This window comes from Poecilia reticulata, chromosome 10, assembly GCF_904066995.2.
Source record: "Poecilia reticulata chromosome 10, P_reticulata-male-v2, whole genome shotgun sequence".
Classification (NCBI taxonomy): Eukaryota; Metazoa; Chordata; class Actinopteri; order Cyprinodontiformes; family Poeciliidae; genus Poecilia; species Poecilia reticulata.
Genome location: NC_088839.1, coordinates 5049213 through 5121301, shown reverse-complemented (window position 1 = coordinate 5121301; position 72089 = coordinate 5049213). Strand labels below are relative to the sequence as shown.

Here is a 72089-nt window from a genome sequence, read left to right as displayed (position 1 = left end):
GCACAGATTAATAAATTGCTGTCCTTCTCCCACAGCATCTTAAACTTGTAGAAGAGGTGAAGCTAGAAGAGTTTCAGATGTTCCTAAAACATTTTCAAATGTTTTCATGTTAACAGATGTTGAAAGATAAGAAGCAAAATAACTAAGAATTTACTTTAACTTAAAGATTTTATTACTGATTCTGAGACATGTCTATCCATGTACTGCTGTGGACTGAGGGATCAGCTTAGTGGTATTTAGTTAATCAATGTATTTACTTTCATTTTTTAATGTCACTGTAACTGTTTTTGGAAGTCTTTATTAATGCTATCACTGGACTACAAAGCAAGCTGTTAGCATGATTGACAATAGTTGACCAGAAAACAAGTTTTCTGACCGAGTTCTGACTTGATCTTGGAATGTTCTGTTAAACTACTGTTTCTTTCACAAGCACTTCAGTGTGGATGCTCAGCTTTTAAGAAACATTTTCTGAACCATAGAACATTTAATATTGATGCCAAAGCTTCTTTTTAGCTGTATATTAGGTTTTACAGTCTGCTTAACAATTATTTATTATGTCTTAAGTGCAAGCTTGACTCCTGTCTGCAGCTTTCCTCCTCTCCACTCCGTCTTGTTTACATATAATTAGCTTTCAGATCTTTAGGGTATTTCCCCAGATGGATTCAAGGTTGCTTGGGTTCTCCACAGAGTGCTTATTATGAACAGGAAATAGTGGTATCCGTGTCTCCTGTGGGGTGATCCTGTTTTTTTGTGAAGGACTAAAGAGATTTTTGGTGATTAGCCAACTGTGAGTTGTCTTCTTGAGATGTTGACCTCACAGTGTTTTGGCTAACTCTCTGCTTCATGGTTGAGTGGACTAATTGGACCATAAATCCTCTTAACATGCTAACGGACTGTCAGTGTCCAGTCTGACCCAGTGGGGAGATGCTATGCCTCCTGGTTGAAGACGCCAAACAAAATGGACATTTCTTAAAAGCACGCAAAGACGTGCTTTTAAGAAATGGTTTTTAACTCTGCATGAAATACTTCTTTTGATGTTATGATGTAATTACACTACAGTTAGGACTGATCAGGGCGACAGGGAATAACTAAAAGCACATTTATGATTGCTGTGGCATACTATTAGTTCTAGATTTAAAAAAGGGGACTGACATGGCCTACAGGTTCAAGCAAGTTCCAGTGAAAGCCTGGATCAGTGGATAATAAGCCTGGCGGGCCACCAGACTTTACTTGTGCCCCCACCAATCTAAGCATTACTTACTTATTTAGGTCTTTTAAAAATGTTTGCACTTTTTAGACTTTATATTTGGTCTTTCAACATATAATTATCAAGTGATGTTTTCAAATTTCCTGTCAACGTTAAACATTTTTAAACTCAAAAACACGATGGGCCACTGGATGAATGATTTTCCTAGCACCCAACCACCGGGCTTTGCAAGTTTTCTGGGGGAAACTTTACTGGATCTAACCAAAGCTCGTGATTTATCGACGCCTCAGAGTTCATACAGTCCTGAGCTTTTCCCACCTTTTCTCAACATAAGGGGCTGGACTGATGAGACACAAAATAGCACAAAATTATGAAGTGGAGGAATTAATAGAATGTTTCCTTGTATTTCTAAAATAAAATTCTGGAAAGTGTGATGAGCATTTGGATTCAGCCCACCTGACTCAATGCTTTACAGAAAAAAGTATTCCAGTCATTCTTTGCAAAAATACTTTAAATCAACCTTTATCAGATTGGGTTAAGAGAGTTTGTGGACATCAGCTTTCAAGTTTTGATTAGGCTGTTTCAATATAAGTGTGACTGTGTTTTGGATTATTGTCCTAGGTAGGTGAACCTTCACCCTCGTCAATTTTTTTGTTGCCTCTAATGATTAAGGCAGGGTACAACTTGGACAGGACAATTTAAAGAGACCAATCAACCTAACCGCCACGTGTTTGGACTGTGGGGGGAAGCCTGAGTACCCGGAGAGAACCCAAAATGGCAGGGGAAAATATGGAAACTCCATGCAGAAAGACCCCAGTCGCACCACTGTGCAGCCAGTCAAAATAAACTGGTGACATTTTCCTTCCAAGCATTCTCTAATTGGTGTAATTCTGCCAAAGTCTCAGTAAAACTCAATCACGTTTGAGATTGCAACAAAATGTAAAAAAAAAAAAAAAAGTTTAAGGAAAAGGAATGCTGTAAGTGTTTGACTTTTGCTTGAAACACATACATTTTCTGCACTTCACTTCCATTATGGCAATACCTGTGAGTATTGGCATAAAGGAAATGCATTAGGTTTTATAATGTCGATGTGTTGGCAGTGTTGGATGGTAGATTCATGCTCTAGACTACTTTTTTCCAGTAACTATTGAGTGAAGTGTCTATAATGTTGATCACTTCAGTCCTGCTTTGCCTCCTCTAAAGAGTTTGGACAATAAATTACATTCTTTGGAAAAGATGGTAAACTTTGGAAACTAAAAGATTTGCTCACACCTGAGAAAATAAACTAAGGGGGGAAATGAAATTCTCCAGACTTTAGAGAGTTTGAATGTCTTACTTTCCTTATAAAATTATTTCTTATTTGTTCAGCCTTTCGCCACTAACTTCCAGGAGGAAATGTTAAGACTTTCTCACAATGACTAATATCAGTTACCTCATAATTTGAAAGAAATTTAGATATTTGACTCCCTCTCATTTCCATGTAATTATGCTCTTTCAACATTCTTGTCAAAAACCAGAGAAAGTAGCTATTATTAACAAAGGCCAGTGTTTCCCTGCAGTGTTTCTATTATAACATTTCTCTAAAAAAAGACCTTGCTAGATAACAGCAAGACTTACCCAGAACAAGTTCACAAGAGAAAGTTCTAGGGTTGTGACTTCTTTATTCCTTATGTCTAGGGATCATTATTTAATAAGCAGGAACATGGATTGAAAAGAGCTTCAGCTTCCTTCTGCTCTATTAGTGTCTTGGCCCATTCTTCCTTGCACAATAGCCCAAACTCAGTTGGATCAGATGAAGAGTGTCTGTGAACTATGATTTACAGCTCTTTCCACAGATTGAGTTGTGTTTGAGTCTCTGCTTTGACTAAAACATTATAAAAATAAAACAACTAGGTTATTCTGTTGTAGCTCTGGCTGTAATTTTAGGATAAAGCCCAAAAAATGTGATTTTTTTCTGGCATCTGATCTGGTGGAAAATTAGGCGGGATGATGTATGCAGCCATTAGATGGAGTCAATAAAGGCCTAATAACCTTTATGAATGCGAAACAAGCCCCCTTCTACCCCAGCATCATTGTACCTACAGTTTTTTTGTTTTCTGAATTCTGTTTATTCATGTGTTTGGTTCCAACAGGTCAGCCAGTACATGCTTAAGAAACCTGGCGCCCTTTATTCCTTTTTCTGTGTTTTCATACTGAGTGACAGTTTAGTTGTTGGCGTCTGACCACTGGCCATTTCACCCTCTCTTTTACTGCATAGTCACCATGGGAACTGGCAACGTGAAAACCATCTGTATAACTAGCGTCCATATATTTTGTCTTTAAAGAAACAAAGAGTGAGAAATGAATGACGGCAACTGGCATGGGAAGGCAGAGTGGTAAAAGATGGAGGAGAAGGAAGAAGGGGGCAGCCCGGGGTCCCTTTGCACCACTTTGTTACAGTAGAAAAGATTGAGAAGAAAACCAAAGTTAGAGCTTTACAAAGACCAGAGGGGCAATGTCAGCCAAGGACAAATTGATAAAAGGGACACAGAAAGAGGTGGGAGAAAAATGAATACAAGTTATAATAAGCGGGCGGACGACGTAAGACGGGAGAAAAGACAGCAGACTGAAGGGTGGGATCAAAGGAAGCCCTGTTTTGAGCTGTGACATCAAGCTCAGACGACAATACGAATGAGCGCAAGCCAAGAGTGACACGGCAAGATAAAGAGATGGAAAAAGAGCAGACATCGAGTAAAGAAGAGACAAATGGGATCCGAGTTGTGACAAAGTCTAAAAACAAAAGCAAGTGAAAGATGGAGGAGTAAATCCCAGTATGGATAAACGCTAGGATTTGGATTGATGTCGAAATGAGAGGGACTCAATAAAAAGTGCTGTCAGTCAAAAAGACACCGTTCATGGAATAATCAGAAAGCTGTTTCTGATTGTAAGGAAGACTTTCCAGGACATTCTGGGTTGAACGTTTGCTGAGACTTGAGACTGATGTCAAACTTTAAAACAAACCTTGTAACAGAGCCATGTGTTTCGGTCGGGAGACAACATGATCTAACGCCAGCCTGAACTGAAATATGCCCAATTTCACCTAGAACAGTGTATCTCAACCCTGTTCCTCACCGCCCCGCTGTCCTGCATGTTTTAGGTATTTCCTAAAACATGAATTGAACACACCTGAATTGTATACTTGGGTGATTAACAGGCTTCTGCAGTACTTGATGGTCATGTAATCATTTGAATCAGCTGTTCTGGAATAGAGGCACATCTAAAACATGCAGAGCAGGGGGGCGGTGAGGACCAGGGTTGAGAAACACTGATCTAGAACCTGAGCTGTGACATGGCCCTATCGTCTCCATCCAAAACAAAACCATTTTTCATTGTAGTTTGAGGAAAACAAACTCTCACCTTCATGTACAAAAAACATGAAGTGTTTCAAGTTGCTATGACTATCTTTGAAGTAGGCAAGCATAAGAAACACAATCTAGACAACTAAAGTACAAACAGGAATATTTTTATCTGATTACACATGAAATACAATTATTGAAACGTTAAATCTGTACAAAGAGATTTTTGATTTTCCCAAAAATACTGTCAAAGTCACCTCATTCTCATGAACCTTGACCCATAAACTGGGTGTATGGTTTCAGCCGTATTCTTTACTACTTTAGCATTAAAAACCTGTGGGATTTCTCTCATTAACCTTCTCCCGACTGAGAATGATGGCTTTGATAGAAAAGCCATCATTCTCATCCCAGTGTATTATAGGCCTGGCGGCCCGCCATGCTTTACTAGCGCCACCGCCAGGCTAAGCCTTTGTTTTTTTTTTGTTGGTTTTTTTTGTTTTTTTTTAGGAAAATAAAATGAAAAAAAATTGTTGGTTTTTTTTAAACCGGATTGCAAGCGTCTGTTACTCTGAGCGTTTAACTATCGGAGGAGATTTATTCCTAAAAGATATGTTTATAGAAGATAGGTTTATTGTTTATGAATTTTAAGCCGAACCAATCATACCGCTGGCGCCTCTGCGCGTTGCCTCTGCGCGTTGCCTCGCGCGCTGCAGTAGCTGGATGTCTAAAGTTAACCCCTTGTGAGGAATTCTGATTAGTTATGAGGAGTTATTGATTAAGGTAAGAGTTTAAAACCCGCCGTTAGCTCTGGTTGCGCAGCTCTACCTGAACCACAGGCAGTGGAGCAAAAAGTGGGTATGCAGCGCATGCAACGCATAGGGGCGCAGCACCAGAGGGGGCGCCAAAACCCCGTCTGGAGGGGGTGGCGTGCCGATGATGTTTTCCCATACACTTAAGCGCGCCTTATGCTCCTTCACCTCACGCACATAACGAGGTAAATGTAGCGAGTTTTACCTTTCACTTATCGTTATCACAATAATAAGGTTTATTAAATAAAGAGAAGTGGAGGACGAGTTCTGGATACGGGGTAGGGACTGCCGGGTCGTCAACTGTAAATGAGAGGATACATGTAAATACAGTTGATAGCTGAAGGATCTCACAGAGATAGTCGGAGAATCTTACTTGGGAAAGGAGTAAGCCAGTGAGCTGGGTTGGGTTGTTTCCTGATCTTGCTGCGGAAGTCGGAGGTCCAGAGCTCGCTAATCCGGCGAGCGATGCACGTTGGAGGACGGACAGGTAAGAAAAGCAGTAGCAGACGGCTGGCAAACGGAGAACTCGGATTCATCCAGGGACAAGTGTTCTTGTCCCTGGATGAATCCAGGGATTCATCCAGGGATGAATCCATCCCTGGATTCACCTCAGGTCAGAGGGGACCTGAGGCGCGCCTCAGGTCCCCTCTGACCTGAGGCGTCAGAGGGGAAAAGGTTCCTCGGGAGGCTGGTCGGATCGGTGACCGTTCTGAGGTTCGGCGTCCTACAGGTACGACCTGATGAGAGGAAATACATGACGGAAGATTACTCAAAACTCAGAGGGCCTAGCTCAGAGATAGTTGACCATTCAAGGTTAACACTCAGGCACCGGAGTGTTTGCCAGCTGCAGCCTAAATACTCCACTTCAGCCCACTACTGATTAGCCACAGGTGCATCAACAGGGTCTGCCATCAACAGTGAGCGTCGCTCCTTCAACCTGACGTTTCTTCCCCGGAGAGGGGGGGTGGCGGCGCCGATTTATGTTTTCGCATCCACCTAAATAATGTGTAGTTGCGCCACTGTTATCAACCCATGTTCATTCTTCAGGTAATCCTTTATATACAGAACAGAAACCGCTAAGCCAAAAACTAATTACGAAGTGAATGCTACCAGTCGAAATTGATATTTTTACTTTTCCTGTCACCTTAACATCGTTTAATACAAAAACATGGTGGACCACCGGTGGACTGCCTCAGTGCCCCGACCACTGGGCTTGGCAAGTTTTCGGGGGGAAAACCTTAAATGGATGACAAGGCAGAAACACTCCACTCTATCAAAGTCAGAACGAAATCCAGCCTTGACATTTTAGAACGTGAGTCATCTTAAGTGGAATATAATTTACAGAGCTAAAAGCAATCGAAGGGATGCAAAGTGGCGCCTAAACGTTTGGGAGTCGTTTAGAACACATTACAGGAGCCTCTGGTTTTACAACAGTGTATTTTAGTCAGATGAAAAGAACAAATTATGCTGAAAGCAAAACATTTTGGAAATCGTGCATTTTTCAGTGTTGATGGGGTGGGGGGAGACTGGAGCTGATCCCAGGCTCTTAGGTTGTCACAAACAGTGGAATTGTGCTCATTAAAACAAACAAAAAATCACAGTGTAAAAGCAACCAAATTATGACTAAAGCAGGAATAAAATTTTCCATAAACATCTGAATCTGCTCGACAGTCAAACTGAAAAGTTAAAACCCTGCAGTGAAGCTAAAGCTCATTCACTCAATCACAGTTTCCTCGCATAACATGTCCAAAGTATTTTAGCTAGTCTGCTGATATACTTTGAAGTTTATAATGGTGGTAAGAAACATTTGGGGAAATATGAAGATTATTACTTCCGGATGTTTTCTGGGGACATTTTCTTAAAATAATCACACAAAGTTGTTGATCTGCTAATATTTGCTAATTGCATATGTAACTGTTAGCTGAAAATGCTTTACAGCATCTTGGTGCAGTTTTGGATTTAGTGTGTTCTTTGAAGCCCTAATGAAAACTCCAACTCTAGCCTGAAGTGACAGAGCAGAGGACTGAAACCTGAATGGTTTCTCTCTGTTCTCACCGCTTTGCCCAGCTTGTGACAGCACCACGTGCTGCAATTACTCTACTGCTGACATATCTGGGTGAGCAAAGTGTCACACTGCAGCAAGAGCAGCTCGGTGTTTGTTGGTGGAGTTGAATATGAATCCCAGCATTGTTCAATGAAGGAGTTATTAATAAAAACAGTTCAGTGGTGTGTGGTACTTTGGCAAATGAAACTTCAGCACAAATAGACATTTGATTTGTTTCTGCCGCCATTACCCCGATTTCCAGGGATTATTGGGGAACCAGAACCATAAACACATGCAGCTTCAGACAACAGTGAAGAGTTCTCTGTGAGTTCTGAGTTAAGCAACTACTAGAGCCCTTCTCTCTTTCCGTTAACAGTTTTTCCTCAACCACTGCCACAAGTCATAAAAGGTGGACTCATCCAAGCAAACGGTGCATTCACACCAGCCCTGTTAATCTGCTTTAATTGAACTTTAAGTTGAGACAGTCTGGTTCGTTTCAGAAGATGTGAATGTGTAATTGATTGCGAACCAAAAATGTGAACTCTGGTCTGCCTACAAACCTAGGTTTCGATTGGGTTGAGGGTTCACCTCGATTAGCATATGTGGATGCCAAGCAGAGGGGAGAACACTCCAAAAGCAGGAAGCAGACTATAATGCAGGGAATTCTGGGTAAATACAACCAAAACAAACATAGTCTAGCACTTGCAGGAGAAATGGCTTGTGGTTTTTTACCAAAGACAAAAGAGAAATCCAACAACAGCTAAAATCCGACACTACTTGAGCCTGGAGTCATTTAGCACATGGTCTCCCTGTTCTGTCCAGGTAGTCTGGGTTCCATCAGCAGTTCAAATATATGCAAGTTTGGTTGGTTTGTAATACTAGATTGTCCTTTGGTGAGACTGTCTAGGCTGTCTCAACAGACCTCTGAGGGTGCACACTGCCTTTCTCCATTAATATCTGCAGATAGGCAGCAACATCTGTGACCCTACAAGGAAAATCATGAAAAGGAATAGATGGATGGAAAACAGAAGACACAGTGACCTCAGTAGACTTACTTGGGTTTCCTCAGAGATATGAAATGACTGAAAACCATAACAGTACTACAATCTGGCAAAGACTGACAGCTCAGGTTAAATACATAAATATAGAGCTGCACATTAAAAATATCAAATTACTGTCATCTTCAAAATATTAGCAGGTGATTTATTAAAACTTCAAAGGACTGTCTGTGCCCAGATTACTGTATTTCATGTGTCAGGCATTGGCACTCTGTTTTATCAATCATATATTTGGCCAGATGGCTCATAAGCAAAAATCAGGTAATGATAAAAAAACATCATCTTTTTGTGCAACACTGTTCCAATTAAATATTTCCTCCAATAGGAGGTCAGGGAGGATAAGGTGAAAGGTCAGTGGAGCTCTGAGTGTGAAGAACAGTGAAGAAATCTTCAAAGCAGTGGTGAACTAAAAGTTATTTATGTTTGACTTCCACTTTTAGGCAATTTGAGCAATTTAAATCAAGTCAGCTGAAAAGGTTCCTGTCTGCGGGTTACATGGCTGTATTAGCCAGCGGCAAACCGTCGGGGCCCTCAAGGGCCTCTCTGAAGGTTTAATCAATTGGAACATTAGCTTCTGACCCAACAACCCTCAAACAAAGAAGATAGCCTTGAATCCCCTTTATGTTGATTTTATTTTGACAAATAATAAACCACTGAAACAAACAGCTTGTGTAAGAATTTGTGGTTTTATGTGAAAGCAGTCAGTTGTCGTCCTATCACACTTCAACTTTCTCTTTTACATATTGGGGACTTTATCATCCTGGCAATTGGTATCATGTTTGGTCATTCGTAGCCTTCATTTGTAACACCAGTTCTATATAAAGTCTGTCATGATTGACAGTAAAGTAAAACCAAAGTAGTAGAGCCTTAACTGCTCAACCTGTATGGGTTTCATCACAGCGAGTTTGTTTTAAGGATGTTTTATAATAATATCGTGGGTGCTAAGGTATGGTTTACAGCTAGTGTCAACACATTCAGGCTTTGTCTCAACCTGGTCACTGCGCCTTCCTACAAGATTCTCATCTCCCTTCAGTGTTCTGTTTGGGATTTCTCTCATTAACCTTGATTTCTCCGGTAGAACTTCATCCTGAAATTGATCTTTTAGAATGAAGTTGATCACTTTATAAGAACCGCCAGCAAAAATAAGTTTTGACTAACAATGTCGATTTTCCACATCTTTTAGATCTTTTGTCTGCGTGTGGCTTGGCAATGCCAGTAGAGGAAGAGGACGAAGGGCTTCTGCCAGTGTTGGTCACCCTTCAAAATATTAAGTCATAAACATCGAAGCACGAGGAATATTTAAGACATTTTATTGCTGGCAAAGATGTCGTTCAGCTCAGCACTTCTCTCTCTCATGGCATACGCAATTTTCATAGCTTCTTTCATGGTCAAGCTAGCGTATTCCATATGTCACAGGCAAACGCTAGCAATTGGGTACTATTTAAAACTTCCACAGCGTCCGCTCCATCAGGAAGCAATTGTTTGTCAATATCCAAGAGTCCAGACTCTGTAGGAAGCAAAGCATAGAAGAAGAGGCTGATTTTTACCACTTAGAGAAAATGGTGAAAGCAGGGCGCTGCTTTTACCATTCTTCTCTATGTTGGACTATTGATTTTTTTTTTTGCTCCCTTTTCATATATTTTTTTTTTACTTACTTATTCACATTTGAGGAAACATATAAGTCATCTCTTCAACTGCACAAGTTGTGCTCTGGGAAATGTTGCCTTAGGAAGCTTCATTCTGCCTCCTGACTCTGCGTATGCCTTTGTGGAGGACTTCTTCTCTGCATCCTGCCCTTTCTCCCCGCTCTGTGCTGGCAGCATGCTGGGAGACACACAGCACACAGGTAGACGCATCTTTCTACAGGGAACAGAGGGAACAAGGCAGGCTGAAGTGAGTGGAGCTAAGAAGAGGGGGAGGAGGGAGATCAAAAGGATGAAGGGGATGAAAAGTAGAGGAGAGATACACGGTGCCTCAATTTGGTCATTAGTGTAATCAGGGGGAAAAGCACTGCAAAACCCCACTACATTACGGGGACTTGTGACTCTCTTCCCCCCTCTCCCTTTTCTGTCACTTCCTTTCTCATCACTTCCTTTAATGCAATATCATGAGTTTCTTCCAAGACCCATCTATCTTTGACGCTACTCCAGCAGAGAAAGAGGGCAGACGTTGCTGTACCTGCTGGCTCACATGCAAATAACTCCCTTGCTGAGAAAAGCAGTTGTGTCATTATACATACACTGCAAACATGTTCAAATGAACATGACAGCCAATGCTGTGGTCAGCATTGTTCTTGTTAACAGTAAGAGTTTGTTCTGCATTTTGGGGGAGGTGAGTGGTTAGTCTGCTTCCACCGTTCCACAACTCAAAGGCTACTAACATATTAGTAATCTATTAATATGATTTTGATGCAGCTCTGTGCCTAATATGTTTGTCTATCGTTAAATGTTTGGTGATTTGGCTTGATCAATCTATAAGAAAAAGGTCTTACAGTCTTTGATATTCAACATATGCCAAAATGACCCAACTGAACACAGTCTTGGTTTTCTCCCTTTGACTGGGATTGTCTCTGGTCGATTTTTTTCATTGGGCTAATCAGTGAACAGAAGGAGAAGTTGTGAACAACGACGTAGATTATCTGCGCTGTTTTAAAATTGTAGTCTGCCTCCAGCTATACCATTTATTCTGCCTGTGTGTGTGTGTGTGTGTGTGTGTGTGTGTGTGTGTGTGTGTGTGTGTCTTTTAAAAAGTTTCAAATAATTTTCTGCAGATTAGTTTTAATGATTTACTTTTAACAATTTAGAAGGTGAGTTATGTAAGAGGTGTGAGATGGTGTCAGAGATTTTCAAAGACCGGCAAGAGTGACATTAGATGTTTCCAAAAATTATTCTTGATTTATTTACAGAAATGTCAAAAAAATAAAATAAAATGCTAAGTTGGGCCTAAAACCACGACAGAGTATCAGTGCCATTGTTGACAGAAAAAAGGGAGTAAGATTTGCTAAAAAAAAAAAAAAAAATCACATTTTGAGATTTCAGAAATTTTCTAGAAAAAAAAACATTTTGAAAAATTTTGAGATTGATGAACATTTTTGAGTTTTCTTCTAGCAAATTTGCAACTTTTCAAGCTCAGAAATTTCCTTGCTTTTTCCTAGAAAAATTTTGAGTTTTTTTTTGCAGGAATTTACTATATTTTCTTTATCTACCATGGCCCCTTGTACACCACTGAACAAAACAGAAGTCAACAAAACAGACTTCAACTCAGGTAATTACACAAGAACCTCAAGTACAAACTGACCAAACAAACAAGAGATGAGGGAAAGTTACATTGTAGCTGGTCAGATCACTGCTGACACACAACAGGCAATGACAAACTAACATAAAAAGACTTAACTGAAAAACAAATATTGCTCAGAACAGTATAATAACTAAACAAATATGGATTGACAAATTTCCCCTCCTCTTATAAATAAATAAATACAATAACCCACTTAAAAAGTTACACCATGTAAGGAGAACCAACTGGGACTCTGTTGACATTCCAGCAGCAGCTCCAAGTTAACTGTTAACTCAAAACAAAACCAAATTAATCTATATATTAACCAACCAAAAAGAGGTAACTAAATGTGAGAATTGTAAATTGTTAACCAAAGAGTCAGGCTAATAAAAATAATGTTAAATAAAAATAAAAATGTCCAGTGGTTTATGTAAACTCATTTTAAGAATGAAAGCGGCAAAATTAACATTTAGCATCTTGTCTGCAGTGTGTGACAATGAGAACTTAAAGATTCCTTATAGGCTGTTCTACAATGTTATGGTAATTTTAAGTCAATAGGCAAAGGAGCAGTAAACTAATATGACATCACCCTGCAAGCAAACATCGTCATGGTGAGTATTAAAATCTGCAGGAGAGTAAGCAGTTATTCAAAGCCATCAGTGAACTCGGTTGCTCTCTGGAGCTTGAAATAATGTCTTTAGAGTGTCAGCAGCATTGCTTTAATATGTCTCCATTAGACGCCGCTGCCAACTCCCAGTATGACTGCCTGCCTGCCTGCCTGCTGTCTGGGGACTGCAGAGGGCAGGAGAGGCTGGGAGACGGTGTGAAATAAAGGAGAGGCGGCAGAAACGGAGAGGGTGAAAGTGAAGAAGAGGCAGATAGTGAAGTGGCAAGGTGGGAGGACGTCTAGACAGACACAGGACGGACAGGAAGAAGCAAGCTGGAAAAAGACAAGAGGACGAAGCGAGAGGTTGGAGAAGAGAAAACTGTGAAAAGAGTCAAGGGACAAATAAAGACAGAGTGGGATGGACAAAGAAAAAGAGAGCGGTACTTGTTGAAGTTAAAGAGCAAAGCATCATGACAGTGAGGCGCAGTGGAGTACGGGGCTAATTTATTTAACGGCGTTGCCATGGGGAGCGGCCTCTATGATGAATGTGTGGGTTGATTATGCAACAAATTGCCTATAATTCACCCAGATGACACAACATCACGACCAGGGATCTCCTGGGAAGGCCTTGATAGGAGAATATGTTTGGTGAAAAACATTGGACACACTTACAGGAGTAAGTCAGCTGCAGGGAGGACACAAAGGCACTGTTTGACATTGAAGAAGGCTGTGTTTGGTAATTGCTTCTGGATAAGCTGCTTTCTCAAACAAAACTCTGTTGGAGTTATCAAAGCAGATACTTTTACCTTGTAATTCCGTCTGCTCTACTAAGGCCTCAGGAGCAATCAGAACAGGTTACAGATATGGCCCAATGACACAGAGGTGAAAAGGCAGTTTTGGATGTTTTGTACCTTGACTTTATCTATTAGTGACAGGAGTTGATGGCATTGTTCTAAAATTCAGAGAACAAGAAATTTAGCATCCGCACAAATACTATTGCTAAGTCTAAAAGAACATCTAGCCAGATTCTAGACATTATAGTTTGAGATCACGCCTGTTCCACCAAGAGGTATGCGACAAGGATGGGATTCGAACCCACGCGTGCAGAGCACAATGGATTAGCAGTCCTACTTCGCTCACGTAAGTCTATGTTTCTCCTCCAATGGCCTTGCCCAGCTTCCATTCTCACATTGAACGGTTTAGCCAATGGCGTACCGCCTCATAATGGACCGAGCCTATTAATGTCCGAGCTCACAATGGAAATCGGCCAATCACCGTGGCGACATGCGAACCTATCAATGTCCGAGCTCACAATGGAAATCGGCCAATCACCGTGGCGACATGCGAACCTATCAATGTTCGAGTTCACAATGGAAATCGGCCAATCACCGTGATCCCCCAGACGCCCTCTCGCCCCCCCACCACAAGCAAAAAAAATCGGATTTTATTTTTAAAAGTGACAACCGTTGGAAGATTCTAAAAGTCAGATGTCAGTAGCCTAGCTTCGTTGAAGAAGGAAAGAGAAGGATTCGTCATCACATCATCGATCTGTCGACCTTAACGATATTACTGTGAGTACCTATTAATATTGTTTATTGTCTGTTGTCGTTCAAACAGATTTCGTATTTATAATTTTACATCAGCTAAAATAATATATTGTGCTTTCAATAAAAGGGCGACATATTGATGTCATGTTCTGAGTGAAAGAGTAAGGACACAGTTTATTTTATAATATAGTAGTAACACTTTAAGTTAAAATGTAAATGTATACATAGATATCAACCTATATATAGCCCGACCTCGATCGATCGATCGATCGAGGTTGATATTTTTTTTTTTTTTTTTTTACCTCACTATGAGCACAGAAAACTATGGCTTTGATTTTACTTTTAAATGCTTTTATGTCATACCCATTGTTAGTTGTGCACAAAGTGCATCATTAGTTTATGGAATTTGATTCTGCTAATTCCCAATGTTATCTTCAGATGAGCACCAAGCCAAAGAGCCACAAAGGTATGGGGGATGGGGAGTGGATGGCAAGGCTTAAGGCATTTGCCAGCACTGGGGTTTGGCCTTCCAATGCAGGGAATAGACCAGCCCCAAGGCAGAAGAAATGGCATGACATCTATCAGAAGGTAAAGTGAAGTCACTGTTTCATTCACTTGTGTGTGTAGATATGTTTATAAAAAGGGACAGACTTGAGTAGCTGTCATTAATAAGATTATGTTACACTGTTTCAGATAGAAAAATGCCCCATGCAAGTTCGGGGACAGACCACCCTTTTTGGAGCGTCTGTCACTTGTGACTGTGGCTTTCACACTGATAAAGTAAGCTGGTTTAAAATAATATCTAATAACAATCACTTTTTAGTCAAATTTGAAGCTATGTCTTGTCTCTTGCAATTCTGGTGAATGGTGACTTTTACAATATCTTTGTTTTGGTAGCCTGCACTGCAGCCTCCTTCTGCACCTCCTTCCTTGACCCCACAGTCTGTGGCTTCACAATCTACGTCTGGTGATACAGCAACAGCCACTCGCTGTTTCCTGAGGTCCCCTCCATCTTTGTCAAGGGTAAATGTTCTTGTTTGTTTGCTCAATACTTTATATCATTGATTCTGTCATGGCAACAAACTATCATAGTTTTTGAACAAAACATTTTCTTGTGCTTATTTTTGATGGAGTGATTTATAAAGTATTTACTTCACATGATTGTACATTTCTCATTTCAGTTCACTAAGTCCCATTTTGGGGGTTCTCTTTCGGATTCAGTGAAGCCCAACTTGGTGGCCCGGAAGACACCTAGTCCCTCTCTATCCTCTGTGAGGAGCCCAAGTCCCTCTCTATCCTCTGTGAGGAGCCCAAGTCCCTCTCTATCCTCTGTGAGGAGCCCAAGTCCCTCTCTATCCTCTGTGAGGAGCCCAAGTCCCCCACCACCCTCTGTGAGAAGCCCAAGTGTTGCTCCATCCTCCCAGACACACTCCAGCGAGACAGTTGCAGCTGTGAGTACAGCAGTGTATATTCATTAAAGTAATGCAGTTCTAAGATATCTGTTTTCAAACATATTTATGTTCTGTTGGTTTTAGGAAGAGCCTTCAACGTCTCTGTTAAAACTAGCTGCAGGTGGTGATGCAGCTTCTTTCTGGTTGCCGAGTGAAATGAGGAAAACCATCCCTGTGCAGGATCAAAGATGGATCTCAAATACCCTCTTTAAATCTGGCAAACTGCGCCCAGATTTAAAGCTGTGGTACGAGCCTCCTGCACCGGCCCTCATTTACCATCAGGTGCCGACACCTGAGAGGTTTTTTTCACATCGGCTCCTGGTATGGATGCCCTACCATCAGTGGAAGGTCAGGGTGTTCTGCCAAGCTTGTGGAAATCATCTTACAGGTGCTGGCATCCACAAGAGGGCTCGGAAGGTCCTGGATGTTGATAGGTATTACCTCCTGGTGACGGAGACACTCAGGTGCAGCGGGTGTAATCTCACATATCTATCAACATCCCAGAGCATCCGAGACCAACTGGACTTGCCACACCAGAAACTATTTCGGCTCATCCTCACCCAAAAGTGAGTAAAACATTTAGTAAAATGCTAACTGGAGGAATGAAGATATCAAATTGCATGTAAATGTTACTGCGGAATAAATACTTTGTTAATCTGCCTTCCAGGTATGCTTGTGACATACGAGTGATCAGGCTGATGAGAGACAGAACGCAGGGCAACAGTTCAGCGCGGCTGCTGAAGCAGCTGAAAGAAAACCACGGGGAGGAGTGGCTGAACAGGTTGGGGCACTACCTGGAGGAGTGCGCTAACTTTGTAAATAGACCCAGCCTTTTCCCGGTGGTGTGCCAGGAGCCCCCAGAACCAGCTGACATCCCCACTGATCGCTGGTTGTTGACTGTGTATGGCAGAGATATTCTGTCTCGCATAGACCACATAAAGGCCAGCATCACCTCCACCTTGGGGACAGTTCTGAAGCTGGACTCCACTAAAAAGGTTAGTAACCAGGTAATGATGATAATTATCAGTATTATTATTATTATTATTAGTATTAGTATTATATCCTACTTGAAAAAAAAGGTGTACACTATTAAATTTAAAACACTAATAATTTAAAAAAAAATTGGGATAACTTTTTGTTTCTATTTCAGTTTAAACAATTAAACGTGTTGTGAAAAAGTTTGTTGTTCTACAATGAAAATGTTATGACATCCACAGCAGACAGTGGTTTCTATAGACACGAGAAACAGCAAGATTTAATTCCACATTTTCTATTGTAGATCACCAAAAAGCTGGCTGGCCACAGCAAAGGAACAGCTCTGTGGGTGTCGTCAGTCAGCAATGAGCTGGGCCAAATATTGAATAGTGTCCTGACTGTCCAGGAGGGTCCAGGACTGGACAAAATGGCTGCAGGACTGATGGAGCGGTATCGCCAGGCTGGGGCTGCACCTCCAAAGGTGCTATATGTGGACTGTGGCTGCTGTGTTAGTGAGGGCCTCAGCAAGCTGCAGGGCAGATTTGGAGAATGGCCAGATATTTACATTCGTCTGGACATTTGGCACTTTATGCGGAGGCTGGCTGTAGGTTGTACCACGGATGCCCACCCTCTGTATCCTGCTTTCATGCGGGCACTGTCCTCCTGCATTTTTGAGTGGGATGCAGGGACCTTGACCTTCTTCGACGAGCCAAAGAAAGGCAGCTCCAGCAGGAACAGAGGCCAGGTATAACCAACACCATGGTGGACAGGCAGATAACAAAGAAGGAGTTGAGTACTTTCTGTCGTAGGAGGACACGGGGAGACGACATCACTACTGTCTTTATTGAACGACTGCTGGAGGAGCTGAATGGTCCAAAAGGGAGAGATTTGATGGGAGTTCCCTTGCTGGATGAAGTCAGAATGAAACACATCTGGGCTGTCCAAAAACGGCATGTGAAATGCATTCAGGATGTACCAGGGATTCAGTTGTACACTGAGGTGGGCAGTGTCAACAAGAGCGGAATCAAGTTGACACGCTATCGCTGTTCACGAGGCTCTACATCCCTGGAGTCATTTCACTGTCATTTAAACAGGTTTATTCCAGGTATGTCGCTTTCTAACATGACTATAACCCTTTACTGTATATTTTTGAAAAACTGGATCTACCAGTATTGTTTCAAACACATTAATATGATGTTTTGTTTTTTTGCTTTGTTTCCAGGAACCAGTGCAAACTTGCTGAATTCCAGCTCTACCTCCTGGAAGGCCTGAATAGATGGAATCAGGATCGTGGTTCTGCATCAGTGACCAACAAATCATCGTCTCTTCTGACATATGCTGGAGACATGACTCAGTCCATAAATCAGAACAGCTTGAAGGTGCTGGGACGAGAGTACGTCCCACAATTTATGCCTCCTTCAAAGTACACAGGTATTACAAAATGAAATATGTGAAGGAAAAACAGTTGTAGATAAACTACAGTATAAAAAAATCACTAATATGTAACATGTTTAGGACTGTTTTACTATCAATGTGTTTGCAATTTTCCATAGGTGAGCTACTGGGCGTTGACTACCTTCTAAGTCAAACAGGAAAGCCACTGAAAGCCGAGCCTGACTCAGAAGAAACAGATGTTCTGCTGGAAGATGTGGAGGCTAATGTAGCGGAGGAAGATGAAGGCTTTGTGGATGAGGAAGCTTTGGACTTTCTAGTATCAGAGCTAGACGATGAGACCATTTTCTCTGCTACATCACAGCTCGAATCCTCCACCCAGCCCGCTGCCTCCACCCAGCCAGCTGCCTCCACCCAGCCAGCTCCCTCCACCCAGCCAGCTCCCTCCATCCAGTCTGCTGCCTCCACCCAGCCCGCTGCCTCCACCCAGCCCGCTGCCTCCACCCAGCCCGCTGCCTCCACCCAGCCCGCTGCCTCCACCCAGCCAGCTCCCTCCACCCAGTCTGCTGCCTCCACCCAGCCCGCTGCCTCCACCCAGCCCGCTGCCTCCACCCAGCCCGCTGCCTCCACCCAGCCCGCTGCCTCCATCCAGCCCGCTGCCTCCACCCAGCCAGCTGCCTCCACCCAGCCAGCTGCCTCCATCCAGTCTGCTGCCTCCACCCAGCCCGCTGCCTCCATCCAGCCCGCTGCCTCCACCCAGCCAGCTCCCTCCACCCAGCCAGCTCCCTCCATCCAGTCTGCTGCCTCCACCCAGCCCGCTGCCTCCATCCAGCCCGCTGCCTCCATCCAGCCAGCTCCCTCCACCCAGCCCGCTGCCTCCACCCAGCCAGCTGCCTCCATCCAGTCTGCTGCCTCCACCCAGCCAGCTCCCTCCATCCAGTCTGCTGCCTCCACCCAGCCCGCTGCCTCCATCCAGCCCGCTGCCTCCATCCAGCCAGCTCCCTCCACCCAGTCCGCTGCCTCCACCCAGCCTGGCATTGCAGTGCCTATGTCAGAGGTGGGCATTCATTCTAAGCTGTAGAATTGAAGAAAAATAAAATAAAACTTCAAATAACTTCTACATTTTTTATGTTGTTTATGTTTTCTCAGGGTTTAGATGAGGTCGGTGTACCAGGCCTGGACAAAGTTGACAGCTTGGCTGAGTATCTGGTGGAGCTAAGGAGCAAAACCTCACTGGTGCTGACCAACCAGGAGGTCAGTAACATACGTTGTTGCTTGCTGCAGACATGCACACGCCTTTCACCTCACTTGCATATTGCTGTGTCCTCATGTATAATTGTTTTATTTTCCTGTTTAGGTGAGCTGCATTGTTGCTCTGTGGCAGAACCTGCTGGAGTTTGATAAACAGAGGGTGGTATTTGCTGCAAGGCATCAAGAGAGATTGAACACTGGGAGGTTTAGGTCCCCAAGAAGAGGCAGGAATTTACTCCTGGGGTTGAAAGTGTGAAGAGGCATGCTTTAACCACTCCAGCCCCATCTGCCCAATGGCCAGACTGCTGCCGCCTGGTGGAGACCATCTTTGTCCGGCTGTGCAATATCCATCGTAGTCCAAAGAAAAGAGGGCAGGCACAGTCTCCAGGTGGGATTTAATCCTTCAAGACTATAGGAAGATCAGGCAGCTCGTTCTAGCAAATGGAGCTGTGATGGGGCAGACAAACTTGCAGCTAGTGGATGTGAGCTACACCACCCTGGTTCAGTGGCATAACAGAAGGGTCAAAAGGCAAGAAACCGCTGTGGTACTTCAAGGGCTAAACCTTCCCAGCCGGTTTTCTGTAGCTGCTGACCCACTTCTGCCTGCAAATATACGTCCGCATTACGGCGTACCACATTCAGGGCCACTGCATACATACAGGCTACCATCCAACACTGTGGGGCAGTCAAAATTAAAAAGAAAGCTACAATTCACTGATGGGACAAATCCATCAGGACAGCGGCAGCTTCTCCCTGCCCCACCCAAAAGGCCTCAGCTAGTGGCAATTACTCCAGTGGTACCACAGGGATCTGTTATCCTCACTGCCCAACAGCAACAGAGTTTGTGGAGCCTCTCCACCCCTCCTCCACATGCTTATGCTGTGGCCCCTGCTCTGGGCTCTGCTCTGGCCCCTGCTGTGGCCCCTGTTCTGGCTCCCAGAGCAGCCCCTGCTGAACCTGATAGAGAACCTCGAAAACTGACACGCAAAGTTTTGCACAATACATGCAAAAAATGCGGGCAGTTTAGAATTGCTGAAACAGGACACAGCCAATATAGAGGGCAAATTTACTGTCCCTCTAATGAAAGTCTAACTAAAGAGCAGTGGCTGGAACAAATTAAAAAGAAAAAATAAATGTTTTCTTTAATTTAAATAACTTCACAAACTGTTTCATTGTATATAGTTTTTATTTAGTTCACAGTGTTATTTATTTTGTTTCGATTGATATTGTCATTATGCTACAATGTTTTTGGACTAACTAAACATGTTTCATTCACTGTCTTAATTGTTGATGAATAAATATTTGGTTCTTTGAAACCTATAAGGTCTATGGTCTTTTACTGTAAGTAAATGTTAGCTGATTCAAATTCTGAATTATTGGTAATAATTTTAAGCATACACTAGAAAAAAGATATTCACTTCACTCAAAAAGTACTTTAGGAAAGACACTTGCAAGAATATTTTAGTTTTTATCATTGTTTTGCTGTGAAAAATGAAAATAAGCACTGGGTATAATTAAGGACATTAAAATAGACTGTATCAAGTATATAGTATAATTTAACACTATCTGTAAAAAAAAGCATTTAAAATGTTTTCAAGATACAAAAAAACAGCTGTTACTTCATAACACTTGAACATTGATTGTGGGAAATCTTTTCACTCAAACATTGTATGGCGACTGGTAGGATCGAACTCGCGACTCTGGGATTGGCCTCACTCTTCCCCTTTCTTCTCCCCCCCTTTTTTCCCCTTCTTCCCCCCCCCAAGCAGACTATTGTTCCCCAGCTTTGGCGCATCGCCTTAACCACTCGGCCACCTCGTCTCTGTGCTTTGCTGAGTCAAAGAGAGACAGTCAGGCTTTTACACAGAAATCAATCAATGTGTTGAACATTCCAGAAATCCTGAGAGAATCTGGTCTTCTGTCATGGGTGAACATGGGGAATTATCTGAAATGCTAAAGCGCTCACTACACATTTAGGAGGTATCGGGACCAATACCTGCATTCCCCACAAAGTTCTTGTCTATGCATATCAGTAAGATCATGTCTTTCTTTTCCAAAAAGTTGGTTTATAAATTTGGAAAATGTAAAATACAAATGTTAAAGGTTCATTTCCAAACAGTTGTGTGAGGTTTCTGCTGGGTCTTGTAAAGATCTGCCCAATTGTTGATTTGTGAGACTTGACTGTTGTTTATACGTTTGTAATACGTGTAAGTGTGTCTATGTCAGGGGTGGGCAATCCTGGTCCTCGAGGGCCGGTGTCCTGCAACTCTTAGATGTTTCCCTGGTCCAGCACACTTGAATCCAACAGCTGAATCACCTCCTAACTGCAGTCAGGTTCTCCAGAGTCCTGCTAACAACCTCATTATTTGACTCAGGTGTGTTGAAGTTGAGACACATCTAAAAGTTGCAGGAGTTCGGCCCTCGAGGCCCAGAGTTGCCCACCTCTGGTCTATGTGTATTTGTATTAGACACATTGTAAGGCCTACTTTTTCAGTAAACACTATGTTGTGAGGACCCCCACCCTGTAAGAAGTCCTATTTTTAGGGTTAGCGGTTAGGTTTAGGACTAAGGTGTGAATTAAATTTAGGTCAGGATTAGGGTTAATCATGGATTAGCAATATTTAGGTTCGGGGTAAGAGTCAAGGTTAGGCAATAAAAATGAAATGAATGGAAGTCAATGTAAAGTTCTGCTTAAGATAGAAAGCATGTTATCAGTATTTGTGTATGTCAGTGGGTGGCTGAAGCTGACATGGGATCCCTCTGCAGTGTGGATTTAATGAGGGAAAAGACAAAAAGCTGTTGGCATTTTGTGGTGCATTGCCAAACCTAATGCCTGGTGTTTACCCCTTGGCAAGTCAACATATCGACAGCAGCACTTTTAGTTGTTGTTCCAGTTTATATTCGCTTTTTATTGCTGCTGCATTTCCTATTACGTCAGATTTACAGATTTAATAACCGGCACATATCTCTAATTGTAGCCTCCCATTCTATATAGAAGGGAATAAAAATTAAGGATAAATCTATTATAAAGTGTATTCCTTGTGAAGTCCTGTTTTGGGGAATATCAGTATTTAACAGATTTGATGATCAAGAGCACAGTGCAATATTAAGGTTTAGGTTTATATAATGCTTTGTTTTAATATTTTAACAACAATTGTATATTTCTAGCCATCTGTTAACTGTTTGCTAACAGATTACAGCGCAAAAAGACAAAGCAGCATATTGCCCATATTCTTATGCACAAAATTAGATTATGGTCTCCAATATTGTGAGATTTTCTAACATTAAGATTAATATGTGCATTTATTGTTTTGCTTACAGCAAAAAAAAAAATAGCAAAACAATAAATAAAAAATACAAATTCGTCTCTTTTGCTAGCTCTTGATGTCGGGCAAGCTTTGTATGGCAGCCTGTGCCTGACCTGTTAACTCTTGGAAAGAAATACACTTATGTTTATTTTGGAAATTTGTGTTTATTCATGAACATTAGGAGAATGCCAGACTGAAAAACTATTATGTTGATGACCTTTTTTGTGTGTAAAGAAAAAATATATTTTTTGTCATTGGGATTTAAGGGTCTACACCTTATAGTGCATGGTTCTTGTGTGACAGATTATACAGACATACAAGGGTACACTAATTTTGTAAATTCTAATTGTAAGAAGGGATAACTGCATGACACTCCTTTAAAAAAAAATAAAAATAAACCATGAAAACTGTCACAAAGGTACTTTGGAGATTTGGAAAGCTGAATAAATGCCACCATCTTAGGTTCCATAGGAACTATAAAATGTTGTCGTTGCTGTAAACCTAATGCTTTGAAAGACCTAAGGGAAAGATAAAATGAAACAAGCTGCATTTTGGATTTCAAAAAGACAAAAATATGTATAGAGAACTGATTTGTCTTTCTGTGCTCAAGAAGTGAACATTTTCTGGACGGAACAGATTTTTTTATAATTAAGTTAGTTTATTAAGTCAAGTTTGAATTTTCAATGGTAGTAATTATGGATTTCTGTCAGAACCTACACCCACATTTAGATGGTCTCATCACTCAGCTCCATTGAGAGAGTTGGGATGAGGCATTTGGTCTCTGGAGTGCTATGAAAAGTATTCACCCCTTTGAATGTTTTATGTCTCCTTTGTATTGCTTTTTTTGACACAATTGACATTAAGATGAATGTGAAAACTACTAAATTAATAATTTACTAAATTAAAACAAATAATTTTGTAGAAACATAAAACAAGTGGTTGAATAAATATTCACTACCTTTGAAGTGACTGAACAGTATAACTGTCAGACCTCTGATTTAAAAATTTGAAAGCTTTTAAAGTCACTTAGAGTGAACAATGAATTATTAAGAAGGTTAAAATAAACTACATCTTAAAATAGACAAGGACTTGAACCTTTCCACTAATGACGCTCCGATGAGGATTTTTGCTTCTGATTCCGATCATCCATGAGGGCCGATCACTGCCGATCACCTGGATTGGCTGTCATTTTTTTCGCATTAGGCTATAATTGCTGCAGTGTGATCTTGCAGAAAAACGATCTGGTAATAAATTTACCTAATTTAGACATAAACATGCAAAATACTTGCAGGTATAACACCACGGCTATTCATTCTAAATGATAACTAAAAAACCTGAAATCAGTAAAATAATATTTAACAGTAAGGCTCTAAATTATACATGAGGTCAAATATATCTCACAATACCGCCTATATCAAATAATGTCAAGAAAAAGAGGAAACATTCATTCAAAGTCAAATGCAGGCTGCATCAAAATAAACAATCCTAAGTTACTGAATCAAGACTTTCCGAGAGCATGACTAGCTGAGTAATGCTGGTTCTGATTGGCTGTTTCTCACAGAGCACAGTAATTTTGCTGAACACAGATCGATTCTTTTTTTTTCTCTGAGATTATCTGTCTTATGTGAAGACATAGCAAAAGTATTAATACATATGTAAAATATTCTTTTGTTTGTGTAAATTTCATGCTCCAGCTTTAAGCAGATGTTCGGTGTGAAGAGTTCACTGCAGGTCAGTGGTGGAGAAAGTACTCAAAAAATGTACTTAAGTAAAAGTACAAATACACAGACAAAAATTTACTCAAGTAAAAGTCAAAGTACCACATTAACATTTTACTTAAGTAAAAGTAAAAAAGTACTGGTTTTTAAAAATACTTAAGTATTAAAAGTAAAAGTATTTGCTGAATGCATTGCCTAATCACTAATATCATTAAGTGTACCGATCATATGATCATATGCCACAGATAAAGCATGTTTTTATTGCGTTTATTCTGTAACATAGTTTAGACTTAGATATATGATTCTATGCATCATAATTTCAGGGATGGAAACATCTCGTCTCCTGTCCTAACATAACATGAACTTCACTTTTTTTTGCCACACATTTATTTTGAAAGAAATCCAACTGGCAGAGGAAGACATAGAACCAAGGAGCCTCGTAGCAGAGTTGTAGTCTAGACCACTGAACCCAAGACCAAATCAAAACCAGCATCCCGTGCTACATGACAATAAAATTAAGTGCACCTATCAAAACTGCTTCTCAAATTGATCTGAAAGATTCACTTTCCCACCTAGATATTAAATACTTAGAGCTGAAATAAATTTAACCAGTGACAATTCAAACTCTTCTTCAATCTGTTTTGCTTTCATCTCTGTGCCACAATACACAGGTCTCCTGCCATCCCTAAAAAATAACGCCCTGTGCGGTTGCCCATATTGCCAATGTCAGAAATAATAATTGTCTGCACCATTAAACATAGCAATTAACAACGCTCAACTATGAACACTGTCCAAGGCCCAATAAGCAAGAAGTAACCAAGCAGGAGGAGCACAGGAGATGAAAACAAAGAGCAATGAGCATGCTCTGCGTTCCTACGTTCTTGTTTTATTTATTCACCAATTAAATATAAAAATATTTTAATGAAATAAAATAGCTACTGCAGTGTACGCAGAGCATTACAAGAACAAAAAAAGGCTCTCACTGAGGCTTCAGCACTATAGGACTTGGTCAAGATCCGTCCAGAAGAATCGGATCGTCCATGAATGTCATATTACAATATTGCACTTTGGTCACAGCGTTGTCCCCTATCTGCGACATGTCAGTCATCACAGATGCAACATGTGTCTCAGTCAATACAGCTAGCTTTGCTAGCATCACGTCCACGGAGCTTACCTTTCTTTAAGCTTCCCTTCCAAGTGACGTTAAAAATTGGACGAAGTCCCCACCATCTGTGAAAGCGAAGCGCTGCTGATTTTACATGTCGCCATATCTTATGATTTATGCACCGCTTCCGTACTATTATATTACTGACGCTCAGAGGAAACCACTGCGCATGTCTTGGAGCTCCGCATGCGAGTAAAGGTGGAGCCGATGGGTGACAACAGACACTAAGTCACGTTATTGCTCGGATTTTACGGCGCCACCTTAAGTCCCTGAACTTCACATTTTGACGGAAAAAAAAAAACACAATGCGACTTGGATGTAACGAGTAACGCGACAGTTTTGTAGAAATGTAGTGAAGTAGAAAGTACAGATACTTACTGTAAAATGTAGTGGAGTAAAAGTAGAAAGTATCCATTATTAAATCTACTTAAGTAAAGTACAGATACACGAAAATTGTACTTAAGTACAGTCACGACGTACTTGTACTTCGTTACTTCCCACCACTGCTGCAGGTGGAGCAGAAACGGCACTGCGTATGTAAAACATTACTACCAGTAGCATGTAGCGGCGGTCCAACAGTGACAGCAGAGCCAGCGCCTTACACCTCCAGCTCGAAGACTTGAATTATTTTGCAAGTTATCTGCTTTCTGACCATCATGCTCTTCCGGTGAATGTTGGTAGTTGCTTCACCTGTTATCTGGCCGCCTTTATGTCTTTTTGTCCTGCAGTGAGCCTTAATATAACCAAACTCCGTCAAGTGTTTGTTTTTTAAATGTCATATTAGATTGGTTGTGTTGATGCATTTTGACGTGCTTCACCCCCGAGGTTTTTCTGCGTTGCAACACACAAACGACGCCGATTCAGAGCGTTGAAGTTCCATACTACATAGGATTTGTTGTGGCGCGCTTAAGCAGTGTGAAGAAAAGATTAGATCAGCTGCGCAGGCAGGCTGCGAAGTGAGATGCAGGTGATCGGTTCTGGTGATCAGCAACAAGAGACAGTGATCGGCAATTACTGATCATACACTTTTCACGGAAACTGGCCAACTATGATCAGTGGCCAATAAATCGGCACACCTCTACTTTCCATGTTTTTGTTACCTTACAGACACAAAACTCATTGTACTTTACTGGGATTTGGTCTGGCTGGACAGTTGCTTTTGCTTTGAATCCTATTTTAATGCTGTTACTGGGATGTTTTCTCCATAACTGTTTTCACATTGGAATTATTCCCCTTCTCAAAGGCTACATGTTTCACTCCTCAAAGAAGATTTGGCAGCGTTTTAGAAGAGCTTCTTCCATGGCTGCTGAACATTTGTGTAAATCCCACGACAATGCACAAAAAGATTGGAGAGAAGGGCTTTATTCTTTTGTGAAAAATAGTCTCCGAGGTGCATTTGGAAGTAACTGCAGTGGAGATTGTGTGGCCTTACAAGAGTTCTAGGTACATAAAGAAGTCAGATTTGTTTTTTTCTTCTTCTTCAAATATTCTAGTAATATTGAAGAGCTGCAGTAGCAAAGAAACGGGCCTGTAATTAATAAAAAATATGTCTGTTAGCTGGTTTATTAAGGACTGATGCTTTTGGTTATTCTTCATGTTATTTCTTCAATTACTTTGTTTTTCTTTTACAATTTTCAGATACCATCATTCTAATCAGATGATATTTCATTTTTGTATTTTTTTTTTAGGATTTCTTTTTCTTGTGTTTTTTTGGTTAAAATTGAGCTGAGATTCTTTCCCTCCTACTTTGTCCTTAATTTACCTAGATAGCATTGGAATTTATAATTACAAAAAAAATATTTAGAGGCAACTACAATAATTTAGATTTAAAACATGTTTTTTTCATACTCAAAACATTGTTTTCCTATTCAGCCAAAGAGCTGGTGGAGTACACAGGGTACGTATGCACTCTACATAGCGTTGCATTAAAACCAGAGCTGTTTTCATCATTGTACATGTCTGATAAATATTATTTTTGAAAAGCATTGATGTTACTTCAGCTACAACATCTTCAGCCAACTCACTCCTCTCGACCACATATTGAGTAAAACTTGGTCAGGTTCTCTGTGCACCACTGTTTAAACAGGATGACTTTAAAACATAACTTTATGGATTTTTGATGCCATGCAAAGACAGCATCGAAACTGTCACATAATTCTTGCTCAGCTATTGTGCCCACTACTGGTTTTTGTTTCTGTTACTGGCCACCATGAATGATAGCTGATACGTAAATGTATTGGAACATCATCAGAATGGTTATTGGCGAGTGAGATTGAAAGTTTTTCCACTGAAATTTACAAAACAACCAAGTAGGTTAGTGCTTGAAAAATTATTTTATGGAAGCTAAACATTTTCAAAGTTAGTAAAAGTGCTAAACAAAACATGAGCTCTGCTGTTAGAATTAAAATGTAGCCATGACTGCCTTTCACATGGTGATGGTGATATGCTGCCATCATGGTGATAGCTTACCAGGGTGGCTTTCTTTAGCTCGCTGAATGTTTTGAAAGTTAAAAATGAAAAAAATGAGTTCTGCTGTTAGCATTAAATTGCAGTCACGGCTGTAACTGACATGCTGATGATGGTACGCTATAACATTGTAGCCACACTTAAGTAAATTAACACTTTAGAATTTATTTGGAAAAATGAACTTAGGGGAAGCTAAGCACGCTATGTGTTTTCAAATGTAGAAGAAGCGCTAAATAAAAAATGAGTTCTGCTATTAGACAAGAACTGCAGCCACGGCTGTCCTGAGACAATCTGACAGAAGCTTTAGCCATGTATGCATATTAAACTGAAAAAAAGATATTTTCACTGTCATGATCAAACGGTCATTCTGCAGGACAGATTTCTGATATAAGCATTTTCTGTTCATTGGTAAATCAGTCAAACAATAATACGAGCTATGGTTACAGAAGGTGCCAGTCTTCACAGTGAACATGTTATTTTCTGAAGTAATTAAACCTATTATTCCATTTATTAATAAGTCATGAATACAAGCAGGCTTCATGTCAGCTCATTATTTCTTTAAGTGTATGCTTCTTTAATTTAAAGGCACCTGTGGGTCAGCACACTTTTTTTTTCCCCTCTCCCTTTATCGATATGAGATTGAATCCTCAGAGTACAGAAGCTAATTAACCATAACTGAAACAATTACAGTAAGCCTGGAGGAGCAGCGCTTATTGAGCCTTTTGTACTGCAACAGGCACGTGGAAGTGTAATCCGATATTTGTTGTGTGAAGCAAATACAGGTCACAAGGAATGTGGGAGCCGCGTTCTGGAGCCAAAATCTATATTCATACACACACGCACGCACACACGCATACGTGCTACTGAAATACATGCACATGGAGCGGGATCTTCTGGAAGTAAAGCAGTTCAAGGTTTTCTCTGTCCTCTACACACATACACACGCACACACACACACATATCAGATACAAAGCTTGATCTGAGGCAGCTTGTTGCTAAAGTAATAACACAACCAGGTCATACTGGGCTGCTTTCTGGAGCAGGAAGGAATATCACTGATGAATAAAGTATGTAGAGGATTTTCTGCCAGGTTTGGGGTGAAAGGTTACGGAGGGTTAGGAGATATAAATATTCTACAGTGTTTTCATTTTTCCAAGGTAAGCGTAAAGTTTGTCGTAAGCAAGAAGAAGAAGAAGAAGAAGAAGAAGAAGGTGCTTTAGTCTTTTTGTTTGAAACAGAAACTAAACCTTCACATTAAAGTGAACACATCATCTCCTTGGTTTAACATGGTGGTTGCAGCATTATGATAAGGAATGGTATGTTTTTCTTCTGCAGTGATAACAAAATGGGTCATAGATGATGGGAAAATGAATTGAGCTACATACAGGAAGTGCTGGAAGAAAATTCTGACTCTAAACAAACAGCTGGAGCTACAATGGAGCTAGCCTGGCCGTCACCTTCCCAGGCAATTCCGCTCAATTCTCATCTCTCTTTAATCCGCCAGCTGGGATTTCCTCCATTAAGCTTGATTTCTTTCATTTAATTTCAACCAGGCAGAAGGAGTTGTAAACAATGATGTCAATTTTTTTCATAGTCTAGTTTAGAAATTTAGTTGGAGGAAATGAACTTCCACCAACATATGAACCAACATGTATAGTCCATGTTCCAAATATTGAGCAATTCAAGTCGGACCGAGAGGACTGAGGGTCCAGACCCTCTATTCGAAGCTAAGCGTAGAACAAGGGCCTGGTTTTTTCTAGGCTATAACAGAACTCTATATTTGTGTACTCAATTGGCCGGGTCAAAGCCTGTTTCAGGATAATTTTGTTTCCTTTTTTTTTTACAGAAAAAAAAACACATTTATTAGAATTTATTTGTTAATGGACTAATAAAAGAAAGTTTATTAAAGTTTTTGCGTTCATCCTCATTTTGGAGTAGCTGGAAACACAATTGTTGCTGTGCTTTTATTCAAAAGCAAATCTTACAGTCCAAATTAGAAAACAATTTACCACTGAATACATTAAAATGTGTGCCTGTCTTTTACAAATCATTCCTGAAATAAATTTTTATGTGTTGTATCTATTACAGAGGTCCTGTTTAGCCCTGACGTCAACATCAGTATCACCGTTATAATATGACACATGCAGAGATGAGGGGCGAAGTGAGGAGAGAGTGAGTTTACACAGTTTACAGAGCGCTGTTTATTCATCAATTAAAATACTAGTAATTAATTATGTGGGGCATTTAACAGTGAATGCTGCTGCTATCACAAGAAGAAGTCCAGTTAGGACAAGTCCAAACCTTTACAATATGCAGCCCCGGCTCCAGACAAGTTTAACAGGGGGGGCATCGACTTATATTAGGGGGGGGGGGGCAAAATGAATCTACGTAGCTGAACAAAGATATAGGAATAACAGATAGTTGGCCACTTCAAGGTAAAAACAACAAACAGTTTCCAGTCCAGGGGGGGGCACGGCTGACTCTGTGGGCGGGCAATGTCCCACAATGACCGTCCATGCCGCCGGGCTTGTAACTGTGCTACATGTATTGATAAAATGCATAATACTCACCCAGGTTCTTTGTAGACAAAATCCATCATCCTCTCTTTACGCAGGAAAACTTCAACGACTGTTATAGAGCTGACCCCGTTAGTTCCATCAACAAACCTTTTGGTCTCTTCTTTATAGCACTGGGAATGCCTACCAGGAATACAACTTTTTTTTTTAATGAGATCTGCATTTAGAGAGAGAAATATTACAGGTCTTATGATGCTTTTTTGTTGTCCATATCAAATATACTCTGAGTTTCTCCCGGATGACTGAGCTTCTCACCCTATCTCTAAGAGGGAGCCCAGCCACCCTGCGGAGGAAACCCATTTCGGCCGCTTGTATCTGTGATCTCGTTCTTTCGGTCATGACCCAAAGCTCATGACCATATATGAGGGTGGGAACGTAGATTGACCGGTAAATCGAGAGCTTCGCTTTTTGACTCAGCTCTCTCTTCAACACGACGGACAGGTACAGCGCCCGATTCACGGCAGACGCTGCCCCAATCTGCCTGTCGATCTCCCGCTCCCTTCTTCCCTCATTCGTGAACAAGATCCCCATATACTTAAACTCCTCCACTTGAGGCAGGACGACCCCCCTGACCCGGAGAAGGCACTCTACCCTTTTCCGGCTCAAGACCATGGCCTCGGATTTGGAGGCACTGAGCCTCATCTCGGCTGCTTCACACTCGGCTGCAAACCTCTCCAGTGAGAGCTGCAGATCCTGATGAAGCCAACAGGACCACATCATCCGCAAAAGCAGAGATGCGATCCTAAAGCCACCAAAACGGATCCCATCAACACCTCGGCTGCACCTAGAAATTCTGTCCATGAAGGTAATGAACAGAATCGGTGACAAAAGGCAGCCTTGGCGGAGTCCAACTCTCACCGGAAACGAGCCCGACTTACTGCCAGCAATGCGGACCAGACTCTGACACCGGTCATAGTGGGACCCGACAGCCCGTATCAAAGGGCCCGATACCCCATACTTCCGGAGAACCCCGGAGGGCCCCCCGTGGGGACACGGTCGAACGCCTTCTCCAAGTCCACAAAACACATGTAGACTGGTTGGGCGAACTCCCATGCACCCTCCAGGACCCTGCTGAGGGTGTAGAGCTGGTCCAGTGTTCCACGACCAGGACGAAAACCACACTGCTCTTCCTGAATCCGAGGTTCGACTATCCGACGGACCCTCCTCTCCAGGACCCCTGAATAGACCTTACCAGGGAGGCTTAAGAGTGTGACCCCCCTGTAATTGGAGCACACCCTCCGGTCCCCCTTCCTAAACAGGGGGACCACCATCCCAGCCTACCAATCCAGGGGAACTGTCCCCGATGTCCATGCGACATTGCAGAGTCGCGTGAGCCAACACAACCCTACAACATCCAGAGCCTTAAGGAACTCCGGGCGGATCTCATCCACCCCCGGGGCCCTGCCACCGAGGAGCTTTTTGACCATCTCGGCGACCTCGTCCCCAGAGACTGGAGAGCCCAACCCAGAGTCCCTAGGCTCAGCTTCCTCAACAGAAGGTATGTTGGTGGGATTGAGGAGGTCTTCGAAGTATTCCACCCACCGGCCCACTATGTCCTGAGTTGAGGTCAGCAGCATACCATCCCCACTAGCTAAAAGGCTAAAATATTATAAGTATTGGACTCACAGGAGTGTTAGCCAACAACTATTGCCAATGCGCCCTCTGGTGGACTCATCACAGACAAAGAAGCCTGCTAGTTTTAGAACAATCACATCTTTTATGAGATTAAGGATATTATTGGACTACCAAGTGTTATGGGAAACACTAATTTATTACACTATCTTTCCTCACGTTTGTGTTAATAAGATAAAACTGTTTTAACATACAGTTAAAACAGTTTTATCTTATTAAATTAATGTAATTCTTACTTTCTTTAATTCATATACTATTTTCACAATTACAATGACATACAAAAATCAAAAATACCATCCCTGGAAGTATTTCTGTTTGCACATGCGCATATTAGTTCACGGTACGGATAGTACTTCCGGAACAGATAGCCCAGAGAAGGTAATTTATGACGTCGGACATTTTCCGCTCTGTGATTTGATGGTATTTTTGCTAGAAAGTTAGTGACGCACATCTTCAACTATCTGTTCGGCGCTCAATACTTTTGAATTTATTCATTTATTTATTTATTTGTCCACAACGGTTGATGGAAAAGGATAAACTGACTTATTCTCAGGAATAATTTGAAATTTATTTTCTGGTTGGACATTTTTCTGAAGAACTGGACTTTGCAAAGAGAGAGCGGTCTCAACCGGTGTTTCAGAAGATATCAATGTGTCAGCCAGCCACCAGTGATATGAGCAGTTCCACTGGCTTACCTCCTCCGAGGAGCATTGCAAATTATATCCACCAGAGGGCGCATTGGCAATAGCTGTTGGCTTACAGTCCTGTGAGTCCAATACACAATTTTCTACTTATAATCTTTTAGCTAAATTGTAACAAATATGCAGAAAGATAATCATAACATTGTCTTGGAAAATAAGTCATCCTATATGTTGATGTACATTTTAAGAATAAAATATCCGGAAGTATTTCTTCAGCGCTATATCGATTAGCGTAGGTGATAGAGATATTTTGGTATTATCATTTTGGTGTTACTTTAGTTCATATTCAGTCTAATGTTAGTCAGTTTAAAGTGTTCTCTTCTTTAGTGTGTGTATGAACTAAACTGGGGGTCACAGCTGCCTGTTCATCTTCATGTGAAACAGTTTGACCGAGATTTGAACCGGGCTCAGACCGTAGATCAGATGTTGCATCTGGAACTGGGTTGCTAGTTGTTTAGGTAAATTGTTTTACGACCTTTGCTGTGTTTAGGTAAATTGTTTTACGACCTTTGCTGTTTTTCCTCTGCTGGCTATCTTGCCTATCCTCCCTCTTTGAAGTTTGATAATAAAAGACCAGCTGTACCCAAAGATCTTGAGAACGCTCTGTGAACGGCTCAGAGGAGCAGTTGACAGAGTTTTTCTCCTTTTGCAAAAGCTTGGTCATAAAATTCATATACGTTGTCTGTGGTTCTTTTATGTAGGTTCTGGGAAAATACCTACCAGTATGCCTGTTGAACAGCTAATGATCCATTTACTGATCCACTTTCTCTTTTTGCTGATTGCAATAAGATGGTCAATTTTTTAGTTTATTGCTGAGCAGATAAACTGAACATAGTCACAAAATGTTTGTGTTTTATCATATGAAATATTTGATATGGACAACAAAAAAGCATCATAAGACCTGTAATATTTCTCTCTCTAAATGCAGATCTCATTAAAAAAAAAGAAACGTTGTGACACATCACCCAAGTGGCATGCAGGTGGAAAAATGCTGGATTTCATTTACAACGCTGTCAACACGTCACTCATAGCAGTAGGATTTCTGGGCTTTAACTCGGCGCCGGGTCACTTAATCAGTCACTCAGCTATTTAGCCAGGCAGGAAGCAGCCACCTTGTTTCCAACAGTGCATCAAAATAATGCAACTTTATTAAAAAATAAATAAAAAGGAAAAAAAAACAACCCTGAAAATGTATTTTTTGTTTCACCCACTGATTTCCCTCCACGCTTTAGGGGTTTAAGTGGCATTGTAATGGCTTTGAGGATTACAGAACCCACTCAGCACCGTGGAGGCTATACAAACTTTTTGTTTAACTGCAAAAATGACATAAACCTAATGTACAAGCTTTCCATGCAGGTCCTATTCATGTATTCATACACTGTGGCTTTAAACCGACAGACAGCAGCTCAAAGCAATGGGAGCAGCAGTTTTTATGGAGCGTGACTTTTGCAATAATCCAACTTTTCACAGCATAACCACAGATTTCAGATTTAATGTGGCGAATGTTGAACATGTGAGGCGTCTTGCCTTAATAAAACTGACTCACTGGAAAGAACAGTGTGCTTGAAGTTTCATTATGGATTAAGTAAAGAAAGTTTTTGAAATGCCTTCACTTTACATGGAAATTGCTCCATCTCCACAAAAAAAAAAAAAAATAGGAAGAAAAAAATTGACCAAATCATTCAGATTAAGTCTGTCGCTGTACACACTGCTGTTCTGTATTACAGTGGTAGTTATCAAACAAACTACCCTGGTGGGAATTAAAGAACAGGAATCTTACATGGGACTGTTAAACTGATCTACACCAAATGTGTCAAACTCGAGGCTTGGGGTCCAAATCTGGCCCACTGTAGCTTTTTATGTGGCCCTGTAGACTCCAAGTTACATCAATAAGTCCCTCCAGGTTTTCACAAATCCTCCAAATTTACACAAAATCAACAAATCCCCACATTTCTTCTGATTTTTCAGCAATTTTGTCTCAAAATTGGTCAAAAACATTGGGTTTAACTGACTGCTGCCTCAGCCTTACTCGATGTGAAGTTATAGTCCATGATCAATACAGCGATTAATGAAAAGTTACATTTGACATCAAACATCAGAAAACATATCAGAAAAAATCCTAACATATATTTCTAAATTGGCATCACAAGATGTGTTTTGATTACAAAAAGAACAATCATGAAATCCTGTAAGGACAGCTGTTTATTAATATGTTTAACAGTTTAATGGTTGTATCAATACATTTTGGCACAACCGGCCAACATTCAGATTTTGGCACGAATTGAAATTGAGTTTGACACACCTGATCTACACAAATCTGGAACAAACTTCTAAAAACCCGAAAAACTGCAGAAACACCGATTTCCTTTAACTCAAGCCTACAACCCCGACTTTATTAGAGCTGCCTTTGAGTAAAAAACAGGTGAAACATAGATCCATACACTTACTGATGGATATTCTTGATGATTTTAATGATGACATTTGACAAAATGTAACATTTGTCGGTTTCAGTTGGATGTTGTTGTAATGAGTTTCTTATTTATGTTTTTCAAAAAAGAAAAAAGAAGAGAAAGTGATGTTTATGAAGTCATTTCTCGCCACCATTCCACTCCAGTTGGCATATTGGCAGCAATGAGGCGTCGGGATTGACTCTTTGAAAATGTCGGAGAATGACTACTGAGGCCAAAGCTCAGCAGATTTACCATTTCTTCACATAATGGCTGAGAGTAAACCGTCTGCTCGCCATGCTGAAAGCTCTTTGAATTCATGATTTAGATCCCACGGTAATGTTGACTTCATCTCATGTCGCGCCTTCTTCTCTATCTGTAAATATCCTTCCCAGGAGTCGTTTTCCTCAGTGAGATAAAATACAAAGGAAGGAAACAGACTCGGCTCGGAGTGCAACGGAAACTAGGAGGGACGGCAAGTAGTCTACACTTTCTTGTCAAAACCATCTACAGACACACAAATAGGGAGATAAAAAGGCAGAAAACGTACGATGACTGTTGGAGTCAGTAGGGACTGTTGATATGAAACACCTCGAATATATAGCTGCGTCTCCATGGGCCGTATCATTGCACAATTTAACCTTCGGAAATGAATTTGCTAAATGGAAACGTCAATTTTGAAACAACTCGTTTTCTGATAAAAAAAAAAGTCTTGGTGCAGTTTTAGGTGCGGTTTTTCAGCTGTATTAAACCTGATTTATTTCGCAAAACTGTTTTCTAACAACACCACATAAACAAATTTATTCAATTGCAAAATTGTGTTTTTTCGACATTAGCGGAGCATCGATGACATTTTACATACATTTTTATTGGAAGAGCAGCTCACGTCAACGTGGTTGCTTCTGACAAGCAACCACGTCGGTTTACTAAAATCCAGTCAACAAATGTTGCACTGCAACATGGAGCTCTCACAGATTATGTGAACTGATTTCACACTGTTCACTGGGTGAAGTCAACCTGCAGAGAATCCTAAAAACCATCTGAGAAGATAATTAGAGTGTTAATGGAGTACGGAACACGGCGCCGCTTCACAAGCCCTCACATTACACACACAACTAATTAAAGTCATACGTTAGCATATATTAAAAATATGTCTTTGCTCTGTATTCTGGCTGTGTCCTCCGGTGAACTCCTTATATGACCTGCAGCGATGGTAAACATAGCGTAGGCCCCTTCATGTGGAAGTACAAATGATACTTTGTTAGGTTTAAAAAAATTGCATAAATCTTACAAAGCTTGAAGAAACCTCTAAGGAAAGTTTGATGTATCATCAATTATTAAACAAAGACGAAAAGATTGCAGAAATCTTCACGCTTGCATTTTTTATGACATATAAAAGAAAAGTACTAAAGCTGTTTTCATCAGTTTTTTTTGTTTTTATTCTACTACTACTACTACTAATAATAATACATTTTATTTATAATGCCCTTTATATTTTGCAAAGGTCAAAAAAAGAAACAAAACTAGCAATTACAACGGCTTAAAATATTACAATTTTGAATACATATGAGATCAAAACAAATATCTAAGAAACTGAACCAAAGATTTTGCTAAATATATATATTTTTAGTCTTTCTATTGCATGAATATAATAGACTGGAAAGCTGATATTTAATATCAACATCCCCAAATATGTATGACAAACACACAAACCTTTTTTATATGAGGAACTAATGGTGTACAAACCACCTACAGAGTGAATTATAACTTTATTATGATCACTAATTTTTATACAAGCAGCAGCCATATTGGATTTTGTAGTCATGATGGATATCTGACTTTCCTAGTCATAACTTTCACTTCAGGGGCCATTTCAGTCTTTTTTTCTCTCTTTACTTGGATGCAAACAGAATCCATCATATCTCAAGGTTACAAGTTCTACCTGAACTCTGCCCGCAAAAAAAAAAATAAAGGTCTAATATATTGGTTTACTTCAAGTTTCATACTGTACCGACTTTTGCATAACACTCCATATGTCACTTGACAAATGTGTCCACGAAATTACTAAACATGCAGGAAATAAGTTCTGTTTGACAAGTGAGGGAATTTCCTGTAAGCCTTGGTTTCTGGAAAGTATCACCGCTGTCCCTCCAGTCTCCAGCGAGTTCAGAGGAAGTCTTCAGCACGGCTGGAGTTCTGCACCAGATGAGCTGTACATACATACAACTCACAGAAAACACAACTGCTAACATTATTTAATTAATTGTGCCTCATTAATTAAGAGGTAAAAGCTTGCTATGACGGAATGGATTTTGGACATCATTACACCCTGCTCCCTTTGTATTTATTTTATTAAAATTGATGACTGTTCTGTTTTGATAAAGAAATTACTCATCACCCTCCGATTAAGACTGAGGGTGGCAATAAACATGTAGTTGCAGGTAAATACAAATTAGTAATTAAAGTAATTGTGTAAGTATCGTAGAAGTCCATGCTAATTTAAGGAAAGATGGCTTTTTATCCCTGAATGTGTAGTTAAATATTTGTCAGTTTGAGTAAGCTAGCTGGTAGCTAGTAAGCTGGTAGCTAACTCAATGTTTGGATTTACAGAATGGTAATTGTGCACTAGAAGAAGTAAGCTAAGGTAAAATAATATGTTATTTGAAAAAGTTATTAACATTTTATTACTTGAGTCAGGTTGTCAATACTTATTTCCAGGGGTGAAAGTAAGGGGGTACGGCAGGGTACTGCGTACCCCTAAAAGATTTAGCGGGGGTACGCAGTACCTGCAAGAGAGGGGAGCGGCTGTCTGCTGTAAAAATTCAACGGGTTCACCGTGCAGCCGTGAGAGCGCCCACTAATTAGCCGTGACTGATTAGTTTTTCAAGAACAATCTAAAACACGACTTAATCAGTTAAAAAATAAATGTTTTCCTATTTCATATTGTTTCTGAACTCTTCATGCTTTGCTAGAGCAGGGCTGCAATATGTCGATCGCGGAAGGTTTTGAGTCGATCTTTAGGTGACAAACTGAACGCCATGGGTTGAGAGCAGCAATATCTTTAAAATAAAATTAAATGTAACTTACAGACATTTGCTGCTGCTGTTGGAAATTGTGACAAGAACTTTTGCCTGCTTAGAGAAGAGCAAAGAAATTATTTTGGTTTAATAATTTTACACGTTAGTATAGAAAAAGAATAAAGGATGTTCCCAAAGAAATGACGCTGCCGCTCCACATTGGATGGGTTTTAAACAACCCACTCGAACACATTTGTTCTGTACGGTGCGGAAACGTAAACCATAGACAGAACGTAATGTCTTCCAGCTTTTTCTGTGTAACTGAGAGCTCGACACCAACAGCAGCACATCATCAGCAGCCCACATTGTTGATAGCCGGGAAGGAGATAAATGAGTCCATTTCTATGCTTTCCTGTAAACTGGTTATGAGTCTGTTGGTTTTTCAGTTTTCTTGTATTTGAACTATTAAACCAACTGGTAAACAAATGTTTATATCTGTTTTTAAAAGAATTGTAGCTTCTCTCTTATGTCTCCATCAGATGAGCAGCAGTAGCAGCTTTTGGTGAAAATATTACTAATAATAGATTGTTTTTGAATATGATTCAGGATTTGAAATGAACTGATGAAGATGGTCTATGTGTCTAGTCTGGCCTGGGAGAGTTATCTGTGGTTCCCTTCTGGACCTGTTACCCCATCAACCCGATGTGGAAGGCTATGTTCAGAATTTAGGTCTCAAGGCATCAACGTGTCAACGTTGCAGCCAGTGGGCTGAGGGAAATACAGCTCCACTTTGTAGCAATTCAAGAGCTACACAGCTTTTATCGTGTCGCAAAAATTTCACCAGCATAGAAACTCCAAAGTGTGCTTTATACTTTTGTCATAGTACCCCCAAGAATTGAAAACTACTTTCACCCCTGCTTATTTCTATAAAATGGGCCAACACAGATTCAACGCTGTAACAGCTGGTAGCTTTACTCAGTGCTGGGACTTACAGGATACTGCTCCTATAATTGTTTGTGTGCTAAGTAGTAAGCTAATGTGGAATTACTTGTTATTTAAAAAGTTAACATTTTATTATTTGAGTCATGTTGTAAATATTTATTTCTATGAAGCAAGCCAACAGTAATTCAGAGCTATAATGCTGCTATGATTGTTTGAGCGCTAAGAGGAGTGAGGGTGAAATAATTTATTTTAAAAAGTTAACATTTTATTATCTGAGTCATACTGTAAATACTTATTTCTATTAAGCTAGCCAACACCGAGTCATCGCTGTAACAGCTAGCTGGTAGCTAGCTTACTCAGTGTTGGGACTTATAGGATAGTGCTGCTGTAATTGTTTGTGTGCTAATAAGTAAACTAGGGGGAATTATTAGATTTTTGAGCAAAAGTTATTAATAATTTGTTAATTGAGCCAGGTTAAAAATATTTATTATTCATATGAAGCAAGCCAACAATTCAGCAATGTAAGACTAGTTGATTTGCAGAGACTCTCGTTGCTCTCGTATCTGTCTGTAAACTATCATCTTAAATAAAGTAATCTGCCACACCATGCTGATTCATTATTTAGTGTGCAACATAGGCAACATCTTTTATTATCTTTGGCATTGACATTGCTAGACCTGTCTATTGAGAACTGCAGACTTGGGTATGTTCTTTTCTACAACCCAAAGAAGAAGAATTACACAGCAAACATCTGTTAAACTCGTGTATTAAATTCATAAGTAGGATGAAAATGTAGAAAAACCTCTTAGAAAGAAGAAAGCAAGCAAACAAAGCATCACCAGGGTGCCTCATCTGTTGAGGATTGGGGTAACAGCGAACTCCTAAAGAGGGAAGAAAGAGATGATGAAGAAGAAGTTGTCATCCACAAAACAATCATCCGTCAAAAACACTTGCATACTTGCAATTCAGACACAGTTTCCCCATCCTCAGCCTTCCTCCTTCTTCCTCTCATCTGCATCTTCTGTCAAGATCCATCTCTTATTTATCGCTTCTTCCTCGCTGCACCTCTGGCACTTCATATAGTAGCGCTCACAACAGAGAAAAGTTAAAAGAGCCAGTCACTGTGAAGGCAACATTCATTTTAATCATGGCCCCAGAAAAGCTTTCAACAAGGGTAAATTTGTTTCGGGCACTTTCAGAACTTGCTCATATCATCAATCTTGGATGAATATGAGTGTGGGAGAGATTTAATCTGGGTTATATTAAACCTGTCAGGGAGAAATATCGCGCCACGTCTGGTGAAAGTCTTGCTTTTGTTGCAGCCATGGAACTTGGAACGACTCCTTTGGGAAAAGCGATGAACAACAGGTTAGTTATTGGAAAAGACACTGGAAATGAGCAGGGGACAATTTTCTTAAACTTTTCATTGCTGATCTTTTTTAGATGAGTGCCAACATTCAAGTAGCCACATCTTCTTCATTTTTCTTTTATTTCCATGTGCTTGACATCCTTGGAAACAACAACTCACAATGTCTGTAAGTCATGACTCTGGGTGACCATAAACATTAACCTCACTTCCAGTTGGAAGAAATTAACGATTAAAATATCACTTTTGACTTTGTCTTCCTTTTGTCAACACATTTTAGCAGACCAGAGGAATTTAGCCAGGGGGCAGGGACAATTATTACTTATTGTGGTGGACAGTAATGGGTTTTTAATTTCATATAGATACATAAACAAGTAAACCTAAAAACTTTTTTATTAATACGAAATAATAAGAAAATGCTGAGTAACTATGCTCTGATTCACGTAAACATAATCTTATATGTTCCAGAAATCTTAAGAGTCTAATTTCATCTCTGAAATCTATTTTGTAAAATATTAAATCAGTCAAGTAAGAGTAAAAAGTACAGTGCCGTACTCCTATAAGTACATTTTTCCCCCCAAAAGAGTTATTCAAGTAAATATGACCAGTTTCACCCACCTCTGATCATAGATAATAATAATAACACATAACTTAATGTGATATATTGGCATTGATTAGTTATCATCTAGGATTGAATTTGTTTACTGATTCTTCAGATATGTATTTGTAAAAGAAAAACAATCAAAATCTTTTGTTTTTCTTCTTCTCTTTATCAGCCCAGTGATAAACGAACAACTTTGCCAGAGTTGACCTTATCACTTTCTCTTTGTCTTCCAGCTTAATGATGATAGACTGACATTTTCAGAATGAAGCTCTGAAGCTGAGAACATACGTGTCTCCTGCATGTTCGTTAATGACTCTCTGTCAATAAAGATGTATTTATAGGAGTGTGAAGGATGACTTCATTGGAAAATGTCAATGCGCCCCAGACAAGCCGCCCCACAGCAGAGAACATCATTCATTTGTCAAGTTGAGTCAGAGTCGGAGCTGCTGCTTCACTGGTGATCAGAAAGGCATCGTTCGAATGAACTGGGTGGCAAATATGTTCAGCTGCTCATCTTTTTGTAAAATTCTTAAAAAACTGAATCAACATTTTAATGCGATGGTCTGAATCGTGCCGCTTCTTCCTTCCGTTCATTCCAACTGTGGTTCAGCCATCAATCACCATGAGCATCATGAACTCCCCTCTGTTCAGGAGACTTCCTCAACATTTCTCCTGTGAACATCGACGGGGCGTCACTGTCACGCTGCGATGCGTCCACTCATTCAGAAAAAACATGCCTTCTTCGGAATTTTTTAGCAAGTAGAAGTCATCTGTTTATGTTTCCTCTGCCCCTCGACATACGGAGTCTTGCTTGTTCTCTTTGTCGTGTCTGCTTACTCAGATTCTGAGGGCTTGGTGGCTCCTACCCCCTCCACTCCCTGAGGGTGAGATGAGGGACAAGAGGCCAATTAAATATTTATGGATCAACATCCATTCAACTGTTTTGGCATTGGGGAGATCCTGTGACCGGAAATGTGACATGAAATGTTAGTGAGCAGCAGCATGCAGCAGAGGAGCCGGAACGCTTCGCCGCTGCATGTGTCCGTGTCCCTGTGTGTGAATCTGATGTCAATTGATTTTATTGTGACAGATGTTTTTTGTACTTGTATCTGTAGAAGAGTGTTCTTTTTTTTAATTAATGCCCAGCTTTCCCAGCCTGAAGTTCAAGAGGAGGACAGCATCATGGAGTGGTTCCACTACTTATTTCCACATGAAAAATGTCGAGTCGAATTCAGCAAGTCTCAGTGACGTCACAGAAACACACGGCAAACACTGACAAAGGACTGCTTAGACAGAAGTCTGTTATGAAGAGTAAAAATAAAAACAGAAAATTTTCAGCAGCAGTGGAGCAGAGCAGTGATCTTCTGACACTGTGGACTGAATAGTTGCCCAAAGTTGAGTCCAAACACCGGCTGTTACTGATGTTCGTTTATTCTCATCTTGGATAGCTGCACATATAGGAGTCAAATTATTACACTGACCACATTGGAACATTATAATCTAAGCTTATTATTAACACGTCAACTTTGATTATAGTTAAATTCAGCTCACCCACCTGCTGCTCCAGGCGGCTCTCCCTCAGTGCGCCACAGGCTGCTCCGCCGACCCCCAGCAGCTGCTCTCTGGCTCTGTGGGTTGAACCAACACGCAGACGACGACAGGGATAGACTCTGTTAGATCCTCAGGATGCAGCTTGAACTACGTTTCCAGACGTTGTGAGGCAGTGTTTTTATAAGAGCAAAAGGTGGCCAGGTTAGAAGCTTCAACAAACAGGGTGACGCTGATCAGACGGATGGATAGAAAAGTTACCAGTTATTCCAGTAGCTTTTGCTGGACTTTGCGGTTCCTCTTTGGTAAATTACTTTTTATTTTTATACAAACTAACTGACAAACCACCCAGTTCCTCCTGATTGCAACAGTTTTCAACAGTTTTAAGCGCACATCATTGCCTTATGCTACCATCTTAAATTTCTGTATTTTCCAGAACTTCTGTATGCAGTTAGGAATTTAATGGAGCATATTTGTATGGGGTTAAGTACTTTCACTTAACCCCATAGAGGAGGTGTACTGTACACTCAACAAACTTACCATAAAGGGTTGAAATAACCCCGCAAGGCAGGAAAGAAAACATTGTAACTTAAATGCCTCTCCCTTTCTCAGTATGTTATAAGATGGATGAAGCAAACTGTGATGTGTTGACAGAACCTCTGCAGGAGCCCCCTAACAGATGCACACCCCTGCGATGCAACACAGCAGTACCAAAGAGTTTTCCCTTTTTAGCTGCAGATGGCACAAGGAATGGTTATTCATATGCAGCTAGTAACTGTAATTAAGCTTTCTATTATATTGGCTTCGGTTCTTAATTTGCATGGCTTGCTGGAAGCTTTTCCTATATTTACATAACACAATGACCTCATCATGGAGGCAATATAGTTTCAAGCAAACAGAGTTTACAGATGTTACTCTTGCACATGTTCGCAGTCATCGGTTTAAGAATTTTAGCAACAAATAACCTGAGCAGTAGACCCTAAGTGTCAAGTAGGATGACGAACCAAGTGGAGCATCCAGAAGGAATGGCTGGTTTTAATTTGCCAGATCAATCATGGGTGTGTCCATCGCTCTGTTTTAAAGGTGCTCCCAATAAGTCTCGTCATAACCAACGCCTTCACAGAAGCTGCTGGAAGGTCCACACACACACATGAAAATAGAGAGAAAAGTTAAGAAAAATAAAGATACCTTGTAGACACACTACTGGGAGCGATGAATGACAGAAAAAGTGAAAGTCTGCCTCCTAGGGTCAAACCCAGCATAGAGGAGGTGATAGCGACGGCAGTGACAAATGGTGAACATTTTTAAACTTGTGTTACATTGCTAGTCCATGTGTGAATATCTACAGATACCAGCATGAAATTTCACATTCACAAAATTTGCTTGGCTGGAGGAGACCAAACAACTGACTCTTCATCCATCCATAGGAGATGGACGTAGACGTGGCCTCCCTTGTGTCAAGCCCTTTGGAGGGCATCGCCAACTCTTCATGGAGATTGAGAGAGACTTCATTTTGGGTTTACATTAAATTTTGGGACATGTTACACTGGCTTGATGTTGGAACCAATGATTACACAACAGCTCCCACATACATTGAGTCACCAAGCACTGTGTGGTAATGGGTTTGCCCATATGCCAGAAAATTCACATTATGACTATGCAAATGCTCTGGAAACTGCATGATCACTCCACTTGTTACGTCACATATCCTCTGGCAATGTTGTACACACACCAGCTCCTTGCTGTTTAAATCATATACATACCCATTTCTGACTTTTCTGCATACCAAATATCACTGTGATGGACCAATAGCATAGGAGGAAGAATGGATGGAATGATGGATGGGTGAAAAAAAATACAAAAACTATGAACACAGACATATCACAAAGTGCTCCCGTAGTTTGATTTAGACTGGTTTTCTGAAGCATCTTGCACAACTAGACATTTAATTGTACTAATATGTTCTGTGTAAAAGCATTCATTTATGGTTCAACTCTCTTTGGGATTCGTCTGAGTAGTTTCTAATCCATACTTTATAGATTTAGCATCAAAAAAAGTCACATTAAAGCAATCTCTATCCAGTTGTCACTGAACAGGAACCAAATAAGCTCAGTGAACGCGCATAGCTGAGGCATCTTTGCAACTATACATTAGTCTTTAAAGCTTACATTAGCCACCGCTATCTATAAATGATACTCGTGGAGTTTGGATAATTCCTCTTCTTTTCATCCTAAAATCTTCCCAGCATCCTGATGACCGTGGGCTGAATACCACACATCAATGCCTTTCATACATGTTCCATGGAGGACGGAGAGTCTGCCGGTTTTCATTCCAGCCAAGCCTCTTCGGCAGCTGGCTTCACTCATTAACATAACTCCCACAAAAGCGCAAGAGCTAAAGGGTGAAATGAGCTGCTATAATCTTCCGCCTTTGAGCCACATGACTGAGAAAAGCTCACATAATGGTTACCATGAGTTTCACAGCAGCTGCTTTTGGCAAGTAAAATATGCTTGGAATATCGTGCCAATTTAGAAACCTAGAATAACTTTCGCACCAACTTCTTTTTTTCCTCTGTGTGGAGACAACTATAGTTTGCTAGCATATACCAATCAGGTAAAACAGTATGAATGCTTATTCTCTTTCATCTCTTCATGACACCTGATTGTGGCTGGGACTTATTAAGCTGCCAATTAAAATGTTTTGACTCCACCCCATAACAAGAGCACCAAGATCATTTTAAGTAGGTGGTGTTGGTGAGGTTTCAAACAAACTCTAGAGCGGTTCCTTTATGGTAGTACTTCCCAAATAGTGAGGAGGTATGAGAAGCACGCATACTTTATTTCTGTCTTTACTCTTCCAGTCACTAGGTGGCAGCACTGCTCAAATTAGTCAAGAGGCTGCCCGTTCAACCCAGTAGAAGAAATAGCTTACACAGACACACAGTGTAAGCAGAAAACACAGAGCTGATGGAGGAGGAGAAATTGAGAAGTTTGTGATGGTGAAAAGAGTAAGAACAATAGACTATTAGGGTCAGACTAAGATTTTCTTTTTTACATTATAAAAATAAAGTCACAATATTAGCAGAATAAAGAGGCAATATTACCAAAAGAAAGTCTAAAATTAATTTTAAAAAAATTGTTTCAATAAGAAAAAGATTGGATAGTTATCAAGATAAGACATGGCCAGCTTGTGAGATTCTTTCTTTGAAAGAGACACAGTCTGTTGTCATTTCAGAGTCCTGTTGCTGCTAGTCATTTGATGTTGAAGTATTTCATATCTGTAAATCCGTTTGTGGACAGGGCATGACAGAAGAAAAATGAGAAAATCATTTAGGACCATTGTTTTGTGGTGTGAATGTGCTCCTACCTGAATCACAGCTACTGGAGTTAAAACTTGAGTTAAAACTCTTATTGTTGAATGGTGGTTGTTTGATGCTGTTCTTTATACTCCTCTGATAATTTTGTCTTAAATAAAACCAAGTAACAAGCTAATGATATAATGTGTTTTTGACAAGCTCAAAACACAGTATCTATTTGTGTCACCCTGGAAGCATCTGACCAATAAGCAAACTGAATGTTTTCACGTACTTTGTAGTGATAGTTTTTGGTTCGCTTGGAGTTTTGTGTGAAAAGAAACCAAACCACTGGAAAAAGTTTCCAGTTGATTAACTCAGCAATTGATTTAGACCGAAGCAGACAAACTACAAGTTTGAGGAAGCCCAATGCTGACGTATTAGAGGCAGAATAAATGGAAAAGAATGAGAAATTGAGTAACTTTGACAATGTCTAATTTGTGTTGATGAGATGACTAAGTCAGAGAATCTACGAAATCACGGCTCTTGTGATGCTGCCAGGTCTGCAGGGGTCGGCCTTTACCAAAGCTTGTACTGTGACGTGTCAGCAGCAAGCTTAATGGCTAGGACCAACTGGAATATATGTATTAGATTTAATTAATAAAGTGCCTTAAGATGACGTGTTATGAATCTATATTAATAAACCAATTGAAATGAATTAAGTGTTCTAATTCTAAAGACAAGCTACTGTAGCTCAAATTGCTGAATAAGTTGATACTGGGTGTTTAGAAATGTGTCATTGGCTCACAGTTTATCTCACAGGCCTGACTAGGTACCCTTGCTAAGGATTGGTCAATTGGAAGCCCTGCTTAAGATACTGTAGATATATAACACTTGTTAATTTTGACTTTAAATGTTTATATCTGGGTAAATAGGCTAAACTAATTTACATCTTCTAACAGACTCTGATGACTCTGAGTCCTTCCTTTCCACACAACTGAGCTGCTTTGGGGTTTTTCTGTTCAACAGACGCTGACTGTCCGCTGGCGGTGTTGACTGTGAGGACGTTCATATCCTGGTACCACATATAATCCTTGCAGAAAGGCAAGGTTAGCTGGATCCCAGCATGCTAATGATTTGTGATGTGTAAATGAGGCCGTTTGAGGCGGTCACAACATAAACAGTAAACATACAGATAATATTTTCAAAATTAGTATGTTTTTTTTTAAACTTAATCTTGCCACTTGGTTTGGTTTGTTTTAGACTTTATTAAATGTTATTATATTTCAATGGACAGGAAAGAGAGCCCAGGTCATTTTCAGAACAGCTGAGAGATGTAGTGTTTTTTTTTTTCTGTGACATATATAATTTTTGGTTCTCCATAAAACATTAAGTTGTTTTGTAAAAATTAACAATGAAGCCAAACTGAAAACGTGTAAAGTCCAATTACAAAAAGCAGAATTATACAAAACAGGCTAAACTTAATAAACCAGACTTCATCTTAAATGCCCAACCTCCATGTGGAGCTTCATGAAATTTTGTCTATGATCACATTCAACACCCACTCCGACCAGACCAGTTCAGACTGGTCCGCACTGCTACCTCAATAGGAACTTTATTTTGTATATTTTTAGTCAGATTTTTTATGGGGACTGTTTTTCTCTTCATCTTGACCATGTTGCTTTTATTTGCTGCTCCTTACGTTGAATGGAAGTTACCTTGAAATTCTTTGAAGGCGCCTAGATATTAGTTTTTTAAATATATATTTTTACAAAGAATTTAAATGTATTCAGAAGTCATTCGACTGGACTAATTTTTAATAAAAATTATTATTAAATTTAATGTTACCACAAATATTTTTATCTCCATCATATTATTTTGAGGCATACAAATTGTTGCAGCCCTTGTTCAATCTGCTAAAAATCAACAGCCTTCTCTCCCAACATATTACTTTTCATAGACTTATTCCTATTAGGTTCCTTAAATAAAATTTACTGAAAACAAAAAGAAAGGAACAAAAATGAAACAATTACCCTTTATATAACCTTATTTTGGAGTCATTGTTGCGGCAAGAGGGGGGTTTGCGAACATGAAATATATTCTGGTTCCGATTAAGATTCTCAGTGCAGAGTAAAGCCAGACACTTCCACCCAGAAACAGAGCGGGCTCAGCACATCCTCTGGAACACTGCAGGAGGAGAGCCAGTCTGGCGTCGTGCAGATTATGTCCTCAAGGCGCTGACCGTATCATGGCTGCATCCAGCATGCAGATTCAGCATTAGGGTGCTAAAAAGACATATGGGTCAATGCATTCAGTGCATCCAGAGTGTGAAATGACTGGGTGAGCATGACTCAACCTGGCCTTCAAACAGCTCTCCGTGCCGTTTGATCTCCGTTCTCTGTTTCCTGCTGAAGAAATCAACATCATTTATTGATGGCAGGTAATATTGAGAAGCAGGTTGGGGAAACAGAGTTCTGCGATGTTACTTAGAAAAATGGATTTCTGGTGTGAGACTTGGTACACGAATGAAAAAGTGTGTGTGTGTGTATGTGTGTAGGTGTGTGTGTGCGTGCGTGGCCTTGTTTTTGATGCAGTGTATGAACCATTTTTCCAAAAGTCACTGCATCATGAGGACCGAGCCCAGGTCACATAAAAAGAAATACTGTTTTTGGTTTAAGGGTTAGGTTTAGTACTAAGGAATGAATTGAGTTTAGATTAGGTTTAGTGGTAAGCACATATTGGTGATGGTTAGGTTTGAAGTAAGTTTTCAGGTTAAGCTGCAGAAATGAATGAAAAGTGACTGGAAGTCAATGTAAAGTCCCTATTAAGATAGAAAGATATGGGGTGCTGTGGTGGTGCAGGGGTAAAGCACAGTCCATGTATTGAGGCCTCAGTCCTCGTGGCGGTGTTTGCCGCATGTCTTCCTCTTCTCTCATTACCCACTTTCCTGTCAGACTACTTTCAAATAAAGGCCACTAGAGTCAATTAAACCTTATATATATATATATATATATATATATATATATATATATATATATATATATATATATATATATAAATAAGAGAAAGACATACTATGTATGTCTGTCGTCATGACCAATTTTTACCAATAACGAATATTTTCCTAGTTCTCACCATTTATTAAATTGGAATATGTTCTATTAGCTAAATTTATAAGCATGGATTAGGTTTTGGTTTGGATTAAGGTAGAGAATGTAATGGGTAAGTTAGGCATGTAACTAATTTAGGGTAAAGGTCAGAGTTAGGCTGCAGAAATGACTAGAAGTTGATGGAAAGTCCTGGTAAAGCTAGAGAAACAAAATCTTCATAGAAATAAATGAATTTACCATTGGTAAAAATCCTAATAATTTTTACCAATGGTTATGGTAAGGAGTAGACTAGTAATGCTCATGATTAGGCTGTAGAAATAAATGGAAGTTAATGCCAAGTGTGTGTGTACTTGTATAGCTATTCTTATTAGGCCTTATGGGGACCAAAGTCCAATTATAATACGGTTAGAGATTAGGTTTAAAGGTGTGATTTAAGTCTTGGTTAAAGTTTGGATTAAGAATATACTAGTAATGTTTGGTGAAAATGTCAGGATTAGGCATAAAATGAATGGAAGTCAATACAAAGTCATAATATGGACAGAAATACAACCTTGTGTGTGGGCATGCGTGTGTGTATTTGCCTTTTAGATACTGGCAAAAACCGCTAAATAGGGCAACCCACATGACCCAAAAATACTCACTTCCTCTCTCCGGCTCTGTCTGTTTGCCTTCATCTATCCCTCTCTGTCTTTCTCCATCTCTAATGGGAGCATTGTATGTGGCCTATCTTCATCCCAACAATCTCCTTAGGGGCATTATGGCACACACACACACGCACCCCCCACCCCCACACACACACACATGAAAAGCACACATGCCACTCAATGCTCCAGGCATGCAGCAGACTGGCACCAACTTTCAAACTGGCTTACCAGGGCTTACTACAGCTTAGAAAGGCAGATTGGTTACAGAGAGAGTCCCTGGACCGGAGCGCCACTCATCCGGTCCCCGAAGTGCCCGACGCTCCCATCAACAGCTGATAAGCCAAGCCATGCAGATGACACTGAAAACATAAGCACGTACCATCCTTCCCACATGGGTTAGGCACATGACGGAGATTTTCAGCAACACAATCGGGGTAAATCTAGGTAGTCCCCTCGTGGGACGTAGACTCATCAAAACGTTGCCCAGCCCGTTCCTCTCGGGAGAGCTACCAGTGCGAGGCCGGTGACCCATTTAGCCGTGCCTCATTGTGTCCTGGCTGGTTTACAGCCTCTATCTCCATGGTTTAGCCCAGGCTGGCAGAGCTGATGATGGTCCTGGCACGTCGGAGCCAGATTTGGATAAAGCTATTAGAGGACTTCCATATGAGGCGGCAGCCAATCAAAACCAATCATAATGAATGATGTGGAAGTAAAGGAACCAATATTCATATATGCTGGACGCAAAATGTGGCTTAAGTTGTAATGCTCAGAGCTTGAACAACGGAAACATTGAGCAGATTGGGATTTCAGCAAAAATATCACTTTGATTGGGACTATTTGCCCTTAATCTCCATGTTTCCTGCCTCCTGTTGGTTTTAGAGAATGAATCATTTGGCTCATTCCTAACAGTAGGTGTGGCTTACATCCACCAGTAAAAGAGGTCAGAGCTGTGAAAACTCAGAAGGTCAATGGAACAGACCTCCTGCTGGGAAATATTTGGCACGCCACTCTCGGTTTTTGTCATATCTGCCTGATCTTGTGCTCTTCCGAAAACATACTGAAACTTTCCAGATGGGAATCGGATCTGCTCGGGGCGAGGGGTTGGCTCGCTTTAGACAGTTGATTGAGATGAGTGACGGGCGGCGCTGACCAGCTGAGCCCCAACAACCACGGCAATGAGGAACAATGAAGAGAGGAACTATTTATTGCCCCACAATAAAACCTCATTCAATCTGTTTTATCATCTACAGTATTGTCATAAAGTGGGGTTGAGGTGGTGGTGAGGATTGACACAGAGACCCAGGTTGTAAAGGAAATGATGAATTTAATGATGAAGCTCACTCGGTCAAATACAGGCGGCACGGCAGAGTACATAGCACACAGCTAGTTACCGGTACCAACTGACATACTGAAGACAGAAACAGGAGCTAGGCAGACCAGGACTTCTCAGTTTCACTGGAAAGCTGACACACAACAACTGACATACAACAACGATCCGACAAGAGACAAAGACAACAGGTGGACTTAAATACACAGGGAGGGTAATCAAGGAATGAGACACACCTAGGAACCAATCAATGGGGAAGACGCAGAGAGAGAAACTCACAGGAAGGAAACTGAACACAAAAAACCCTAAAAATAAATACACAGAAACACGGATCATGACAAGTATGCCATAAGGAAGGTATCTGTATCCAGACGCAATAATGTTTGTACTGCTCCATTCAGTTCTTTATACCTGCAGTAAATGATGTGATACACTCATGATAACATGGGAATCTATGGATTTTCTACACTCAGACCATCTTTGCAAGATAGTTTAGGCAGATTTCTGCCTTTTCAGTGGTCAGTGGACGAGAGGTAGGGTGGACAGGTAGCTAATCCCTCAGAGGGAGGGATTAGCTACATAGCCAGTGCACACTTTAACGTCTAAGGGCAGCTTACAGAGGTCAGTAAACCTGACATGTATGTTTTGGTCTATGGGAGGAAGTTGGAGTACCCAGAGAGAGCTGACACATTCAGGAAGAACATGCTATATCTGCCCAGATTTGTTTGTCTCTGATGTATTTGCAGTGTGTCACATAACATTTGTATATTAGTTTTTAGTAGAGGAATGGAGGAAATACCATCATATTTTTAGATGTATGTATTTAAATAGTTGTTGAGATTAGGTTATAGTCTTAAAATTGAAAGCTGTCTTCAATCATAATGTCTTTATGACAAAACATTAAAGGAATGATCCAGTCTTTTTTGTTTTCTTTCACTTGCCCATGTTGCAGTTCCCCATGTCAGAGAGAGGGAGGAAAACTCACATTTCAGCAGGATGCTTTAGATCAAGGCATACTTATTTGTTTCAAAGTCAGGACCCAAACCCAGTATAGAATCTGTGGAAAGAGTTATTTTGCAAATACAATTCTGCACTTATAGTATGGTAGAGAGTAAAAGACATAAAGCTGTATTTGCAGCAAATGGTGATTCTAAAAATTTAGATTGATATTAAAGTTTGTAGTTACAACGTGACATTATCTGTTTTTGCAAGCCACCATACATCTGAGTTGCCCTCATCTTACCCAACACTGCTCTGTATCAATCTCGCTGCTCAGCGTCCCTGTTAACAAGACATCTCTGAAATGTTCTCACTAATTCTCAAAACTTGTACTTTGGCTTTATGTTTGAGCTTGTTGGACATCTCTAATTGAGAAAGAGACTGACAGGCAGACAGAGCCCTGGCCTCGGCAGGTTAACTCATCCTCTTTATCTACCTATCAAGGGCTGCCTTGTTCTTATCTCAGTCCGTGATTGGCTGGAGGACCTGTCTAACACACAGTCTTGAACTCTGGATGATTGTATGTGTAGATGAATGATCACGAAACACTCTCTCCATCTCAATTATTACAAGCTAAGAAAGTGCGCGTGCACACACACTTGTTTGGAGCGCCAACACTTTGTTTCTGACTGAAAGGGACTTGGGAAGTCAACGAGCATGTGACATTGAGAGGGGTGACCAATGCATATACACACATACTCACAAACACACTCACTCCATCTGTATGCATAAATCAATAGGCGTTCTATGGCTGCATTTAGTGAGGTCAAGCTGACTGGAAATACGAGGACACTGCTCGTACGTGCGTGTCTCTCTATGGATGGCGTAACAGGCGGACTGAGGGGGAATGTTGAAAGCTTTACTTAGAGAAAAGGAAAAGGTTAGGAGGGCAAAGATGGAGTGGCTTTGAAACGAGGAAAGATGAGACGTACGAGGAGAAATAAAGGGACGAAGGAGAGAAAAGATATCTATGACGATGACAGAGGAAGGCAGTGAAGAAGAATCTTGTGTGGGATACTACGAAGGTTAAACTGAGTTGGCAGCAAGCAGAGGTCAACCAGGGAGACAATGGCGAGACAAGCCAAAGAAGGACGAGGGGAGGGGTTAGTCGGGGGTGCAGAGGGTCATGAACCCATCTGCTGAGCTCAGGTGTTTAGGTGTCACTGCTACGTCTTTAAAACAACAGGCTGTTTGATTTGTCAACTGCCTTGAGAGGCCGATGTGGGTCAGAGAGAGTGGGTGCTGGCCGTAATTTTTTTCACCCAAGTTGGTTGTCACTGAGGGAAGGGGAAGCAATATAAGACTGTTCTAACACTGGGGTCATGCTGCAGGAGGATTGGTTTTACTCAAACTAGGTCATTCTTCTGAGGGTCTCACACCATGACAAATGGGTTGCAGAAATTGGAAAGCATCATAATGTAGATAATAAAGGCTCTAATTCACAGATACATGAATATGCGTAGACTATCTATTGCTGAGCCACTAAAGCTACGAATCAGAACCTACCTTCAGAATGTCATGGTTCTCTGAAAACCCTGATCTACACCTTCCCACCCACTTAATGACCAATTTCTTGTGACATGAATCTTATCTGTATTTCCCCACTAACATCCCACTGAGGGTGCTTTTAGTTTGGTAGACTCAGTTTGATTGGGGATCAAAGTTGCAACATTTGTTACATTTTCAGCTCCTATGGTTCTTTTTCACACTGCGCTGCATCAAACGAACCAGACCATTTGAGCACTCTGTTTGGAAACCTTGTGCTAAGAGGGCCTAAAATCCTCTAATGTCAAAAATATAAACTGATGCCATCCTGATACATCCATCCATTTTCTTGTCCCTTAGTGGGGTTGGGAGGGGTGCTGGTGCCTATCTCCAGCTAACGTTTTGGGCAAGAGGCGGGGTACACCCTGGACAGGTCGCCAGTCTGTCGCAGGGCAACACAGAGACACACAGGACACACAACCATGCACACACACACTCACGCCTAGGGGCAATTTGGAGAGGCCAATTAACCTGACAGTCATGTTTTTGGACTGTGGGAGGAAACCAGAGTACCTGGAGAAAGCCCATGCATGCACAGGGAGAACATGTAAACTCCATGCAGAAAGACCCCAGGCTGGGAATTCAACCCAGAACCTTCTTGCTGCAAGGCAACAGCTCTACCAACTGCGCCACTGTGCAGCCCCATCCTGATACATATCCTGCACTATTATACTGAAAGGCAAGCAGACCTGTTAGAAGAAAAAACTCCAATGTTAGAAATAACAGGCAGTAAATGTGCACACTATTAAACAAATACAATTAAATGTACTTATAGTCTTTAGTTGAGTCTCATCGTCTAACATCGTGACTTTCCAGTCTTCCCCTCTGCCTCTAAAATGTTCTCTAGATACTTTTCACTTCCACTCAGAGATGTTCTATTAAATTTAGTTCAGAACCTTTCTAAGTCACTCCTAAAACTTTCATTTCTGTTGATGATGTTCTGTTACTTTGGGGCCAAACATCTTCAGGCATTAACACATCCATCCCTCTATAAGGATTTGGGAAGATTTTTTTTTAAAAAGGCCTTAAGGTTTTTAATTGGCAGAGAAGGTTTCTGCCTCAATCCTTCAAATCAGCCTGGAGACAAGGAAAATACAACAGATGTAGTCAGTCCTTCAGCGCTGCTAGGCACCTTCCATACCAGTTTCTCCCTCCTTTCATTTGATACATGAATGTTTTTTGACTGTAGAAGAAAACCAGAGTACCAAATTGAAATTTTTAAATAAAAACACGATGACTGATGAGGTCTGAACCAAATCCGTCACTCTGAGGCAGCAGTGCTAACCGTGTAGCTGGCCAGAAACATCCACTCCCAAATCTCCACAGTCCTTTTCCACACAGTGTGAATGTTTGCCATAAACAGAACAACAAATTCTCTGCCAAAACTAAGCTGCCAGTGTCAATATTTTTCCACTGAGTTGCTTTTTACCCCTGAATATTCTTTCTTGGACAAACACAACTGAGACGGAGCTCAGAAAGACAGCTTGTCGTGTTAGACGGTGCATGTCTGGGCAGACGACTTTCAAAAGCCAATGAAAAGCAGGTCAAAGTCTGTGATCTTTATATTTTTGCGGAGACATTTCTGTTATTTCATAAATACTGAGTCTTGCTATATAAACTCTCTTCAAAGGGTAAAGGTCAGCTAATGCAGGAGGAGTTCATCAGGTTTGGTTTCTGTGACTGGATTTTATTTACCCATAAGACATAAGAGTCGTCATAGAAGGTCATATTAGTAATTAGGACTTATAGATCCATCTTCCTCCTAGAAACATGTTGAAATTAAAAGGTAAATAGGGAGAACTATGTAAAGAGATAAATGCATCATGTTCTCTGTATTCAGTTTGTAATGTGAGCTTCAAGGTTGTTGGTCTTTCTTGGGCTGAAAATTGAAAGAGCAAAGCAAAAATTGGAGTTACAAAACCATAGAATATAACTGCTTATGTCTTTGACAGTAATGAACAATTTGTTGACCACAGAATTATAACCCACAGCCAGACTAAAAGCATTTGAGTATTTCAGACTCAAATATCCACTCTTAACTAGATTCCTGTGTATTGAACAGGTTGTTCTTAAAATGCAGCTTGAGATTGATGATATTCTTTTTATGAAGGACTCAGAAGGACAACCAGTCAGAGAATGTGGTTTATTAAAAAGCACGTAAAGGTGGGACTTCTGGAAGACTGGAAGTTCATGTCAGGGTTGAACTTCCAGATGAAATATCATCTGAAATATCGTTTCCAGATGATATTTCTGTCGTAACAACTGATTATTTGGGCTACCTTTTCTATCATCTTGGACCAGTCTTGTTTTCTAAAACCTTTCTATCCACACAACTATTTCTCGCTAAATATTTTCTTTTCTTCCACACTGTAAGGCAGGGGTCCCAAACTTTTTCCTGTGAGGGCCACATAACTTTTTCCTTCTCTGGTGGGGGGCCGGAGTCAGTTTGTAACAGAAAAAGTGAAACAGAAAAAAAAAGAAGATTGCAGGAGTGCCTAAATGTAAAAAATATATCGTTTTCCAGAAAGCACAATCAAATAAACCTCTCTGGGTTCTTCACAGAAAAAATCCAGGAAGGATTATAGTCCGTATTTTCCGAACTATGAGCTGCACCGGACTATAAGCCACAACCCCAAAGTTTTTCTTGTTTTGTAAACCAGTAAACATACACATCTAAGCCTCAGATATCGCTGCCGCTCTAGGTTTCCCACAACGATGCAACCTGTTTATTACCGCGGACCGGTCAAGACTTGGACATTTTGTTGCGGCCCGGGAGAGAGGGAGGAGGAGAGCGGAGAGGGGGGTGGGGGGGGGTGAACAGTTAGATGAGGCTTCTGCATGTTAGTGTTCCAACTAAATACTGAATAATATGCCCTATTTGGGTTGTCTTGGCCCTTTTATTGCAGCCTGTGGGGTTTTTCCCTGACTGGGAACGAGAATACAACCTGTTGAATGTGACAGATAGCCAATCAGAAATGTCAGAACAGAGGGGAATCCCAAACAGCTGATATATCGCGCAACTGAGAGTCCGCTATCGGAGATGATAGTGGAAATGTTTATTATTAAATCTAAAAGTCATTATTATGTTTATTCAGTTAAAAATGTTAACTATGAAAAAACATATTCACCTCCAAATCATAGTGCAGCAAATAGAGCAGCTGCTCCTGTCGTCTTTTATCCACCGCCTTTTCTTTTTATTACGTCTTTTATCTCTTAAAATGACTCCACAAACTATCACTACTGCCTCTACATCGTAATCCATGTTTGGTTATTTTAAATTCCTGCTATGTTGGGGTTTTTACAGAATTATCCTCTGGAATCGGGATGTTCGTGACTGGAATCGGTTCGTGTTGCTCCTGTCTTGGACACACGAACCGATCAAACCTGTTGGACTTTTATCAGCTCTGTGGTCACAGAGGTTTGGATTCTCGACACTTGGAGAATCGGCCAAAGCTCTACTCCTCTCCTTTTGACCACTGCCCAAACGCTCTGACTCTAGTTGCTATGGTAACGTTTATATATCCCATTGAAATAAGATACAGAAGCGCCACAAAAATGAACATTTTACTTTCGTGAAAAATTTAACTCACGATAATGACTAACGGGAGCCCTGAGCTTGTTTCTCTGCAACCAGACGGTCCCATCTGGGACTGATGGGAGACAATTGCTTGAGCACAGCCTGCTTGGTCTCTACGTGGCAAAGCAGCTTGAAGCTTCATTGCCTCATTAGCAGCCGGTCGCCGCGTGTTACGCAGAGTGGGCTTGTAATGTGGGACTCGCCTGCCGGTCCGGGATAAATCCATTCTCCTGTCTCTTCTCTGGGCCTTTTTCCCTTTGCAAAGAAACTTTCCAAAGACATCTGATCTGTTTCCTACTCATTTTGCTGTTTGTGGGCTCAATGTTGGCGCACGTAACCAGACTTTCAATGATTCACTTTCTGCTAAAGAGCCCCCTGGTGTTTGAAGAAAAATCCACATATAAACAGCTTATAGTCCGGAAAATACGGTATATGAAAAAAAATCTAAATGCTCTCTGGTGTTGTTCAGGGGGCCGGACCAAATGTGGAGGCGGGCCGGATCCGGCCCGCGGGCCGTAGTTTGGGGACCACTGCTGTAAGGTGTGTATATAAACAGTTTCTGAAACACTCAAACATTCCATCCGTTGTGTTGTGTTTAAACACAACGATGTTTAAAACGCTTCGTTTCCCACTCAGACGGTCACTTAAAGTCTTCAACTCGTCTGCTTGACTAAATTTGTCGTGTTGAGTTGTGTCTGTGAACAACAGTTGCATTTTTTTGTTAAGAATTTGCTCTGTTAACAAAAGGAAACATAAACTGTGTTGCTGAATAAGAGCAATCTCCCATCAGCACTTTTTAACCCCATTCTTACAAAGCAGAAAGCCATTTTGCACAGGGAGCATTCCAGGATCCTCGCAACACCACGGAGTCTGTGAAAACAGTCATGAAGCAGTTTATGAGGCACTAAAAGAGCTTTGTCAGGTTGGAGGGAAAATAACCCAGGAGATGGAAATTGCTCTATTTTGGACACAGAATTGGAAACCCTTTATTACCAATTCAGGAGTTTGGAAGCTGTAGAAATCCACCAGGCAGCAGGGAGTAGCGGGGGATCCAATAAGAGATGCTGTCAGGTTGATTCAGAGTAAAATGTGGGATCATTTTATTTGGAGCTTCTTCCACAGTGGGGAATACAAAAAACAGGATTTTTCTGCTCGAGTTCCAGCAATTTGAGCAATTATTTTCAAAATGTGCTCCTTCCAACTATCTCTGCTTTACTGAGGAAAATCCTTGGCAGATAGTGGAAAAAAAAACAGTTGGACAATGAGCAACGATTTCTCTGAACGCTCCAATATAGTTAGTTATCTTAGTAAAATAGCTTCCTGACAGAAACATTTGTTTCCTTTCAGTCCTTCTGCAGCAGATATTTTTGGACCTGTGTGGTGTTTTAGGCTGCCTTTAACTTTCTTCTTTGTTCCATCCCTGACTTTTAAAGTGCATTTGTTTTCAGATGCAGCCTTGAAAGTCAAGTTTCTAAGGCAACAAGATTTCTATTTTATCCATTTGGTGCTGGGTGATCAACAGAAAGCAGAATGAGAATCGAATGTGGAATTCTTGAAAGAAAAAAAAAAAAAAAGCTCAACTCTGACATAAATGGACAAAAATAATCTGTTCTGTAGCAATCAGCAGTCAGACTGAAGCCAGTAGCTGATAAGGACACAGCAACGTGTTACTTACAGTTGGAACCATAGTTTTCTCTATGCCTAAGGTCATTTTGGTCATTCTAAATAACCTAAAACAAGAGATGTCTGGTGAGGGGAACACAAGGTGTAAACTTGTGGCTGTACATACCTCAGTTCAATCTGCCTCCAGATTCCAGCAGTTTTTTATTTTTATTAGGGCCTGTCCAGCAGCGCGCCGGAGGAACCGTCACATCAGGCCGGTGAGTCCAAATCTTTTTGGCCCACTTTGTAAGTTATAATTTTAGACGCAGCGCTGCAGCGGGATGTGGAAGCCAGAGGCTCGGAGTGGCTGTGAGAGGGAGCTGAGAGCTGAACCCAGTGAAAACAACAGAGATCGGAACAGAAGCTGCATTATGTCAGATGAGCTCTTACCGAAAACATGGCTTCATTTGAAGCTACTATGGTGCGGATTTCTGTCTGCCGTCATCATATTGAATGTTTTTCTTCATCATTCAGCTCTGTGGAGAAGCGGTTTCTGATACAGGGAGACGTGGGCAGCGGCCCAGGGCGGCTTCTCAACTTGGGTGGCATGAGCTCTGTTTAATTTAGCTGCTTAGGATGACATGGTTGGTTTTCAGCACAAATGTTTAGTTTTCAAGATTTTTATTCTTATAAATACAGGAAAGTAAAACTATAATTACTAGTGGGAATGATGTTTTGATGTTATATGGACCTTAAACAGCCATTAACTGGAAGAGCTGTTGATTGGTCTCCCAATCTGAATATTTAACAAACTGGAAATATATGTAGGATTGTTTATTGTCTTAGTTTTTAGCAGTTTTCTATGTCAGTAAAACTCTTAATCACTTCATATTATTTGGGAGAATTATGTTAGCCTACTGCAATCGCTCTATCGCATATGTAATTTTACTCAATTCTCATCTGTCTTCTTTGATCCATCTTGGATTTCTCCCACTGACTTGGATTTCTCTGGTTGAACTTCAACCTGGGCCAAGCAGCCAACAGAAGGAGGAGTTTTGAACAATGATGTCAATTTTCTGCGCTGTTTCTATCGTGGAGTTGTAATTTGATAATGGCAGGAGAGGAAGTGAACAAATAATGTAATTTAGGAAAAAGTAGACATTTTTTACCAATCTAAGAAATAACCAAAAAGACTTGAATATTCTTTAGATTTTTATTGGTAAATGTAGTAAACCACATATCCCTTTTTGTTCGCTTCACAATGATGCACTATTTTATTTTAAGCTAGCACATAAGATTGCTTAAAACAAACTTAAAAACAAAACACATCTAAGTTTGTGGTTGAAACAGGACAAAATGTGTAGACTTTGAACGGGCATGAATAGAATGTGGTGTCTTCTGCAAACATTGTAGTCATTGGAGCATTTAAATATTTTTACGTTGAGTGAAAATATCCTAGTCTTGTCCTTTGTTAGGCGTTAAGTTTCTCGTACGTCTCGGTTATTTCCTTAAAAGAAACATTTTTCTCTTCTTGTAAGTTAAAAGCAAGATGACTACATGAACTTACCTCGGTTGTTTTCGTAGTTCAGCTCGATTCTTCTGTTCTTCCTGGAAATACTTGCTTGTATTTAAAGGAACTTCCAGGTCTTCAATGTTCAGAATGAGAGCTGAAGGTTGATTTCTCTAGTAGACGGTGCCAGATGTAGCTGCAGATGTGTGTGTGTGTGTATGCGTGTGTGTGTTGTGTGGGAGGCAGTGGGATGTAGAACACTAGTTTTAACACTGCGATGAAACTAAGCTGATACCAAAACTCTATTTGCTAAAACTTCCTTCCTCTTGCCTGTCTGTCCGAGAGAAGAACTTACTAAGACTCTCTATCTTTTGTTCATGAAATTATTACACTACATTCAGGTTGAGCTTTTTTTTTTAGCTCTTGGAATTAATCAAATTTAAGGAAGAATGTTTTCTTTTTAATACACTGAATTCAGAAAACCTAAAATGATCTTTTTTTAAAGTGAAACAGATTTTATTGTCTCGTTTTGCTCTTTCGTTGATCTTATGGATCATTATTTTTCTTCATTAAGGAGTTCACCGACTTCTAACCTTACAACTGAAATGAATAACCAGCTGCATACAAACACCAGCACAGTGCAGAGAGAGATTAGTCATTGAGTGGGGAGCGTTTACAGAGGAACACGCATCACAGTGAATCACTACAGATTGACTTGCAGGCTGAGTGCAGACGTTTAATTATCAGGGAACTTGCCATTTAGATTGCTGTGTTTATGGTATCGGCCGCCTGTCGTTCTCGTCTTGCCTTTAAACTCTCAATCATACGTTTCCCTCACCGATGCAATTTGTGTTTATCTGCCTGTAAAGCCTGTAAAACGTTCATTTTGATTATGACCTTTGACGACGTAGGTGGCCGAGGTTTTCAATGGGATCTGCTGTGGATTCGAGCGTCTTCGTGTTTTCATACCAGATAGACTTGGTTAAAAACAAACAAAAAAAAACTACAAATAGAAACACTTTGATCAAATTTCAACAGTGACATTTCAAGACATTTCGGTTGATCTCTGTTCATCAGTCAGTCTAAAAAATAAGAGTTTTCCGGTCTGTGTTTCATGTCTCAGTTAAATCTAATGGGAAGGGCATCTTTATTTGCTTTGACGTCTAAACCAGTTGAGTTTGCCCCGCAGTCCCTGCTGGTTGTGGAGCTGCTGCCGACTGAATTTGAGGAAGCTTTCACAGTGGAGATTGGCCTGAGGCTTAAAGGATTAAACCACGTTAATGACATGTCCAACACTGACAGATTTATTTTTTCACACACTGAACAGACATAGGAAAACGTGTTTTAACTGCAACCATGTTTGTATTCATTTCCAATCAAATTCAACTGTTGTCTTTGTGATTTAAGTTGTTCTCGGAAAAAAATAGAGATCAAGAGGAGCTTAATTTTTTTTACAGAGACATCATGATCCTTTTTATTTATAGTTGCAATTGTAAGTGAAGGTTTTTCCCGTTTTATCTGCTGTTTTTGGTTGCTGTGTTTTATTTTGGATGCTTAAAATATCTTCCAGTTCCAGTGTTCAGTGTTCTTTTTAAGACTAAAGTTTATTGGCCTTTGAGTCTGTGAACTTTGTTTTGTCAAACATTCAAATAACAATATTAGTATTTATCGCAATGAATCCCTGGACAATTTATCGTCCAGAGAAATTTGTTATTGTGGCAGATCTAATCAGAAGATGTGTTTACAGTCTAAACAGATGGAGACACATCGCGTGTGAGAAAAAGAATCAAGCTGAAGTGGCCGACATGAAGTGAACGGCTTCATTCGTTTCCTCCTCTACTACTATCAAACTACAACCTTAGATAGTCAGACTATGATTCCAACACAGTGCAGAAAAGATGCTTTCACTGGTGTTTATTTTTTCACTCTGCAGCCGGTGTATTGAGCCTAAAGTACAGTGTTAACGTTCCCAACATACAAAACACTCAGCATTTAGCTCAATTTTGATCTCATGTGACTAAATCACTTTTCATCCACATGTTTGATATACTTTCCATAATGCGAACTTCAAAAATTATTCCTTGTAGTTTTATTTCAACAGTCTGTCTTCTTTCTGTTTTCCAAGAAGGCCATATAGATTTGTAGAGTATAACACAAGTTGATGTACTGTCCTTTTAAGAGCTGAACTTGTAAAAAAAAAGCAACAATGTTTGAAACTAATTTTCTTCCACTTTACGATTATGAAGTACAGTCATTGATCATCACATAAAATCCCAATAAATCAGGTGGATCAGTTCTACCTCGCCCTTTCTGTCTCCTTGGCAACTGATGTATGGACTGGTTTTAATTACATCACTGCCACATATTTCTTCAGATTGCTGTCCATGCTTTTCTCTCAAAGAGTTCACAACATTTCTACATCAGAAACCCCATGGCATCTCTCCAAGTACATGGAGTTTTTACACCACTGCAGACGCTACAGTGGACAGACTCTTTGTTACTTTGTTACTACTGCAGTCTGTCACCATGGAAATTAGCTTTGCTGACTGTGTAATGTAGAGACAAGTCCATGCTTGTCTAAAAAAGCATAAAAAAATGTGACTCTTTTTTTTTTTTTTTTACTTACATGCGTAAAGCACCTGCTTGTGTATTCTATATAACCCACTTTTAAGCTAAAAGTGATTCATTTCCCCAGCAGGAATAGATCAAAGTAATCTTTTGATTTGACAAAAAGCTTTTTTTTTTCCTGATTTCTTTTTCCTGATTGGAAGCTATATTACTCCACCAGAGTCAACTATAATTCAGAGAACTTTTGGGCGGATCTAAAAATTAGGGTGAAAGCAAGAAGGCCTGTCAACTTCAAAGATCATTGCATCAAATGAATAACTGTGGGAAATGTCACATGTTTTTATAAAGCACATTTCTAAACAATAGTTGGCCAAAGTTCTTCACAAAGCATGCCAACCATTAAATAGAAATGTGCTAAAAGTTTGTTGGCGGTCGTAAGAAGTGTTTATTAAACGTGATGCCAATCAGTGTTTTTCTGTTGATTATTAAGGACGGGATAAATTATTTTAACATGCCAATTTTGAATTAAATTTTTAAGAACTAGAGAAGTCCAAAGACTTCTCCAGGGCATTGTTTTATTATAATTTAAAGACATTTCATGAGTCTTCTGTAAAAAATCACTGTGTCAGTTGAATGAAAATATTCTGCCATGGGGTACGAATCATTTCAGACTTACCTGAATATTAGACTTAAAGCTTTGACAAACTGAATGGAGATCCTGGTCCAGACCCAGAACTAGCTAGATAGTCTGTGTATCTCTACTGGCCTGGGAACACTTCAAAAAAACCGATGACCTTATCATTGCTCAATTAGTTGACCTAACTAATCTGTTTATCTTTGAGCGCTTAATAGATTCATCTTTTGAGACTCAGCCCAATGCAACATGGCAAACTGCAAAAACACTATGACAGGCAGCATTACAGTATTCAGCAGAACATGGGAACATATGGACACTCTATTATAGAAAACAAGTCAACTGTGCAATGCTTTATTAAACTTGAGGCTTGCAACTACATTCAGGAAGAGGTACAATGTCTCTATTCGCAATCAGTAGCATGTTTGGCCTTCTTGTTCCACAGTTGGATGAAAGATGCAGTAAAAGGGCAGATAACACTAAGTTATAATGACGGAAACAGAAGGTTTGAAGAACAGCAGCAAGGAGAAGAAACGATGATATGATCTACGTCTGTAAACTACACAAAAAACACTTTACAAAGAACCTGTTCACACAAGCACTGTTTTGATGTGTGGGCAAAGACTCGCTCATCAACACACACACGAACATACCAAAGAATACTTAACACACACACACACAGAGACGGAGAGAGAGAGAGAGAGAGCATTTGGAAGCTTGTATAATTCTCTCTGTGGGTGTCAATTAAATATCTCAGCTCTGTCAACAGAACAGCATACACACACACGCATGCACACGCACACACACACACTAAACAGCTCGTGCTTCATCAACACCGGCTGGCTTGGCAAACAGGAGAGAGCAAGAGAGCAAAGAGCTGATGGAGAGAGGGAACGAGTGATAAGAGATGGAGAACATGAGAGCATGAAAGCACTGCAGGTAAGGAAGCACTGCACAAACACACACACACACACACAAAGCGAAGAGTGAGAGAGAAAAAGATGTAAGTTCTGTTTTTTAGGCTGAAATTATCCTGAGATGTAGATGCTAACTGCAAAGATATCTACTTACACAACTAATAGCATCCCATAGACATAGCATGTTTATTCCACGTCTAAACTGCGTGGAATAACGCAAACCAGTTATGTCATCTTGTCCCAGTTCAATTAAATCAAAAAACATGAAACGGTGCAAACACAAAGCTGGATGAATTCACACTGTCACAGACAGGAAAAGCATCACCTGGTCTATTCTCCGAGTTCGCCAAATTTTACTTGTAGCTGTAGCTGGATGATCCAGCGAAGGCTTCAAGTGTCTGAGGGATTTGCAGCAGAATGCTGGCAGGTGTCCTCATAAAGACTCTACCCTCGGCCAGGTGTCGCTCTGAACCAAAGGAACAAAATGGCTCCCGACAGGCTGCTAATATTGGAAATCGGTGAAATCAAACGGTGTTTGGTTTAACTGAATGTGCCACCATCATTAGTCTTAAAAAGCCTAATGTTGTCAATAAAGCCATTGATTAAATGGGTAACGATTAGTTCAAAAGGGTTGTTTGGGTTGTTGAAATTAGAAAATACAGACATTCATTGAGTCTCTACCAGTCTTTAGTCCAAAATGCAGTAATTACATCCAAAAATGAGGCATAGCGTTATGGCTGGTGGAGTGACGAACACCTGGTAGTGGGTGGGATATATTTAATCAGCAAGGGAACATTTTGTGCTCAAGGTTGAAGTTTCAGAAGCAGAGAATTGAGAGTTAGGATGTGACAATGACTAGACTGTAACGGAGCCACTTCGAAACGTGAGCTTCTGCTGGCTGTTCCAAGTCAGAATCCATTGAAAATGGTCCAAGAAAGGCACGGTGTTTGTTGATTTACATGTGATTTGATCCAACATTTGACCTACTATAGATCAAATTGTTGAAGCAAACCGGTCATTCCAGTTTGTTTTGTGTAGAGTTTCACTGGCGTAGACTTGTCTGGGTTTGAGGTGTTGTCTAGGCCTCCAAATTTCCTGAATCTCAATCCAGTTCAGCATCTGGGACAAGTAAGTACAACTGATGGAGGCCCAACTTCACAACATACAAGACACTAAGGATTGGCTGTGAACAGCTGGACTTTAGGGGGATCTAGTGAAGTCCATGTACAGGGTCGAGCCTGTTTTAGAAGGAAAACATGTATGTTTTGCTGCCAAAACATGCCTGGTGTAAATCAGCATCGGTGGTCTACACCCATCTTGATCTTGGTGTAAATCAGATAATGGACAATGGACTGCTTAGACATTTTTGCTCTGAGCCCATGAGTTTGATTCTGATTCTTACAGATATCCAAACATGAGTGGGGAGGACCTTTCTCTTTCTTAAAATAGTCTTTCTCATGCCTTTGGATAGAATTAACTGGTATTAGCTGCACCAGACTATTGTACCAGAACTAGAGCACCTGGGTTAAATGAAGTAGATGGATGACGATCCATTGACTAAAATCAGTTCCTGCCAACATGATCTTACTGAGAGGACTTCAAAACCACCAAGAGTCATGAATTTGGTCTTATTTTCTAAAAAAAAAAAAACATGGCAACCTCAGCCCATGAATATTCAATGAACAAGTGGAGATGAAATCACATAGCTCTTTTTTACGGTTATACCTCCAATATTTACTCCATCAATTGTTAAGCAATTAATTAAAAATGGGTTAACCGAGATAGTTAAGTTGTACTTCCTGTTCATTTTTTGCTTTGGAAATTTGAGATTTAATATGTTTTCGTGTCATTTATAAAAGCTCAATTAGCATGATGGCAGTGCATCTGGTCCTGACGATTCTTTGTACCCACACACTTGGTTGAGCATGACGGGCCTTCGCAGCCGGTGCTGACTCAGCTTTCATTCAGCAATGGGGATTACAAGCCGACGTAGCCCGGCTTAACGAGAGACAACTGGCTGTCAACCGAGGCAACATAATGGGATTGCATTAAACGTGTCACTTTAAATTAACGGTTAATCAACGTTTTATTTTTCTTAACACAAACTCAAAAGTGAAATGAAGAGCTGACGGATGTCTTTTAGATTAGAATTGTAATGGAGCAATTTAAACAATGTTATATGCTAAGATGCAGTGGCGCAAAAAGTGGGTATGCAGGGTATGCAACGCATAGGGGCGCAGCACCAGAGGGTGTTGTGATGTTTTCCCTTACACTTCTGCGCGCCTTACGCTCCTTCACCTCGCGCACATAATGAGGTAAATGTAGCGAGTTTTACCCTTCACGTATCGTCGCCTCGGGGGGAGGTGGGGGGGCTGAGTGAGCGTCGCTCCTTCACCCTGACGTTCCTTCCCTCGGTCGGGGGGAGGAGGGGCGCCGATCTATGTTTTTGCATCCACCTGAATAATGTGTAGTTGCGCCACTGCTAAGATGGTACTATATATGGTACTGGGAATTCTGCTGCTACTACAAAAGGAACATGTATGTATTTGTAGATGCGTCGTTTTATGCTGAAAATAGTTTTGCTGCAGAAACAGCTGATGAGGAAGAAGAAACTCTGCTCCTCCAAAACGTCTCCTAAGTTGCTTGGAGCTGATGAAAAATAAATCTGACAAGAAAATGACTCAGAATTTTGCCAATCAAGATATTTTCACAGTAACAGCCGAACATTTGGATTTTACACAAAACCAAACATTGATTAACACCGGACCGATTAACTCTGAGACTTCAACCAAAAATGCAAGAAGTAACAAAAGAAACAGTAATTTTTTTCATTTTAAATTTTTTACCACATAGTTTCATTTATTGGTGGCTCGGTGCAGTAATATGTTGTTGACTAACTATGATGATTGGATTTTAAACGGTTTAATGGGCTGAATTTATAAAACACTTATAGCTGAAACCCCTTAGGGTAAATAGCACCAATCATTCAGACATGCACTACGCTGACTCCACATGTGGGGGGAGAAATCTGGAATCATATCCCCAAATTTCACATTGAAGAGGCCTATTCCAACTGCCCTCCAGTCACTTTAACATATTGACTCATTTTGAATTGGTCAGCATTTAAAGGAGCCTGGTTTCCTGTTTGGGAGCTACTAGTCTGAGAGCTAGCCACTGCTAGCGTTAGCTCCAGATATTTGTGGGTCAGAAATAAATGTTTTTGTTTCTCTTTTTTTGTGTTACGTAGACAAACAAGGTATCACTGCAAAGGTCTGTTTTACAACCTCTATTTTGGCTCACTTTGTAGACAACAGAAACCTTGAGACTAATGAAGTATTAAATACTTTCTACCAGCAATGTTATTATGCTTAATATCTTAAAATGACAGTATTATCCTAAATCAAAATTTTTTGAGCATCATGTTAAAATGTTATTCCGTAATCATAAACATACCAGGAGTGTAGCCTTCATTCATGCATGTTTGAGAAATTCTTTATTCCCCATGGCAACCATTCAGCTCTGCAAAACACTTGGTGGGGCCTAGCCCCGCCTTCGAGATGCAGCTCCTCCTCAAAGCTGCAGTTTCCAAGCTTCCGCCTTACAGAGCGGCCTTCCCTCATCTCCTTCAGACTAGTCAGCAGCAATCAGCAAACACCAGGTGGAAGTGTGCATCTGCTGAACTCATCATCTGAGCGATTTCTCTGTGCTGTTGTTAAAGGGTTAATATGGTAGTCATGTTGTGATAACTTCCTGAAGGCGGAGTTTCAGAAGGAACAGGAGCTTCTTAAAGAGACAGAGGCCCAATCTCAAGTCAAATTTCTTTTAAGTCCTATTTGATATACAGTATGGTATTTTTATAACAACGGAAGCAACTTGATAGTGCTACAAAACTACATATTAAACATAATACTGCCCTTTAAATGATGAAATACTACCCAATTTTTTGTTCTTTGCCCCCAAGAGTACTGCCCTCACCCCACCTCCCTTTCTCTCAATTAATTTGGTCCAGAACAGCCACTGTTCTGGACCAAACAGAACAGTGACCAAACTGTTGACTTGTATCATAGGTCAGTCTGTAATTTCCCACTTAATGAAATTATAGACTAATTTCACACTCAGTCTATAAATAAAATTTCTAAACTGTTTTCCTAATTGATTTATTTTAAGTGTAAAATACGACACATCTATGTATTTAAGTGGTTGGCAACCTTTGAGAAATGTGTCTTGACGCATGTAGTCCCTTTGGAAGAAATTAAAATTAAGGAAACCTTTTATTTTGACGTGTTTTGATAGTGTTAAGAGTAGTTAAACCTACAGCTGGCTAAAATAAAAGATTTAAATGCAATGACTTGTTTTTTCAACTGGAGTAATATTAAATCCCAGCAGAAAACCGCTGCAAAGCGTAAAACGCTCAAATTGGTTTTAAGTGGTTTTCAGACTCCCGACGCGTCTCGATGCGAATAACCTAATTTGCAGCATCTTCATAAAAAATACAACATATCGCTGAAATGTGCTCAGCAAAATGAGACAATATCTAAAAAGCAATTAGGATTGCAAATGGAGGCTATTTAAAAATTACACCCCGCACAGCCCCACACCCCCAACAAGCTCACTGCTAAGGCCAAATCCAAATAAACAGTGTAAGCGCTAAATCTGTGGTGTCAGGAGTCTTTAAGCTGCCTTCAGCAGAGTCCACATTATTACCAAAGCTGGCCTGCTACACGTCCTTGAGGGGCCAATTCATTAGTTAGCTGAAAAGCCCAATCAATCACAATGTATCTGCTAAGACTATGGATCATAATTCAGCTCAGGTACAGAAAAGAGAGAGAGAGAGAGAGAGAGAGAGGGGCAGCAAAATGAGACGATGGATGGACAGAGAGAGACGGACAAAACAGAAAGAGAGAGAGCAAGAAGGATGAATGCAGCTATAACTGGAGGCAGCTCGGGGCGGTTTCCAAGGAGATTCTTGGTGTTGCAGTAATTAAAGATCACCTGTCAAAGAGTCTTTGCGGATCTTCGAACATCTTGCCTAAAAACAGCAGGACATCACTGCGATAAAAAGGAATATGTAAGAACAAACGGAAACATTTCCCCCGACTTTTCTTGAGGTCACTCTAATTGCTCTTGTGTGTGCATGCGTGTGTGTGTGTGTGTGTGTGTGTGCATGCGTGCGTGCGTGTGCGTGTGTGTGAACGTTAACAAGTGGCACACATTACATGTTGACTGTCTTTAGTTTTTTTGTTGTTTTTTTAGCTGTCACTTTGGGAATGCTCTTGAAGGATTGGGTTCCATTATGTGATATAAGTTATTGATTAGGGACAGCAAGAGCAAAAAGGAAAAGCCTCTGACACATTTCCCTGGGAAACACACGCATACACGCGCACACACACGCACACTCACGCACACACACACACGCACACGCGCACGCACACACACACACACACACACACACAAGAAGCATGGAGAAACTATGGGTAGTCTCTAAGGTCTCCTCCACTTGTCTGCGATTGTTCCCTCGTCTCCATCGATCTTTTGCCGATCAATGCAGTGAAACGGAAACAGGTGTACGTTTGCAAGCAGAGTAAACATGAGCAGATTAATCACAACCCTTTGCCCTCGTACACAAGTAGTTGCCCTACACCTCACACAAATTGGTTTATCAATGATTTTTCAAGGTCTATCTCCCAAATAATAGGGAGTTTAATGATCTCTTAAAGCGTAACCATGACTCTGTGTTACAGTTTGGATGTTTTATTATGTCCCTGTTCAGCTCTTCGCTCTGCTTAGCCAAGCCAAATCCACAAGGGAATGAAATGACGACACGAATCGGATAATGTTTAGAGAGAAAAATTAACAGAAAAAATAAAAAATCATATTTCTTTGCTGGTAAATTTTTAGCTGAGCTGTCCATAAGTAGAAGAGGACATGATTTTAATTTTGAAGTGTCCCAGACAAAGTCCTGACTTGACGAGATGGAACGATTAGGGTGTTAGCAAAGAAAGCTTTCAGTGTCAAACATCACAGAAGAAAAACGCAAAAAACTCAATGATTTGTTTGGTTGTTATTAGCCAAAAAAAAAGGTTTTCAACTTCTTAAAGGGGCAGTATTACGTATTTTCCAGACACAGTCCTATTTTACAGCACAATCAAGTATTTATGCTGCACTTCAGTTATAAAAATGCTTTTAAGTATCAGGAGAAACTTGACTTTTGTAATTGAACACCTTGAAATTGGCTTCTGTCTCCTTAAAAACTCCCGCTTTTTCTGAAGCTCCACCTTCAGGAAGTCATCACAGTTCCTCTATTAACATTTTCACCAGCTGAAAAGTGGCTCACATAATGAGCTCAGCAGTTCCACCAGGTGTTTGCTAATTGCTGCTGGCTAGTCTGAAGGAGCTGAGTGGAGGAGTCGTCACGGACGGGTGACCTGTGAGGCGACAGCTCGGACTCTTGGAAGCGACACAAGTTTATGGTTGATTGAAATGCAGCTAGAGAAGCCTGGTTGCAAAAATCAGCCGCCACAGGGAGAGTGTCTTCCAAACGGCAAAAAGTCTGAACAACTTGTGTCCAGAATGTGTGGGGTCTGCAGAGATGCCATCTTCTCTTGTCCTGACCTGTATAAATTCAGGATGAAGGGAAGATCAGCCTGTCAGGCTTTTTAAAACTACAGAAGTTAGCTACAACAAATGGTATATATATAATTAGCTTGTTAGCCTACCACCACACTAAGAATGTAAGATACCATTTCCAGCTAGCTCACTGTGATATGACACCATTTTAAAAGTGTCAAGCTAACTATTAGCAATAAAACATCACAGAACCTTAAAGCATCCAAACTAACGCACAAAGGAACTATGACAACCAAGACCAATGACAGGTCGACTTCAACCCTCCCTGCTAACTCAGGCTGGTTACTTTCTGTGTTCAGATAACAAACAAACATATTTTAACGTTCATAAAAGTGCCAAATGTTATCCATCGATGTTCCTACAAAGTAGCTAAACTAGCAGCTCATGAGTTGTTTGGAAACAGCTGAACAGAAAGCCCAGCCCATCAGATCCAGCCCTTTTTCCCTCGTCTGATTCAGGCAGCTCATTGCAGAGCTCTGGAAACAAAAAGATTAGCTTTAAAAAGCCGAGAGATGAAGCTGCTTCGAGAAAATAAAACGGAAGATACGCTGTACATTCATGCAAAGTTGATGAAATGAAATGAATCATTACAGTCCCAGATTACACATTTAATATCTTTAGATTCCCCCCCCTCACCCCCTGGAATGTCAATGTTTAAACTGGGAACAAAAAAAATTAAATAGTAGGATCTGGTGACTGAATGGAATTATGCCCACTAAAGAAATGTCGGCTTCACTCAATTATTTGGCCGTACAAGGTGTCACTTCTTAAGCAGGTGAATATCTCCCCTTTGGTCACAATCTCATTGTCCTTTACAGACCTCCAAGTATAAAAGAGAAAGAAAAAAAAAGAGCAGGGGTTTGGGGGGGAATCTCATTTACAGGGCAGAGCTAGAATGAAAAATTAAATTAAATTAATAGCGTCGACATGGAGCAAAAAGAGGCCCTGGAGGAGCAGTGTGAACGCTCTCTCTTCCGCTGTGCTCCGGCATTCAATTAAAAGGCAGGACAGGAAGAAGAAAATGGAAGACGTTTACAACATGTCGCATTGCTGATGCTCTGCAGAACCAGTTCAAATCTTTTTTTTTTTTTTTTTTAAATGTCGCTTGAGTTAGACAAAAAAGACATAAATTAGAATCTACATTTCAAAGGCTGCGACGGCTTCTTCTAATATGAGGCAACGGGTGATTTCCTGAAAATGGGCTTTCACTGACGGCGCAGTGTTAAACTCGTCCGTTTGTCTGATTTTAACAAAGAGGCTGACAGAGAAATTTGTTCTTTAGTTTTTCCTTTAAA

General features: G+C 40.5%; 1 protein-coding gene and 1 long non-coding RNA gene across 2 annotated transcripts; both read left to right on the top strand.

Moving 5' to 3' along the window:
• The first annotated feature begins 13461 nt into the window (after nt 1-13461).
• Nucleotides 13462-17060, top strand: LOC145553240 (uncharacterized). Its single transcript, XM_081612026.1, has 8 exons — nt 13462-13907; nt 14322-14471; nt 14577-14663; nt 14781-14906; nt 15065-15334; nt 15419-15900; nt 16002-16329; nt 16614-17060. Exons 2-8 carry the CDS (start codon nt 14322-14324, stop codon nt 17058-17060), a joined length of 1890 nt encoding a protein of 629 aa, XP_081468152.1. The 5' UTR covers nt 13462-13907.
• Nucleotides 17061-18615: 1555 nt separating this feature from the next.
• Nucleotides 18616-19163, top strand: LOC145553145 (uncharacterized). Its single transcript, XR_014089387.1, has 3 exons — nt 18616-18758; nt 18851-18955; nt 19059-19163. It is a non-coding gene; the product is annotated as an uncharacterized LOC145553145 (long non-coding RNA).
• Nucleotides 19164-72089: the final 52926 nt, after the last annotated feature.

Coding starts and splice junctions, on each gene's coding strand:
- LOC145553240 (XM_081612026.1), top strand. CDS start 14,322: ATGAGCACCAAGCCAAAGAGCCACAAAGGTATGGGGGATGGGGAGTGG. Junction 14,664..14,780: donor GTGGCTTTCACACTGATAAA/GTAAGCTGGTTT, acceptor TTGTTTTGGTAG/CCTGCACTGCAGCCTCCTTC. Junction 15,901..16,001: donor CGGCTCATCCTCACCCAAAA/GTGAGTAAAACA, acceptor TCTGCCTTCCAG/GTATGCTTGTGACATACGAG.